This window comes from Pinus tabuliformis, chromosome 7 (genome assembly GCF_031772625.1).
Source record: "Pinus tabuliformis cultivar Carrire ecotype Pingquan chromosome 7, CPIR1, whole genome shotgun sequence".
Taxonomy (NCBI): Eukaryota; Viridiplantae; Streptophyta; class Pinopsida; order Pinales; family Pinaceae; genus Pinus; species Pinus tabuliformis.
This window is the reverse complement of record NC_142293.1, coordinates 610,387,807-610,459,895: the sequence shown is the minus strand read 5'-3', so window position 1 is coordinate 610,459,895 and position 72,089 is coordinate 610,387,807.

The window sequence follows — 72,089 nt, the reverse complement described above, 5'->3', positions numbered from 1 at the left end:
AATTTTCTATAATATCTTGTATGTCCCAACATTGTGCGCAGCTGCTTAACATTTCACAGGGCCTCTAGATTCACTATCATTGCAATCTTGGTAGGGTCCACCATCAGCCCTTTCATGCACACCACATGACCTGTCAAGATTCCAAAGGGAACACATAAGATGCATTTCTTCAATTTTAGTACGATCTGGTATTTGCGTCACGTATCTAACATCAAGTGCAGACTTGCTACATGGTGCTTTACTAACTCGAAGACTGTCCAGTCATCAAAGTATACTTCCAAGAAATTATGAATGAACTCCTTGAATGTTGCGGTGACTATGCGAGAAAATATCGCAGGCGCATTCTTGAGTCCAAACAGCATTACAGTGTATTGAAAACATCCCCATTCCATTTCGAAGGTCATTTTGCTACTATCCCTAGGCGTGATCTTAATCTGATGATACCCCAAAAACCCATTAGTGAAGAGTAGGCCTCCTGCCCTCCAACATTGTCTAATACTTCATAGGTGAACGATGTCGGGAATGGATCATGGACATAGGCATCATTAAGCTTTTGCAGATCTACGCAAATCCTTATCTCACCATTCTACTTCTTCTCCTGAACCACCATTGGTCTCACCCAACCAGATCCTTCAACCAGTTCTATGATGCTTGCTTCCAGCATCTTATCCAACTCTAAGCAAACCTTTTCCTTTTATTTAGGATTAAGGCGATATGGCCTCTGTTTAACAAGCTTCACGTCAGGCTTCAGAGTGATTTTCATAATGCCCATATCTTCTACTGTGCCCTTCAAATCCAAAAAATTGGTAGGCAATAGGTCCTGATATTTGTGGAGTAACTCAACAACTTTATCCACAGTAGCTTCATCCCAATAATTGCCTATCTTTACAAACTTTGGTTATGTTTCATTTCCAATGTTTACTTGCTTTGTATTCAACAACGCGGTGATGTCCAATTGTCTATTTGTGGGACCTAAATTTCACGATTCTCTTCTGCCTTTGGAATATTAATATTTCTTGGATTGTCATCCTCCTCTTCAGCTGTCACATTATAACATTTCAGTGCATGGTACAACTGGGTGCTCCAATCTGGATAGACCCATTCCAGAGGTTCTTGCGGTGTTTAGAATATATCTGCCTTGATCTCCTGTAAGGCTTCATCGATGCTTGTGAAGTTGTCTTCAAAACTAAAGGTTAATAAAAATCCTTTCCTTAATATATCCCACTCCATGGTGCCATGGCGGAGCTCCGTCTCCAAATACCATTTCATGGGAATTGTATCCAAAGTATGGAAAAATAAGTGTATGCACTCTAGCTGTGGCTTTGTTGCATAAGCTTTAGTCCATTTCACTAGGTGATCACACGGATCATCCCTCTCGATGTATTTCTCAGTCAATATAGTGTTAGGTCGACCAAACCATAATCTCATCATCCTTCTTTAATCCCACCATCCATCAAAGTTATCCTTGTGTGTACCCCAACATCGTGTCGGCGTAGCATGCAGTGCCAAGTCTAACGCTTGGAAGCAGTGATGCTCAGGGAATTCACATTTAAACATATCCAAAAGCTTATCCACGTCAGTTAAACCTGTTGGCATTATGATGTATGTATTGTTCTTGATGGCAACCCACTTGTAGCAGAACAACTCTCTTGTATATGGTAACTAGATGAATCTACAGAAGAGATATCAAATGTGACAGAATGCATGACAGGAGTGTTTACAAATGTGATGAAATGCAGGGTAGCTTCAAGGAATCAGTTCAAAAAGAAACTCACTCAGATGACAGATCACAGTACTGTAGGTTAACAACACAGAGTTACAGATTAAACAACACAGAATGAAGAAAGAGAGGTATACACAGGTTCACCATTGACCAAGCGACGTATACATGCGGGTTCACTGTATACAAGTCGCGTATACGTACACATGCACTTTCATAAGAGGAAAAGTGCATATACCTTGGAAAACTAAACGTTTGGTCCGAAGTATTTGGTCCATGGTATTTTAATCCAAGGTATTGGTTCGAGGTATTGGGTCTGAGGTATTGACACCAGGTATTTGGTCCAAGGTATTGGTCCTAAGTGGTTTTGGTCCATGGTATTGAGAAAGGCCTAAAACTATAAAAGGAGGAGAAGATCATTAGGACAAGTGTGCAAGTATCAAATATCTGATATAGTGTGATATCTGATATGCAGGTTATTGGCTTATGATGTCATGCTTGATCTGAACCGAGAAAGAACTTTAGCGCTTGATGAAGGATAAGATCTAATGCTGTATCAAGATCTTAAGGCTTGAAGTGAATTATCTTTATGTGGTTTGATCATGTATCTGAATAACTGACACATGTTGTAGTCTGTAAATATGATGATCTGGGTATGATTGAAGTTTGGAATAGTTGTTATGTTTAAATCATCTTTTACAGATCTGTACGCAGGTTCACTTTAGAAAAGAAGCGTATACATGCTGGTTCTGCATATCAAAACAACGTATACATCATAAATTTGATTTGCAGATCTGTACGTTGGTTCGCCTTGAGGAAAGCACGTATGCACACAGGTTCGACACATGGAAGTAGCATATACCTTATAAAATATGTTTTAGTTTCTTCTATTTGCTGTTGCAGTGTTCTGGGTTATTGCTTGGGTTCTGGTTACTATATTCTGGTGACAACATTCTGAATGATCAGATTAATAAAGTCACTGATTGATTCAGTTGTGGTTGGTTCAAAAGGAGATTGGTTGATGCAGATATATTTGATGACTGAATGATGTTATTGATGGATCCAGTCTGAAAATTTATGAAATGTGGTCCCTGGAAGAAAAGAGAAGGTTGTAGCCTTCTGTAGGTCGGAACCTACGTACTAGTAAACATATGAGCTAATACAAGAGCTAGGGGGTTGTAGCTCTCTTCCAGTAGAAGCTGGAGAACGAGAGAAGGTTGTAGCCTTCTGCAGGTAGAAGCCTGCGTACTGGTATAAGACTACACCAGTACAAAAATTTGTAAACAGAATTCTCTTATTATTAAAAGAAGACAGAGACGATTGCAGCATGTGGTTTCCACCCACATTGGGTTTCCACCTTATATCTTGGTGTTCATGTGTGTTTCTTATGTGTGATGATTTGTTCTATTTTTACTGCACTTGGTTACTTTTTATATGGTTCTGATGCATTGATTAAAGATCAATATATGATGAATTAACTGAATCATAAGTTTGCTAGATATACACTAGTTGCACTAAACACAGTTGCGTGTACATGCAAGTTCCCTTAACTGAAGTAGCATATATGAATCTGATTATGGAAATGAAAAATTACTAGTTTGATAATATTGATTCACCCCCCTCTCAGTATTACTTCCAACAATTGGTATCAAAGCAGGTCCTTCAGAAGGGGCTTGATCGCTTGAAGGAAAATTCATCATCATGAGTAATCAAGAAAGCGGGGGATCCATCAGACTGCCAATCTTTGATGGGAGCAACTTTGTTTATTGGAAGGTAAGAACCACAACCTATCTTCAATCTCTTGGAACAAATGTTTGGGAAATCTTGGAAGGAGGATATACATTTCCATCAACAATTCCTATAGATGCAGCAGGTAAAAAGCAATATGAAACCAATGCCAAGGATGTCAATACATTATTGGGAAGTATGTCACAATCAGATTTTGTCAAAGTTATGCAGCTCAAATTAGCCAAAGAAATATGGGACAAAATCATTCTAAGCTACGAAGGAGACTCTCAGGTAAAACGTGCTAAACTTCAAACTCTCAGAATTCAATATGAAACTCTCAAGATGCACAATGATGAAAGTATAGCTAGTTACTTCTTACGTATAGATGAGATTGTTAATTGCATGAAGAATCTGGGTGAAGAGATAAAGGAAGTTACCTTAGTTGAAAAAGTTTTAAGATCCTTATCTGCTAAATTTGAATCAAAAGTATCTGCCATAGAAGAAAAGCAGGATCTACAGACTATTACTATGACACAGCTTCACAGAATCTTAACTGCCTTTTAGATGAGAAAAGGAGGTCCATTAGATATGAGAGAAGCTGCATTTAAAGCTTCAGAAAAAGGAAAATAAGAACTCAATGAATGAGGACATATTTCAGAAGAAGAGGAGGAGGCAAACTTTGTCAAGAATCTTCAACGGGGTTTCGGTAGATTCAGAGGTAAACTACCTTTCAAATGTTTTGCCTATGGTAGAGTTAGTCATTATGATGCCAAATGTCCTCATAAAGATAAATATGATAAAGGGAAGGAAACTACAAAATGAAATAGAAAACGAAGTGTAAGTAAAAGGAGCTACTATACTCATGAAGGTAGCGATGGTTTATCAAATAGTGATGAAGATGAAACTAGTAATGACTATAGACTTTTGATGGCTTATGAAGATGATGATTTTTTGGATGCTTTAGATGAAGATGACCTTTATGAAGAAATATCTAAACTCAAAATCTTTTTAGAAGAAAAGAATATGATTATAGATACCTTGACATACCAACTTGCTGAAAAAGAAAAACACAATGAAAAGCTAGAATGTGAAATTGTGGGTCTAAGAAAGGATCTTGAGAAAACAAAATCTCTCAATCTTAGACTTGCTAAAGGATCAGAAACCTTAAATGAAATTATCAAAGTGCAGTGCTCTCCTCTGATAAAGAAAAGACTTGGATATACTGAAGAAACATCTCAATCACAAAAGCCATCAACCTCCACTAAAAGCTACCTTGATGCAACAAAGAGTAGTGAACAGTTCGACAATCGTCAGCAAAGGCATAAAGCAGATCACCAGAAGAATCAGGTTCAATTGACTTCAAGGATGAACAAAAGCCACAATCAACCTCTGGTAAATCATACTCAATCTGCTTCAAAGAATATCAATAGAAACTACAATCAACAGGTCAGTAGGAGGAACTTCAACTACAATCAATAGGTCAATAGATTCAATAATCGCAAGAACTTCTTTAATGGTCAATGTTTCTCATGTCATAATTTTGGACACGAAGCTGCTCAATGTGTTGCTTACAAAACTATCATGACTAGAGAAGCACGAAATCAAAGGAATGTGACAGGGATCAAGAAAAGTTCCTATAATAACTTTTCTCTTCTTGAAAATGAAATAGAATGCTCAGTCTGTAACAACTTTGGCCATGAATAATCTGAATGCAGGAGTAAATTTCAAAAAATAGCTCAAAAGGAGCAAACTCCATTAAATCCGAAAATATGGAGAAAGAAAGAATCACAAACAGAAAGATGTGGTATAGCCTTGTATGCAGAAGGACAAGAAAACCAGTGCTACATCGACAGTGGATGCTCAAAACACATGACAGGTGACAGAGAAAAACTACACTCATATAATGCCTTAGAAAAGGAAAAGAGTGTCTCATTTGGAAACGACACTCCTGCTGTCATAAAAGGTAAAGGCTCTACTTTCTTGAAAGAAAAAGTTAAAGCTAGGAATGTTATGTATGTTGATGGCTTAAAGCATAATCTGTTGAGTGTGAGTCAAATGTGTGATCAAGGAAATGAAGTAGTGTTTTGATCAAATGGATGTGTTTTTCGTGAGCTTGATACAGGAGAAACCATGATCAAAGGGACAAGAACTCCCAACAACCTATACATACTCAAGGGAGTACAACAACAGTGCTATCTAGGCAAAAATGATGAAAATTGGCTATGGCACAGAAGATTGGGACATCTAAGCTTTTATCGAATAAGAAAAGCATGCAGATTTCAGGCTGTTCGTGATCTTCCAAACATCGACATTCCTGAAAATACTATATGAAAATCATGTCAATTCGGTAAGCAAACCAGGTCTCAATTCATCGAAAAGGAAGGGTCAGCTAGTAAGCCTCTTGAACTCGTTCATACTGATTTATGTGGTCCATCAAGGAAAAAGTCACCTCATGGAGAAGAATACTTTATATTGTTCATTGATGATTTTTCTAGAATGTGTTGGATAGGTCTTCTAAAGCATAAAGATGAAGCATTTGAAAAGTTCAAAGCCTTCAAAGATTTGGTTGAAAATGAATCAGATCACAAAATCAAATGCCTCAGATCTGATCGAGGAGGGGAATTTACCTTAGACGAATTCTTTGACTCTTGTGAACAACATGGGATAAAAAGGTAGTTCTCCACTGCAAGGACTCCTCAACAAAATGGAGTGGTAGAAAGGATGAACAGAACTATTCAACAAATGGCTCGTGTTATGCTAGATGAATTTGGAACTCCTGCAACCTTCTGGGGTGAAGCTACATTCGCCGCCATCACTATTATCAACCAAGAAAATGTTCAGGTAAACAGCACTCAAACTCCACATGAACTTTGGTATGGTAAGACTCCTACTGTAAAATACTTCAAAGTTTTTGGAAGAAAATGTTACATCAAAAGGACTAATGAAAAACTTGGAAAGTTTGAACCCAAATCAGATGAAGGTATTCTAGTTGGCTACTCTTCTCCAAGTAAAGGATATAAATGTTACAATAAAAGACTTGGGAAAATTATTTAAAGTATTGATGTTGTGGTTGATGAAGCATGCAAAAATCCAAAATAGATAAAAACCAAAGATTATGACAATGAAGAAGATGAGGATCATTTTCCCACATCAAATCACATTGATTCGGAAGAAGAAACCAATGAAGCACCAAAAGAAGAGATAACGATAGAAGAAAAGACTCCATCCAGGTATGTTCAGAAAAATCATCCAGAAGCTCAAATTTTAGGAGAAAAAGGAGCAGGTGTGTAGACTAGAAGAACCATTGCCAAAGCTTCAAGCTATCTAGCATTACTATCTTCCACTAAACCTCAAAATGTAAATGAAGCATGCAAAGATGAATGTTGGGTCAAAGCCATGAATGAATAACTTGAGCAAATTGAAAAGAATAATGCTTGGGAATTAGTTCCTAGACCTCATGATAAGAATATCATAGGAACTAAATGGATATTCAAAAACAAGCCGAACGAAAATGGAGAAGTTATTAGAAACAAGGCCAGACTTGTTTGTAAAGGATATACTCAAGAAGAAGGTATAGATTTTGAAGAAACTGTTGCACCTGTTGCTAGACTTGAAGCCATCAGAATGTTTTTTGCTCTTTCTAGTTTTCAGGAATTCAAAGTATACCAAATGGACGTAAAATCTTCCTTTCTTAATGGAGACTTAGAAGAAGAAGTCTATATTGAACAACCAAAAGAATTCATTCTTGGAAATGATGCAAAACTTGTATGAAAACTCAGAAAAGCTCTTTATGGTCTAAAACAGGCTCCAAGGGCATGGTATTACTGTCTTGACAAATATCTCCATCAACAAGGTTTCTCAAAGGGGTCAGCAGATAACAATCTATATACAAATATGGACACTGATAAATTGCTAATAATTGTTGTGTATGTTGATGATATCATTTTTGGTAGCAATGAAGAATCCATGAGTCATAATTTTACTTCAGTAATGTAGCAAGAATTTGAAATGTCTTTGCTTGGTGAACTTACCTACTTTCTTGGTCTACAAGTGCAACAAAATAAATATGGTATTTTTCTCTCACAAACCAAATATCTGAAACAGATCTTGAAAAAGTACGGCATCGAAGATTCTAAACTAGTATGTACTCCAATGGTAACAGGATGTAGTCTTAGCTCAAATGATGAATCAACAATGGTACATCAACCAACTTACAAATCCATGATTGGCAGTCTGCTTTATCTAATAGGTACTCGACCAGACATCGTGCATGTAGTGGGAATAGTTGGAAGATTCCAAGTAAATCCAAAGGAATCACATCTTCAGGCAGTGAAAAGAATTTTCAAATATCTTCAAGGAACACAGAACTTTGGCTTATGGTATCCTAGAGATACAGATCTTACACTTCATGCATATAGAGATGCAGATTGGGCAGGAAGTGTTGATGACAGAAAAAACACTAGTGGTGGGGCATTTTATATGGGTTCCAGGTTAGTGTCTTGGTTTAGCAAGAAACAAAGCTCAATTGCATTATCTACAGCTGAAGCAGAATACGTGGCTACTGCATCTTGCTGCACACAATTACTTTGGATGATGCAAACCTTGCAAGATATTCAAATCACATGTACTCCACCCATCTCCATTCTATGTGATAATACAAGTGCCATCAGTATTTCAAAGAATCTAGTCATGCACTCCAAGACCAAGCACATACCCATCAAATATCATTTCCTACGTGAACAAGTGCTTGAACAAAAAGTCAAATTGGAGTATGTTCCCTCCAAAGAACAGGTGTCTAATATATTCACTAAACCATTTCCCAGAGAGACATTTGAATATCTCAGACAAAATCTAGGAGTAGTTTCTGCATCATCCTACTGTTAAATCCTATTTTTCAGAGAAAGGTGGTTATACGCGAGTTTCATGAAGTGTAGTCGCGTACATATGCGAGTTTCTGTGGACACAGTCGCGTATATGTTGGTTTGAAGAAAAACAGTGGGCTAGACTTAGGAAAAAGGGGGTTTGCTATGGTTTCGTCAATTATCTGCTCTATTTGATGATGATTTTAGTCTCCTGATATATTGGTCCTCATAGTGTTGTTGATCACTTGATGTATATCTGATTGATGGTGATGCTTTGATATCTCTTACTGACATATGCAATGATGAGATCTGATAGTGAATAGGTGGCACAGGTTCAGGGGGAGAACATGGTTGATGATATTTTGGGAACTATTGATGGACATATATAGGTTGCTGGCCTGGATGTTGTTGACAAATGCTGCTGATTACAGTTGCTGATGACTATCATAATCTTGTTTAAGACATTTAGTCTATGTCATATATGTCATGTATATATTTTAATGTAATGGTCATAAAAAGACCTAATTTGTAACCCCACTATGCATGAGATGAATGATGTAATGTTTCTTGTTTTTGACTTGTATAAATAATTGATATATCCCCACTTGGTTGGGAGATGGATGCATGTATGAGTCATTGATGATAGGAAGGTCATTTGTGATGTATGTATAGAATCATGTTCTTCTTTTAGAACATCTTTTTGCAGACTTTGCTTATGCTCAGGGGGAGCATGGAATCGATCATGGGAGCTCAATCAAGCACTACAGCATATTAGAGAATTCAGCATGCACTTAGGGGAGCATGACAGTTTGCCCTTGATGTCAAAGGGGGAGAGTGACTCGTGGTTGTTGCCATCAAGTCCAAAGGGGGAGATTATTGGCATTATGATGCATGCATTGTACTTGATGGCAACCCACTTGTAGCAGAACAACTCTCTTGTATATGGTAACTAGATGAATCTACAGAAGAGATATCAAATGTGACAGAATGAATGACAGGAGTGTTTACAAATGTGATGAAATGCAGGGAAGCTTCAAGGAATTAGTTCATAAGGCAACTCACTCAGATGACAGATCACAGTACTACAGGTTAACAACATAGAGTTACATATTAGACTACACAGAATGAAGAAAGAGAGGTATACGCAGGTTCACCATTGACCAAGCCGTGCATACACGCGGGTTCACTATATACAAGTCACATATATGTACACATGCACTTTCACAAAAGAAAAAGTGCGTATACCTTGGAAAACTAAATGTTTGGTCCAAAGTATTTGGTCCATGGTATTTTAATCCATGGTATTGGTCCAAGGTATCAGGTCCGAGGTATTGACCCCAGGTATTTGGTCCAAGGTATTGGTCCTAAGTGGTTTTAGTCCATGGTATTGAGAAAGGCCTAAAACTATAAAAGGAGGAGAAGATCATTAGGACAAGTGTGCAAGTATCGAATATCTGATGTAGTGTGAGATCTAATATGCAGGTTATTGGCTTATGATGTCTTGGTTGATTTGAATCAAGGAAGAACCTTAGAACTTGATGAAGGATAAGATCTAATGATGTATCGGGATCTTAAGGCTTGAAATGAATTATCTTTATGTGGTCTAATAATATATCTAAATAACTCGCGCATGTTGTAGTCTATAAATATGATGATCTGGGTATGATTGAAGTCTGGAATAGTTGTTGTGTTTAAATCATCTTTTACAGATCTGTACGCAGGTTCATTTTAGAAAAGAAGCACATACACATGGGTTTTGCATATCAAAACAATGTATACATCATAAATTTGATTTGCAGATCTGTACGTTGGTTTGCCTTGAGGAAAGCGCGTATGCATGCAAGTTCGACACATGGAAGTAGCGTATACCTTATAAAATATGTTTTAGTTGCTTCTGTTTGCTGTTGCAGTGTTTTGGGTTATTGCTTGGGTTCTGGTTACTATATTCTGGTGACAACATTCTGAATGATCAGATTGATGGAGTGATTGATTGATTCAGTTGTGGTTGGTTCAAAAGGAGATTGGTTGATGCAAATATATTTGATGATTAAATGATGTTGTTGATGGATCCAGTTTGAAAATTTATGAAACGTGGTCCCTGGAAGAAAAGAGAAGGTTGTAGCCTTCTGTAGGCCAGCACCTACGTACTAGTAAACATATGAGCTAGTACAAGAGCTAGGGGGTTGTATCTCCCTTCCAGTAGAAGTTGGAGAATGAGAAAAGGTTGTAGCCATCTGTAGGTAGAAGCCTGCGTACTGGTATAAGACTGCACCAGTACAAAAAATTGTAAACAGAATTCTCTTATTATTAAAAGAAGATAGAGATGATTGCAGCAGGTGGTTTTCAGCCACATTGGGTTTCCACCTTATATCTTGGTGTTCATGTGTGTTTATTATGTGTGATGATCTGTTCTGTTTTTACTGCACCTGGTTACTATTTATATGGTTCTGATGCACTGATTAAAGATCAATATATGATGAATTAACTGAATCATAAGTTTGCTGGATACAGACTAGTTGCACTAAACACAGTTGTGTGTACACACGAATTCCCTTAACTGAAGTAGCGTATATGTATTTGATTATGGAAATGAAAAATTATTAGTTTGATAATACTGATTCACCCCCCTCTCAGTATTATTTCCAACAAAACCATCATAATAAGGTAAGTTCCTTACCTTTGACAAAATGCAACGCAACGATTTAGTCATCATGTTGCAGCGCAGTGCTGATACTTCATGCAAACGATTCTGCCAGTGCTCCAACTCTTTATTTGAATCATAGGTACAGGAACTCTCTCGGTCCCATGCAATCCGTCAATTTGCCTTTGGATTAATCCAATCCTGGTCTCGTGTTGCTATTTTGTAGATCTGATCCAGTTCATCCTCAATTTCTTCATAATCACGGACTGATTCAGTGTAGCACGCCCCTTCTGTGGGGTCCAACGCATGGAAAATTTTAGGGGCTAATGTTCGCCCAGTGGGCTAATTTCCACGATTTTTCCACAAAAAAGATTCGCAAATTTCCAATTTTATAAAAGACGATTCGCCCAAATTTTAGAATATAAAATTATTTTACCTTAAAAATCGCCAACATTATATAAAGACTATATATAAAATCATTATAAATTTGAATAAGTTTACAAATATATCAATAAACATTTTATAATTTGCATATTAGGGATTAGTGAGATTCGCCAATGTTTTAAACTTCAAGAAAATTTTCCATCCTTAAAATTTTCCTTGGTCCAACGACACTACAACTTGAAGTGATTTCCTTTCAAATGATATCATCCTCTTCTTTAAATTGATGACCCCGTTCATGTCAATGGCCCAGTCAATTCCAAGGAGTGTAGGGTATGGATCACTTTCATCAATGATCTCTATCACTTCAAATTCAACCCTCGCGCTCACACCTTCTATATCAACTGTTACTCCATATAATCGTCCCATAGGGATGATTTTCTGCTGGTTTACCATTCTGGGCTGGATCAGAGACCACTATAGTGCAAGTCTCCCCATTCTTTCCCATGTTTGTTTTAACAAAATGTTTCCATCAGACCCCATATCAAAGATGACCTGGTCCATCTCATAATCTCCTATCCGCGCAGTGAGCCTCATCTCACGCCCCATTTTAGCCTTATGTTTTCCAATTTTTCTAACTACACGATGTCCATCAAGGGTGTTGTCTTTTCCAATGCATTCGTTTATTAACTCTTGCAGACCTTTCACAGCTTTGCTATCGCGTAGTAGTTTCATGCAGGTTTCCAAGAACGTGGTAAGAATAGAGGGATCAACCTCTATAGGTGCAATAGTGTCTTGCATCTTGTCCTAACTTCCTAAGGTGGATGCCTCAGGGAAGCTTTTCTTAGCCTCCATAAATATTTCCTTCACATGCTCCAGATCAAAAGCAACTTCCTTCTCTGGGGCCTTGCGGACCCATCCATCCTCTTTAGTTTGCTTACCCTTATCATCGTCAGTCGTTATTCTACTTCTCAACACTATATTCACACTCTCATCCTCTTCGTGAGGCTCAACTCTAATCATTTGTAAGTTCTACATAGGTTGTTGATGTTGTGCCTTCTTCTCCTGCATCTTAGCTATCAACACCGGGCATTCTTCTATAGTATTGTAAAACTAACTACAGTATTGACATGATGGGCGTGTCTAATTTTGACTCTCCCATGCATAGTTCCCTGTTGTTCTGTAGTTGTAATAGATAACCTAACCCCAACCTCTACTAGGCCCTCCTCCTCCTCGGCCCTGTCCTCATCCCTTATATCCTCCGTGCACTCCTCTAACACCCTGCTTTGAAGGCTAAGTTTCTACTTGCATCCAGTATGTAGGTGTCCTTTCCATCATCAGTCCATAGTTGCGACAGTGGCGGTCATCATGGCCAACTGATTTGCAGAAGTTACAGAACAATTGTTGCGGTGTCTAGACAAAATTTTGAAGCAAATGATAGTTATCTGTCACATGTTGTCCAACAACCCGACAAATAGCGTAATCCTACAGTCAGCCCCGCTAGAGCTTCTGGCCTTAGAAGGATTGGTCCCCCTCTTGTGATATAGTTTGTGAATACGAGACAATGGTCTTTACCATGCCCCTGGTTCTTATAGTTCAGACACTAGACTTCTTTGGATGCCTCTGGTTTAGTCTCCTTGTCTTTCTTTAAGCTCTGTAATTCCAAGCAGAGGCTTTGTAACTGGAAGTGAATCTATTGTACCCCTAAGGTTGCATCCTGAATGGGCATTGCATGAAACCTCATCATGATTTCCAGGGCTCATGTCTGAGTTCCTATCTTCTGCTGTGACAGAGCAATCCTCAGGTGACGTAGAAGTGAAGCTATAAACCACTTGCGATGCTAACCATATGTGAGCTATATGTTAGCTTCTCGAATCACACATTTCAACCTTTGATCCAATTCCCAAGGTGTCTCATCAACCCTCATCATGATTTCCTTAAATCCAACTACTGACTATGAGTTAGACTTAGGCTTACTAAATTCCTTGTTTAAAGCAGCCTTAGTCTTTGCTAGTGTTGCTAGAGGATTATCAGAACAATACTTAATATAGCAATTTAGTGTGGGATCGTGCAGAGCGGTAACCAACTATGCCTTATTTATATTGTCATAAGCAATCTACTGCGTTGTCCACACAACATTCGCAACAAACCAAAATTTCTCTATATCTTCACTCCCTATACCTTTGAAAATCAAAAAATTAATTATGTTCGACATGTTGAATGGTGGTGGTGGATATGTGGGTGAAGGGATATGTAGTGGAGGTGGAGGTAGAGGTGGAGTGGATGGATGATGTGTTCGCGGAAAATCCTGTTTTATAAGATGAACAACACTTTGCGACAGAGTCCTTTCTGCCCCTTAGTCGTCACTTATAAGAGGTCCAATAAAGGGACAATACTCTAGCACTAATCCTTCTTGATTTCTAAATAATTTTCCACTTCGCGTAGCTCCAAACATCAAGGCAATGGCATAATCTATTTTTCACATAATAAAATTTTAATCCAGATTTTCAAAGATCTTAGATACTTACCTTGTGGTCACTTGAAAAATTGCTACTCCGCTTTTCTATAGCTGACTGAGGTATCAACTGTGAATTCTATAACAAATCCTCTTATAATTCGATCTATCCAGTGATCAACAACCCATGTGATCTTGTCTTTAGAGGCTTCTAATCATCATACCAATTCTGGAGTCCACACTATTGGACCATCAAGCTTCAACCTCCGTTGATTGTATACCAACCTAGCTAACCACTTGTATACTTCGATCAAGAAGGTGCAGAAGAAAATTTTGTGTATCTTCGTATACAAATACCTATCCAACCATTTCTCCTTTGACAAGTGCAGGTTCCTGTTTTCCTGCGCCATGAATTCGTGAATTTTTCTATCTAGCCACTTTTCAATTTCTTTCTTTGTTGGGTTCTAGTGATGTGACATCACACATATCCTTCAAGCAGATCCTGGTCCTGGCAACGGAACCATTTTTTGGCTTAGGGGGTCCTGACCTAGGTTCAGAGTTAGTTGCGCCAACCAACAAATCCCTACACTACTGGCCCTTTTGGTAACAACCTACATAGTGCAGCCTGTAGTCTCACCCAAAGCAGTATGGGGGGATGCAAGAACGAAGTTTCTGCATCCAGAGATGAGTGTGATATCTTTTAGTTCCTTAGATTTGCCTTCGTGAAGATCAATAATCCCTTAGGGCTCGGTACTTCAACTCTACTGAAACAGTCTTCAGACCTTCACGAAGGTCTACGATTGTCTTTTGCGGACCTTTATCAGTTGTTTTATCCACTTACGTGCATCAGAGAACAATCCTAGATTAGTGTTCGCGCATATCTACTTAAGTTATTTAAAAAACATAATAGAATTCATCACAGTCTTCGTGAAATTACTTAACATGCATTGCTTACATCTATGAAGAATTATTCAAGTGAATCATGCATCATTAGATCAATATTTCATAAACGCATTATTCATCCACATCATATATCGTAAATAGAAGTAAACAAAAATAAAGAGATATATGCAAGAATTCTTCAATAATCTTCTTTATTAATCTTCAGTTCAGCTTTACAGACTCAAAACTACCATGCGCACTAAGTTGCAAGGGTCCGCGCACTCAGATGCGGACTCTACCTAGGCCTCTACGCACTCAGTTGTACATCCTTTTTCTCCTATCTGACCCACTTCTCTGTGCTATCACTTCTAAGACTCCAACCATTATCACCCAGATATGCCTTAGACTCTATAAGACACACCTATTTATATCCTTTTACATACAATCCCATGGTACGCGGACCAAGGGTGGGTCTCCAAGCCGACTCAAATTTTACATAAACAAGGGGACACAACCCCTTTGACTCCTAATCATATACGTGCTCCACATCCACAAATCATGGAGACTTTACATTAGTTACAAATATACATCAAAACTTGGGTTATTTTAACCCCAAAACAAACCCAGGGGACCCCACCCCAACAATGTCCACAGTGAGCATGGTGGGCCCGATCGTGTTCGTTAGTGGCCTAATGGGCATGTGGGGGAGGGACAAGGGGGATGGGTGTCAGCCACCTTGCCCCACCACGGTGACCCAACGGCTAGCTGGGGTGGTGGGTTGATTCTCAGAATCAGCCCGCCACCTCGGCTGGCCACTGGGCCACCAGGGTGGGGTGTGGGGGTTGGTGCTGAATCAGGCTGCCACCTCGGCTGATTGTTGGGCCATCCGGGTGGGGTGGGGGGGTCGACGCCCAGCCTCCTGCCCCACCCTGGTGGCCCAATGACCTGTCGGGGTGGGGCGGGGGGCTGGGTGCAATTAGCCCGCCACCTCCGGTCGGACGTTGAGCTGTGGGGGTGGGGTGGGAGGAGGCTGCATGATTGGATCCTGCGGGGTGGGGTGGCAGGGGGATGCATTTTTTTAATTTCTTTTTTTTTTAAATGGTTATATTTTACAAAATTATTTATCATTTATTGTTTTTTTGTTAATTTAGGCTATTATTTTTTTGTAATTTATTGATTTACAACCCAAAATTCTCCCACTTGTTGTTTTCTTTCCATAGGGGGCCACAAGAGAGCTTAGTCATTTATCCAAACTTGCAATGCCCATTGTTTCTCTACACTAAGAGAACTTCTCAAAGCTCACATATTTTTCAGTGCATCTACAATATTCTTCAAAGTGTCCACCTTTACTAGCAACACCTTTTTTTCTTCTATCATATCCCTCACAAAGTGATACTGAACATCAATGTGCTTTGTCTTTGAATGATATGCAGGGTTCTTTCCTAAGAAAATTGCACTTTGCCTATCACAGTCTATCCTTATAGCTCCTTGTACTAACTCCATACTTGGACACAATCTCTGCAACCAAACTGCTTCCTTGCTTGCATGAGTGGATGCCATGTATTCTGCCTCTGTAGTTGATAGTGCTACTACAAGTTGTTTCTTACTCATCCAACTGACTGCACCTCCAAATAGGTTAAATACATACCCACTTGTAGATCTTCTCTGACCTAGATCTTCAGCCCAGTCTGCATCAACAAAGCCATGAATATCCAAAACTCTGTCCGATTTTGGTCTTCCTTGGTAGCATAAACCATAATCGCTAGTGCCATGCAAATACCTAAAAATCCAATTCACTGTTGTCCAATGCTCCTTCCCTGGTTTTGACATAAACCTGCTCAATACTCCCACCACATGTGCAATGTTTAGTCTAGTACAGACCATCGCATACATCAGGCTACCGACTGCACTTGCATATAGAACACGAGACATATCCTTTTCCTCTTCTTGTGCCTTGGGACATTGTTCAGCAGATAAATTTACACCTACAGGAATAGGAACCTTCACCGATTTACTATCCTGCATATTAAACCTCTATAGTATTGTCTCGACATACTTCCTCGGGTTTAACCAGAGCTTCCTCATTGCTCGATCTCTTTTAATTTCCATGCCCAAAATATAGTTTGCAGCACCAAGATCTTTCATGTCGAATTTGGAGGACAATTGTGTCTTCAAATCTTGGATAATTTCTTTGTCATTTCCAACCAGCAACATATCATCCTCCTATAAATGTATCAAATTTCTGATACCACATCCTTGGTAACTATTTAACCCATACAGAGACTTCTTTAGCTTGCATACTAGTTCTTTCTTTCCCTTCACCGCAAAGCCTTTAGGTTGCTTCATGTAGATCTCCTCTTCTAGATCCCCGTGAATAAATGATGTCTTCACATCCATCTGTTCTACCTCAAAATCAAGAGCCGCAGCAACAGATAAAAGTAATCTAATCGAAGCTACCTTGGCAACATGAGAAAAAATATCACCAAAATCAATTCCCGACATCTGGGAATAATATTTTGCTACCAATTGAGCTTTGTATTTCTCTAGCTTTCCTTTTGCATTTGTCTTCTTCTTGAACACCCATTTGCTACCAATGGGTTTCCTTCCAGCTGACAACTCCACCAGATCCCATGCCTCATTTTTGTGCAAAGATGTCATTTCATCAACCATGGCCTCTTTCCAGAGTTTTCCATCCTCTGAATCTACTGCTTCCTTCATAGTTTTGGGATCATCATCAGTAATAGATAAAGAAAAATTTGAATAGAAAGAAGATAGACTATACCTTTCTGGCTGCTTTCTTTCTCGAACTGATCTTCTCACACCCAGAGTTTGTGGCTCTTCATCTTCTGATTCCTCCTCTGCTGTAGAGTATGATTCTTCCTCATTTAGCTCAAACTTTATCATCTCAGGTTCCTTTGGTTGGACTTCACGTTTAATAACATCTTTCACCTCTCTTAACACCACATCTTGGTTGTACACAACCTTCCTTATTACTGGGTTCCAAATTTTATAACCCTTTAAACCATGCTTATACCCAATAAAGATGCACGTTTCAGATTTACTATCCAACTTGGTTCGTTTCTCATTTGGAACATGTACATATGCATCACATACAAATACCCTCAGATGTGAAAGAGAAGGTTTCTTACCAGTCCATACCTCTTGTGGAGTCTTATCCTCCAACGTTTATAAAGGTGATCTGTTGACCAGGTAATATGCTGTTTCCATTACCTCTACCAAGAATTCCTATCCTAACCTGGCACCATTGAGCATGCTTCTTGCCCTTTACATCAACGTCTTGTTCATTCTTTCTGCAGCTCCATTTTGCTGAGGTGTATATGGAGTAGTCTTCTGCCATGCTATACCACACTTCTTATAGAATTCTTCAAATTCCTTACTGTAAAACTCTCCATCGTTATCTGTCCTCAGCACCTTTATCTTCTTCTCTGTCTGGTTTTCCACCAGAGCCTTAAATTCTTTAAACCTGTCAAAGACTTCAGATTTCTTCTTAAGGAAATATATCCATGTATTCCTTGAGATGTCATCTATAAATGATATATAGAACACATACTTACCTAGTGATGGAGCCTTCATAGGTCCAAACACATCACTGTGCACAAGCTCTGATATCTGTTTTGCCCTCTCACCACCAGAGGGAAAACTCACCCGATTTCGCTTCCCATATACACAATTTTCACAGAAATCAAAATCCAGAGAGCTATTACTCATACCTGATACCATACCTTTACCATGAAGTATTCGCAGGCCCTTCTCTCCAATATGTCCTAGCCTTTGATGCCACAGCATGGTCTTCTCTCCAGAGACCACTAGATTTTCTGCTCCACCTTCAGGAACCACGGAACTGTTGCATCCATCAACAACAGTGATACATTGCAGCTTGTATAGAGTTCCAATACAAACTCCCCACAGCAATACCAATGCTCCCTGAACCATTTTGCAGGTATCCTTCTTGAACACTGTTTTTAACGTGCATCATCCAACTTTCTTACGGAAATCAGATTTTTGGCCAATGTAGGAATATGCAAAACACCCAGAAGTGTTCTAACCCTTCCACCTTTCAAATTCAACTTCACTTTTCAGTGACCAATGATTCTAGCCTTCCTATCATCCCCCAAAAAGACATCACCACCATCATATTTCTCATACTCGCAGAACCACTCTATATGGGGAGTGAAGTGAAAGGATACATCTGAGTCAATCATCCATGCCTCATGATCTACAAGTGTACTTGAAGAAGCCAAGTACACATTCCCACCTTCATCTGAGGTGGTTTTCACCTCTGCAGAGGAAGCATCATTAGATCCCTTTCCTTTGTCAGGAGCTTTAGATTTACAATCCCTTTTGTAGTGCACTTCCTTTCCACATTTCCAGCACACCACCTTTACAGGTTTTCCTAGAGATTTAGATCTCCCTCTAGATTTAGATATCCCACTCGATGACTTATTTTTGTTTCTGTTTTGGGACCGTCCTCGTACAGACAAGGCATCACCGTTCTGGCTCTCCATATTTTTCATCTCATCTCCTCCGTCAGCAAGGATGAGATTATTTCATCAAACTGCAAGGCAGTTGCATTTATACCTATTCCAATAACCAGACTATCCCACAAATTCAGTAGAGAACACAACAAACTGATGCACTTATCTTCATCTGAAATTTTAATATCAATAGATAATAACTGACTTACCACAATATTAAATGTGTTCAGATGTTCTATCACTGAGTCTCCAGCTTTAATCCTCAGGTTATATAGATTTTTCTGTAGGAATAGATTATTCACCAGAGACTTAGATTGGTACAAAGTCCCTAACTTGTCCCACAAAACATTCGCTGTAGTTTCCCCTGATACATTCAACAAATACTGAATCTGAGACACACAATCGTATTGTGCTCTTAGCCTTCTGATCCAACTTCTTCCATTCTTCATTAGACACTCCCGTTGGTTTAGTACCTGGATCTACCGCGACCCACTGATCTTTATCCGCCAACAGATCCTCCATCTTGAGTTTCCATAACTCAAAACTCTGACCATTAAATTTCTCGATCTTTGTCTTTCCACTGCTTGCCATCCTCTTTCACCACCAGAAATGATCCCGCAGATCTCCCACTGAACAGGGTCTACCACAGGCCCGAGCGAAACCCCTCAGCAACAAAGGCATCCCCTTGAAGCCAAAAAAGCTCTGATACCAAATGTAGGTTTTAACCTCGTACATAAATTACCTACATAAAAATTCTAAAACACAGAAAATAAACATTGCGAGAGCATAACACATAAAACACATATACACAGAGATTTCCCCCGGATCCCAAAACTGGGACTACCAGCTTGATTTTTCATTACTTTCCTTTCAATGTTACAATACATATTTATACATGCTGAAGCATCCAATACCATAGACTGAAAACCATCGCGTCCAAAATCATGTACAAAACCATAAGTAGGTCTGCACAACCTAATATAGGGTCCAGAAACAAAATTTTCCGGGATGCTGCCCTGGACCCGATAGAGTGGGGTTACCTACACCCCTCAAACCTCCTGTGATCCCCCCGCTACACAATCGACGCAATGAAGGGGGGCGCTACAGCCCCCTTCTAACCCGTCGGTTAACTACGTGGGCTAGTCGTGGAAATAATATAACACAGCCTGAAACATATGATATTTTGTCTGACAAAATTTTGTTGAAAATATTTCAATTATGTTGGGAGGCATTCATTTCATAGAGCAAGATATTATGAATTTTTTCAACAGTTTCTACTCAGGGTAAGAAGAAGATATAGCAAACAAGCAAAAAGTAGTAATTCATGATGCTACAAAACTACATCCAAGGGATCAGAAAAGTAATGTCTCTAGTGGATAAATCTAGCGAAGGTAGACAAGTTACTTTTGAAGATGAGGAAGTTGAAACTAAAACTGAAGAATATGTTGCCATTACTGAGGATGACTTTGGAACTAATGTTAAAAAGGAGAAGAGGCATAAAATACCAAAAGTAACAATGCCCAGGAATGTCTTTGTTCTAGATAATGATGAGAATGATAGGAGGAAGAAATTTAAAGTTGAACATTCTCAAGTAGTCATTACCAACAATGAATATCCTAGTGAAAATTCAAAAGAAAGCAGGGAAATAATTACAATAGGAGCTGATTTAGAGGATGGCATTATTAAAACAAAACAATATTCCATTCGACAAAACTTGACAAAGAGAAACTTAATTGAGGGTGGTCATACATTTCAGCGTAATGTGATACAAATCTATAAGGCAAGTGAAGGACAATGTAAATATCAAATCAGAAAGCCACACCACCTTCATGTTCACAACTTGAAGACATTGACGAGGTACAATCCATATGCTCATGTGGTTAATTATGTGCTTCTTGTTGATCCAGTTCAAGTTCCCAACAAAGAAGCATTTGATAAGTCAAAATGTTTTGAATATAATTATTATGTTCTTAGGGGGAACCATTCCATAGAAGCTGAAAGGCAATTGATGGATGAATATCCCAATAACCCACATTTTGAGATAATGAAATGTATCAATTTATGCTAGTTAATCAGATACAAAAGCAAAGTTATTGGCATGGGATCATAATTCATATAATGAATTATATAGGATGTCTATGACTTTCATCCAAAGGGTTAGATTTATTCATAGTGAATTTGAAGAAAGATGTGGTGGGGATAAGGTAAATGTTACTGTAGATTTCCGAAAGGAATGTTGTATGGAAATAGGCTGTCAAATTGAGGATAAAATTAATTCAAAAGGCGTCATAGTAAATACTCATATATTCAGAGGTATTGATAACATTTTCCAGTTGGAATTTAGAACTAAAGAGATATGGGAATTGATTAATGAGATTTTTAGCATGTGGGAGAATATTGGCATTAAAAACTAGAAGGTCAAAAGCTCTAAACCATTGATATGTAGCAATAGTAAATCAGGTCCTGAAATGAAGCAGCATCCAAAATATATGACTATCACACCTTGGAGAGCAATGCGAGGAGTGAAGGATGAAAAAATTGTCAAAGAAATATTATGTTGTGTGAGGTCAGGGGAATCATCATTGGAGGAAATGTCTGAGGAATTTCAAAAGTAAGTTTGTTGAATTATTTTTACTTATTTCTAGATTATAATTTTCTTTTAAAAATAAAATATTTTTCTTGCTAGTATTTGTTATACATATCATTATATTAATTTTTTTTTACTTTATCTATTCAGTCACAAAGTTTACATGAAAATACAAGAACAAATGGCTAAATTGTTGAATGAATATAGTTGGGATGATGTTGTATGCAACTATCCAGATTCAAGTTCTACATCAACACTAAAATAATCTTATCTTGCATTTAAAAAGTTACGTTGATTTATACATTCATTTTTATTCATTTGTATACTATTTTTATTTTATAACTTATATATATTTGTTTATTTTATTAAAGATGAGGAAGGATGCAAATGGACCACTAGATAGTTTCAGAACCTTTATTGAAAAAATTAAGATCTAAAGACTGAAGAAGCAACATCTTAAGAATGTTGAACTTGATCCAACTCTTACTCATTTAATTTGGAATGGTCTTGACACTATTCAATATCGAGTAATACAAGGCAACTGTGAAGACATTGCTAAACTCATACCTAAAAGGGATTATTCCCCAGTTATTGCAGATATTCCCCATGGTTTCAGTATCCCAAACATTGACTATGATAGTGACCCTTTTACTTATCAAGCTCTTAGTAAAGTAGTTGCTGGATTTGTAGAAGTGACTCATCACCATTATGGAGATTTGTGACATTTCATTCAGACACACAATTGACAATGTTATTGTCAAGCTTTAAGGGGAAAACAAAATCAAGGATGCAACTTACATGGTAAGACGTTGAAAATGTATGTTTGATTAATGTTAAAAAATTCATTTATGTAAAAGTTAATTGAACTTTTACTATTTCATGTTACAGGCAAAAGTCAAATCTTCTTAACCGTGAAGATCAACCATTTATAAATGATTGTGAGTTCATCCATATTGATAGTTGGGCAAAAGATGATAGCTATATGTCTATGATTTTTAATTAGATGAATGGAAAGAGACATAGCAAAGTACTAGTTTATGATGCTGTTGTGAAAAATCTAACATATGAAGACAAATAAGCAAAAGGAGAGATATTTAACATTTATCAAAAACCACAGTCATTGATTAACTATCTTATATGCATCTGTTCAAATGAAGGAGACTGGGTTCTGGATTTATTTTCTAGCTCAGGTAAGTTTTATTATATAGAATTGAATTTCAATATCTTCTTTCTTAATTTATATGTCATTATACTAATTTACTTCATTATTTATTTTGAAAATTAGGTAAAATACTAGCATGCTGCCTACAAAAAGGAAGAAATTGCATTTCCATTGAAAAGGATCCAATACAGTGCAAATTTATTCAGCAAAGAATTAATGCTCTTCAATTTCTTCCGGATGTAATGCAAGAAATTTGGTTGAAGAAAGGGGATTTTAGTGAATCACGTGTGGGAAGCAAGCCAAAAGGATCTCAACCACCATTACATGGAATGACTGGAAAGGCATACATTGAGAGATTCACAGACATCATAGATCCATTAGAAGAGGAAAATGAGCAAAATGAAGAAGAAAATATTGTGGGAGAAGCCAATGATGAAACTCTAGAGGATGAAGAGTTTGGATTACGTGATATTGTTGATTAAATTTAAGTTATGCTTGGAAATCAAACTCATTTTTTGTAACTATTAATTAGTTATACTTGTAATGTTTTTGACTTTGACATTTTATGAGAAGAATAAGCATTAAATTAATGTTGTTATGTGTTCAATATTTGTCTTATGCGATTCTCGCTTTAATTTTTATGTGAATCATTATTTTTTGAAAAAAACAGTGATTATTATTATTTTTGACATGAAATTCATAAAAAAAACTATTATTTAACCATTTTTTGTTAATTTTTTCCTATAAAAATTGTGATTTTGACATGTCATTTCTAGCAAAAAATTATCAAAATGTGTAATTTTTTAGTTATATTTATGTTAAAAATGGTTATTTTTATGTCAATTTTTAAAAATTATTGTTTTATAGAGACAATTATTTGATGTGCATTGAAAAATTAATTAACAATATAAAATATGTAGAATATCGAAACTTTAAAATATCGACCTTCTTATTTAACTATGCAAAAAAATAAAAACCTCACTAGAAAAATAAATATTTAAAATAAAAACAAGAAAATATGAAGAAGAAGACCACTTCAAAAATTGTTAAATTTAGAAAATAATTATTCACATTTAATACATTAGAAAATTTAAAGTCAAAAAATAGGTCTTTTAAAAAAAAAGGCCTGATGCAGAATCAACACTTTTTAAAATTAGCATGCAAATCACTAGCATTCTAAAAACTAATGTACATAAAAAAATTAAAGTGTCAAAAACTATGCTAAAAAAAAAATATGTATTTTGCATCACCACTTTTCAAAATAAGGTCATTTTTTTGCTACCTCTACAAAATGGGTAATCGTATCAATTCCCATTTCAAAGTTTACCTTGTTAGAACCTCATAACTCATAGTACATGCTTTTGGAAGCCAAGATTTTGGATAGATATTTCTTAGAGAAGGCTTGGAGAGTATTGTGACAAACCTTGGCTTCTCCACAACGTAGAGCGAGTACATATCTTTAGAGGAGTAGGCGGTGTTGACTGTAATGTTCCACTATTGGGGCTAGTGGTTGTTAATGGTGTATGTATGGATGGAACTTTCACTTAATAATATAAGTGAGCCAACACTTTTTCATGCATATGTTGTTATTGTAGTTTGACTATTCTCATTATTTTAGCAATGTATGTTATTTAACTTATGCATTTGTGTAGGAAATATTTTGTATGCAATTGTATGAATCTTTTTGAATACGTGTTGTTGTATTAACCTGTCACTTTGGATTGTGGACTATTCAGCTTCCAGCCTGTGATGTCATTCTGCTAGTGTGTTCCTTCCAGGCTGTGTACTATTACAGGCTTCTAAGGGACACTCTTCCTTTTCCCCTCTATGTGTTAGAACCTCCATTCATCTCACTTGACTTGCTACAATGTCATACACTTGCTTCTGACAAAGTTATCATACTTACCTCTGTGTGTTAATACAGTCAAGGCACTACTTTACTACCCACTGTCGGGACTCCTACTCTAAACGGTCTGAGGTTTAGCTGGGACTTCTTACCAGGGAGATCCCTTGACATGTTGGTTGGCCCAACACCATCAACAGTACCATAATTCATACTCTATTGTGCCTCTGAGGTACCTCAGCACATGCTTTGTTGCCTTCCAATATAGCTTGGTAGGCTTCATCATGGCTTGACTCAACTGATTAACTACATACAATACGTCAAACCTTGTGTTCACCAGACACATCAAGGATACCACAAGCTATCTATAGATGGTGGAATCTACTACCTCTCCTGAAGAACCACTCTCCTTCCTCTAGTTTGTAGGTAGAGGTGTGTCCATAGGATTGTATTTATCCATGTTAAATATCTGAAGTATTTCAGAAGAATAATTCCCATGACTCACAAATAGCTCTCCATCACCCTACCATACTTCCAACACAATGAAGTAATGCATAAAGCCCATGTATTGCATCTCAAATTCTCTTGCAAGGTCTTCTTTGAAAGAGTGGATCAACTGCTCATCCCTTGTAAGCATCAAGTCATCAACATAAAAAACCAAGATAAGAAACTTTCCATCTACCACAATGTGATAGAAATTGGAATCCGCTTCACTTTTTGTGAAGCCTAATCCATTGAGATATGTGTCAATCCAAGTTTAACATGCTTGGGGCACCTATTTGAGACCATATAAGGCTCTCCTGAGTCTACGCACATGTGTTCCCATGTCATATGTCTCAAATCCCTCTAGCTTCTCTATGTACATTTATTCCTCAACAACACCATGGAGAAAGGTGGTCTTCACATCCATCAGGTGGATCTTCTACCCCATTTGCACAACTAATTCTAGAATGGTTCTGATTGAGGAATATCTTTCCACTAGTGTAAATGTTTCCTCATAGTCCACTATCTCTACCTGAGAGAAGACTTTAGCCACAAATATGGCCTTGTACTTCTTGATGCTCCCATCAGCTGCATGCTTCACTTTCTAGATCCATTTGGAACTAACCACTGACTTATTCTATGGTATTGGAACCACCTCCAATACATTATTCTTCATGACGGATTTATACTCCTCCACCATGGCATCAACCCACACTGTTTGAGAAACTATTTCATCAAATGAAGAAGGCTCTATCTCAATCAGTTATGTCATGAGAGCCATATACCTAGTGTACTTATCTGGTAACCTCCTCTACTTATGCTAAGATGTAGTGTTACACTAAAAAATGTCACCATGACCACTTACAGTTAGTATGGCTCAAATCAACAGTCATGCCACCCTCTTAGGCAAGTCTTATGCCTCTGTTATCCATCTCAAACTCAAAGAAGAGAGAAAGTCTTGTAAAAAATATCTTTATCTCTGGGGTCGCAGGTTCTCTCTAGCCTTACCTGCGGGGACGCTGACCATGTTCACAAAAGGTGCATCCTTGGACGCTCTGTATGTTAAGGGACAGGTGCGTCCTCCTGTAAAAGGCAAAATGCGCGAGTTTCATCTTAAAAAAGTTACTTGTGGTTACTTCTAGAACTTTCTAGAGGTCGGTTTGATGATTTGGATGCGCCTCCAGTTGGTTCATGTATCTCTATTAAGGGGGAACTTATCCCATCAATAAGGGAGCTATCCCACCCAAAGAGGGGGATTATCCCATTGATGGTGGACCTGAATAACCTCTTTACAGCACTATAAATAAAGACATTGAGCCAGAGGGAGAAGAGGTTGGAGCTATACATTTTCTTTGGGTAAATGCTGCAGGATTTAGGTCTTCCATTAGAGCCTTTGTGAGGAGAGATTGTCTTCACTTGATTCTACTTGGGAGAGGGTGAGCTTTGTCAAAGTAGAGGAAAACCCTTGATGGACCCTGGGAGGAACTTGCACAACACCAAGGCTAGGTTGTAAGAGTTTCTTTGTTTCGTTATTAATACAAACTGGTTTATTTTTCTCAATAGCTTGTGTTAATGAGTTATTTCATGTGTTCCTTGGTCTGCATGTTGAATATATGTTTTATTATATGAAATGCAAGTGCTTGGTAATTGTTTGATTGTTTGTGGTTGCAGGAATTGACTTGAAGGAGGAGCTCATCCGGATCGTCAAGAACGGACTTCAACAACAGCGTTTTGGAATAAGGTAAGCCTAAACACTTGTAGTTTTCATGTTGTAAAAGGTGTATTTAGAGAAAGATCACTCCATTTTGTCTTGTTTGTCATTAGAATGTCTTAGACTTCTAGGAAGGTCAGTCGTGTCCGCACCCTTGACAGATTCCGTGTGACAAATTGGCGACTCCGCTGGGGAATCCATTAATGTGAAAGTCTTTTCCTTTGTGTGAACTTTGCTCTGAGAAAATCATTTTTATTTTCTGGTTTTTGACTGTGAGAATTAGTATTTGGGTGGCTTAGCTTCAGATTTAGTTAGATTTGGTTTTTCTTAACTTTTCCAGAAGGATGCACCCTCTGAGTACTGCACAGTGCGTCTTTGGACGCGCTGTTGCCATTTGCACAGAGCGGGCCCGCGCCTGTTCTAACGGGCTGCCTGCGTCTTCCTGTAAAATTTAGGAAAATTCCATTTTTTGCTTTAATTGCTTTTAGATTTTGGTTTTTCTTAGTGTTTTCTGCCCAGATCCTTTAGTACCCTGTCAAAAATTTTCACCTGAGCTTGTTCCTGCTCTTAGCTTTCATCAATTGGGTGTTTTGAGTCTCTTTCTTGAGAAATTCTTGATTTGATTTCCTTTGATCATTACTTGGAGGTTTGTCTCAGTCTTTTCACAATTTTGCATCTTTTTGCTTTTGTTTTTGCAAAAAAATTTCCCCCTCATTCGCCGGGGGGGGCTAAATTGTGTATGAGTGTTAATCGCCTTTGAGTGTTTTTATGTTTTGATCTTTGGAACTCTCACCCAATTTTCTCGACTTGCACTTGATTGGTTCTTAGATTACATTAGAATCATCTTGTGTTTGAGAATTCTCTTGCATAGATCACATTTGCATAATTAGAGTTCTCAGTTTCAAAATATGAATGAAAAATGTGCATAGATTACATTTGCATACTTTTCATGTGAATTGTGCATAGATTACAATTGCATAGTTTACATTCTGAAAAATCAATCGTAGATTTAGATCAGCTTTCTTTGATTTGAATTTACACAAAAATAAAAATAAAAATTGGTTTGGAATTGATTTGCATTAGTTTTTCTTGATGAAATTAGTGCATTAGAGAATTTGTTAAATTTTCTCTTAATGATCAATTTTTTGCATTGTTGGAAGTGAATGGAAATTCTCTCCTTACTCTAGTTAGGATTCATCGAATTGAAAGGATTGCATTATCATATTCGATTGCATTCAGTTGAGTCGGGTCATAACACCATTGGTTTCATCTCCATTTACCCATTTGAGTAATAACAGCCTTAATAACACAGCGCTTAATTAAAATTCATCTAGTAATTTTTACATTTCTAGGGCTCTGAAACACCAACATAGCTTAGGCTAGGGTCTTGGAGTAGGTGAGTACTTAACTCTCCAAGACTACAAAACCAAACAGATAGTTTATCTTGAGTAGAATAAATCCAATTGTTTCAATTGCACTCTGGGAAAGCTCCTCTTAAAGGAGAAGCACGAGCTCGTGTCCGAACCAGTGAGGGGATCATTCCCCCCTCGTTGGGAACGACGCCAGACAGTACGTATTACAAACGGTAAACCTCGGATTAACCATTGTCGAGGAGCCAGGGGTCACTTATCGGTAAACCTTGGATTGTTGTCAAGGAGCCGGTAAGGGGATTGAGCTTGCTACTCTGCCCTTGCGTGCTGTCGGAGTTTAGACTGTTCCCCCAGGTGTATTTGTTACTGTTGGTGACCTTAGTGACCATAATCTTTAGGGTTCTACCGAGGTGACGGTGGAGGGAAGGTCCCACTGTACCTGGAGCAGACGTCGGTTATACTCACTTGGATTTTCCGGGGGTTCGCTTCACTTCGAGACGGTTAAAGTGGAGGAACTTGTGCCGGTCTATTCATTAAGCAGGTTGCCGGGGTAACTGTTCCACCCACCACTTCTGTACTGAATTCGGCGATGTTGGGCTTCATCACCAACTAGTGTTTTCGGTCCGGAAGGCTACTGTTTGTGTATGGTTTGACTCCTAGATTTGATAGCGCGTGTTAATTTGTTTGTTTTTACTTTTAGAGACCATAGGTGTGAATTGTGAATTTTAATTGTTAGGTGTGAATTGTGAACTGTTAATTTTAGTTTTAAATTGTTAATAAAATTCACTGAAGTTGAATATAATGGCAAATGCTCTGGAATTTATCAACCTAGGAACCCCTCCTAATGAGAATCCTAGTACTTTTCCTTACTTTGGAAATGTTGGTCCTCCTTATATGGCTACTTTGTCATTACCTGGATTTACAATAGGTTTACCGATATGGTTATTTTCAACTTCGTTGGCCCAAAGTACTCCAATTGTTCCACCTCAACCGAATGCTTCACCTTCACAGAGTTCACCATCTCAACATAACCAACTTTTTGTTGACCCTTTACCTTCTTCGCCTAATTTTTCTTCCTCCATTTCTTCCTCTTCGCCTGGTAAAAGTCTTGATGTTAGTAACCAGGAGGCTAAGAAGAAGAAGAAAGGGAAGAAGAAGAAGAAGAAGAAGAAGCAAGATAAGAAAGAAGTCAACCAACCAACCATGGCTGTAAGTGTTAGTTGTGTTGAGGAAAATTTCGACATGCACCGTAAACCCAAATACCCTTGCAGGCTTTGTAAGGGTGACCACTTCCTTGTCAATTGTCCTGGTATACCAAAGGTCTTGGAAGTATGGTCAGAAAAATCTCATCAACTTTCCATTGATCCATCAACCAGTGATAGTCAGGTTCCTGGGAAAAAGGGTAAAGTTAGGTTTCCTTGTAAGTTATGCAAAGGGAGTCATCAAACTCACATTTGCCCTCACATGGATGAAGCCTCAACATTGTTGGAAAACCTTACTGTTCCACAGCAAGAATTTCCAACTGGTTACCGTAAACTTTCTCCCAACCTACCGTCAACTGACGGAGTGATTGATCTAAATTCAAGTACAGTCAATCACACTCTCCCATTGGAGAGTGAAACTCATGTCACTCAGGTTGATGATCCATTAGTTGATCAAGTGGTCGATTCAATTTCACATTCGGTCGATCACACTCTCCTTTTCGAGAGTAAATTGCATACCGCTGATGTTCTTCTTGTTACATCGGATTCTTCTATGCCGGGGGGCATTTCACCTGTTTCTACAGAACCCCCTCCAAGTACTGAGGTCTTTTCCTTTGATTGGAATAGACTGACAGAACCTCGTCTTCCTTCCTCCATCCCTTTCCAAATCATTGTCAAGGCTGGTGGTAGGGACATACATCGTACTCAGGTAGATGAAGGTGCTTCTGTTAGTATTTTATCCTCAGCTGTTTGGAAAGCTTTGGGTTCCCCTCAGCTTGCGCCTATTACGCAGAACCTGAAAGCTTTTAACAGAACAATTAGTGAACCTTTAGGGATCCTTCCTAAGTTTTCTATTACCTTGGAAGGTAAAACTGTTTGTGTTGATCTTATGGTAGTTCGAGGTCCCTTGGATTTCAATTTACTCCTTGGGCGAGACTATGTTTATGCAATGAAAGCTGTCGTATCAACACTCTTTCGCGTGATGTCTTTCCCTCACAATGGCAGTATTGTGACTGTAGACCAGCTTTCGTTCCCTAGTCTTTTTTCAACTACCAATAATATGACACCCCTAAATGTTCCTGATTCTAAAGTGGTATCTACCCTGCCACGGGTTAATTATGTGGCAACCGGTCCCATGATTTCAGTTACCGATGTAAGTGAGCCTCTCCCTATTTGCTCATCTTCCTTTGATTTAGCTTCGGTAATTGACATGGAAAACTCTATGGGATTACTTGAACACGATGTTCTTATCCCTTTTGAGTCCCTTGACATGTGTTCCTTCCCAAGAAGTATTCTTCCTTCGGATGAAGACCTCTTGGAAGCCATGATCAAGGTGTGTCCATTGACATGTCTTTCCTCCAGTTGGAAGCCATGATCAATGTTACGAGGATAGTTTTTTCTTGTATCAACCTCGTTAAAAAATGAAACAGGCTGTCATGAGGACAGTTCCTTTTACTGTGTCAACCTCGTTAAAAAATGAATCAGTGAGTGTGAGGAAAGTTCCTTTTACTGTGTCAACCTCGTTAAAAAATGAATCAGTGTGTGCGAGGATAGTTTTTTCTTGTATCAACCTCGTTAAAAAATGAAACAAGGAGAGCGAGGATAGTTCCTTTTCCTGTGCCAACCTCGTTAAAAAATGAAATAGGGTGTTACGAGGATAGTTTTTCCTGTATCAACCTCGTTAAAAAATGAAATAGGCTGCAGTGAGGAAAGTTCCTTTTACTGTGTCAACCTCGTTAAAAAATGAATCAGTGAGTACGAGGATAGTTTTTTCCTGTATCAACCTCGTTAAAAAATGAAATAGGCTATAATGAGGATAGTTCTTTTACTGAGTCAACCTCATTAAAAAATGAATCAGGTAGATTTTAGGTTATGTAGGTAGACTGTAAAAAGTAGGGTTTTGAGGATAGTTCCTGTTACTGAGTCGACCTCGTTAAAAAATGAATCAAGGTTTTTAGAGTAAAGTTTTTGTTAGGTAGATTGTAGAAAGTATTTATGAGCATAGTTCCTCGTCTTGTGTCAAGCTCGTTAAAAAATGAAACAACTCCCACGAGTCTTTCCAAGATTTTGAAAGTAAAGCTTCATTCCATCCACCTCATTGAATGCAATGAAGCTTGGGGGGCATGTACCTTGATTTGCATCATTATGTCGGGGGCATGTGAACTTGTAACAAGCATAGTTTTCGTTTCAAGCTTGTGTAAACATGAAACCGAATCTGAGCATAGTTCTTTTCCTGTGTCAAGCTCGTTAAAAAATGAAACAAATCCTCCTCTACTTGAGTCGAGAGATTGACTAGATCTCGTAAATGTTAAGTTGTATATTTAGGTTAGTTGTTTCGGTGTTTTGCATAATTTTCTTACAGTTTTAGGTCAAAGTCTTTTAAATGATCTCGTCACTAAACCTTCATTTCATCCAAATGGTTGAATGAAATGAAGCTAGGGGGCATGCACTCTAGCAGTTATGCTTAGGGGGCATCAAGCACAGTTTTATCTCTGTTTCAAGCTTGTGTAAAAATGAAACTACTTTGAAGCATAGTGTTTCTCTGTTTCAAGCTTTTGTAAAAATGAAACCTATCTCGAGTCAATTTCGGTTATTTTCAAGACTCGTTAAAATCATGAAAATCCCGAGATTATTTTGCTATCTTTCATTCTCGTAAAACACATGAAAATGCCGAGTTCTTTCCGTCTTTTCCTGCACGTAAATTAAATTGAAAGTCGGCCATATGAGTACATTTTTATCATTTTTTCGAACTCGTTAAAATTTACGAAAAAGTGAAAACCATGAGTACATTTTTATCCCTTTTTCGAACTCGTTAAAACTTACGAAAAAGTGAAACCTTGGAGTTCTCTTTTAAGCCCTTTTCAGACTCTTAAAACATGAAAAGATTGCCGAGCGTTTCTTTTACACTCGTTAAAACGGAATTAAAAGACGGTCCCCTTTTAGCTCTTTTCTGGCCGTAAAAATAGGAAAAGATTGTCGGGTTTTTGTCGTTTCAAACTCGATACGGAAATAAAACGACGTGTCCTTGATCGCTTTTTACTTTTCAGGTCAATGGCACTAATTATGAAAGTACTCCTTGGTCGCAAGATCAAGCGGTTCCCCCAGGTATTATTTTATACTTTTTCGGGCTTGAGGGACACAAATTTACGAAAAAGTTCAACGTGGAGTTTCCTTAAGTTTTTCAGACTCTCTAAAATTGAAAAACGCCGAGTTTCTCCTATACTGGGCTCGTTAAACTTTTACAGTAAAGGACCTGTTCAATTACAAACAGGAACGAACCACTCCTTCCTAGGGTTCGAATTTAAACTAGGTTGGACTCGTCCGAAGGATGAGCTTATAATCAAGCATATGTTATCCTCCTCAAGCTTGTTAAAAATAAAGAGGTACTTGCCAGAAATGGTGGGGGAAAAGAGAGAAGAATGAACCTGTTTGTCACCTTTTGTCTCAGAAGAAACTTTATTACCACTCTTGAACACGACACTTTTCATTCACCTGGGTTGGGAAATCTTTTACCTCACAGTTGACCAAACCACTTTGAAATTCTTTAACCGGGTTCCGGGGATTAACTTTGAGTTATTCGTCACCAAGCCATCTGTTGTGTCGTTATGTGTTCAAGAGGTCTGCAAGAAAAACTTTCATCTGCAAAATACTTGTCATCCATTTGACCATCCCTGAGTCAGTCCTTACAGCAACATTTCTTCAACTTGAACAATGATTTCGTGTTGCGGGCTTGCCTGCAACGGGTCGCTTTCTATCGACATCGACACATTATCTAGAAAGATGACTTAGGAATCGACAGTACCTTGAAGTCTGCATGCATCAATGGCAGGTTTCTCGCCTTTGACGTCAGTTTACATCATTGACTTTCGATCAAAGGATTCTGTGAAGTGTTCGACATCAAAACATCTATTCACATTTCACGGGTTGTGCTTGGTACTTTGAGAACCATTGACATTACTGGTGGTTTCTCTCACGCTTGTTAACAGTTTGCATCATCGACTGATAATCAAGTGGTTTCTAACATGTTCGACATCGAATCATTTAATCACATGGCTAGAATCGTACCAATTCGGGAAGTAGAAGTGAAGACCCTGGATCTAGTTTCTACCATCCAGGCTGCGAGGAGTTTTGTATTCATTATCTATGTAGACTAATCATAAACAGATGGCTGCGTCCATACTGTGTCTACAAAAGTCTATAAAAAATGATGTACTGCAAGATCATTCCTGTATCAGAATAGTTAGTCCATTAGTTAAAGTTTTGAATCTGAGTATGGGAATGCCTACCTCAGTGATGATATAATCTTATCCATGTATTTTGTGTTGAAAATGGCAGGTTCCAACCAGGCCATCCACAAGACAATCCTTGAAATGATAAAGCGCTTCACCCTTCCTAGAATTACAAAACCCTAAATCTATTCCAGGCTTCGCACTTTAGGGGGCAATCTGTTACACTAAAAAATGTCACCATGACCACTTACAGTTAGTATGGCTCAAATCAATAGTCATGCCACCCTCTTAGGCAAGTCTTATGCCTCTGTTATCCATCTCAAACTCAAAGAAGAGAGAAAGTCTTGTAAAAAATATGTTTATCTCTGGGGTCGCAGGTTCTCTCTAGCCTTACCTGCGGGGACGCTGACCATGTTCACAAAAGGTGCATCCTTGGACGCTCTGTATGTTAAGGGACAGGTGCGTCCTCCTGTAAAAGGCAAAATGCGCGAGTTTCATCTTAAAAAAGTTACTTGTGGTTACTTCTAGAACTTTCTAGAGGTTGGTTTGATGATTTGGATGCGCCTCCAGTTGGTTCATGTATCTCTATTAAGGGGGAACTTATCCCATCAATAAGGGAGCTATCCCACCCAAAGAGGGGGATTATCCCATTGATGGTGGACCTGAATAACCTCTTTACAACACTATAAATAAAGACATTGAGCCAGAGGGAGAAGAGGTTGGAGCTATACATTTTCTTTGGGTAAATGCTGCAGGATTTAGGTCTTCCATTAGAGCCTTTGTGAGGAGAGATTGTCTTCACTTGATTCTATTTGGGAGAGGGTGAGCTTTGTCAAAGTAGAGGAAAACCCTTGATGGACCCTGGGAGGAACTTGCACAACACCAAGGCCAGGTTGTAAGAGTTTCTTTGTTTCGTTATTAATACAAACTGGTTTATTTTTCTCAATAGCTTGTGTTAATGAGTTATTTCATGTGTTCCTTGGTCTACATGTTGAATATATGTTTTATTATATGAAATGCAAGTGCTTGGTAATTGTTTGATTGTTTGTGGTTGCAGGAATTGACTTGAAGGAGGAGCTCATCCGGATCGTCAAGAACGGACTTCAACAACAGCGTTTTGGAATAAGGTAAGCCTAAACACTTGTAGTTTTCATGTTGTAAAAGGTGTATTTAGAGAAAGATCACTCCATTTTGTCTTGTTTGTCATTAGAATGTCTTAGACTTCTAGGAAGGTCAGTCGTGTCCGCACCCTTGACAGATTCTGTGTGACATGTAGGAGCTCCCACATACTCCCATGTATACTATACCAATTTTTCATCTTCTTTGGTTCTCTTCCTTCCCTCTCTGGAAGCTTTTGGTTGAGTGGGTGGCTCTACTCAGCCTCTTGTGTGCTGCTTTGCATGTGGATGCTCCACAACATCCTGAAGTTCTATTCAAGGCTCATCCTTTGGAGATATAGGCTCCTTCTCTAGTGGGATACTCAACTCTCACTCGAGAGATCATCTCATAGCCTTCTCCTAATCAAATTTCACATCTCTACTCACTACTGTCACTCTGAGTGAGGGAAAATACACCCTGTAGTTATGTGATGTCTCTGTGTATCCTACAAAGAAATCATCTTAGCTATAATCTCAAGTTTCTTCCTGCTATCCTTGGAGACATGATAATACATAGGAGCTCAAAAAATTCGAAAATGAGATACACCTAGCTTCCTCCCACATAAAGCTTCTTTAGGTGTGATCATGCCAAGTATTCCATGAGGGCTCCTGTTCTACAAATAAAATGTGGTGTTGCATGCTTCTGCCCATATATGTAATGGAAGTCCTTAATCATGCAACATGGCTCTTGGTGCTCCCACTATGTTTATGTTCTTCCTTTCAACCACACCGTTTTGTTGTGGGTTATTAGGTGCTATTAGGTCTCTTCTAATACCCTCTTTGGCACAAAATTCCTTGAATGCACCAAAAACAAATTATCCTCCATTAACACTTCTCACAGATTTCAATCTATGAACAATCTCTTTTTCAACCAATGCTTTGAATTCAACAAATTTTGAGAAAACTTCATCCTTATTTCACATGAATAAGATACAACATTTTCTATAGAATTCATAAAAGAATTCACATAATACCTTTGTTTTGTTGTAGAGGTTGTAGAAAATGGTCCACATACATGAGAGTGGACTCACTCCAATATTGCTCCAGCTCTGCTATCTCGACCCTAGAAGGTGGATTTGACATATTTCCCTAATGTGCATCCCTTGTAGACATCATACTAGTCAAGGGTTCATTTTAGCAGACTGGTGGTAATTTGTTGCATGATTTTTAAGGCCTCATGGTGTAAGTGTCCTATGCGCCTATGCCAAAGTTCTCCAAAATATTCCCTCTACACCTTTTCTGCCTTGCTTCTTAGTGTAGTGCAAGTTTCCAACTCAATTTTGTAGAGAATTTTCACTCTAACTCAAATTTGTTTCACTTTCCCAGTAGCTACATGTCTAAGAAAGGATTTACCCTACTAAAAACAACATCTTAGTCTCTATCCTCTAATATAGCTACAAAGATCAAATTCTTCTTCAACCTAAGTACATTCATAACATCTTTAAGATGAATATAGGAATAGACTCTATTGGGTTGTGTTATATTCTTTCCATAACTAGCCCACGTAGTTAACTGGGGGGTTAGAGGGGGGGCGGAGCCCCCGTTCGTTGCGTCAATTATGTAGTGGGGGGAGTCACAGGGGGTTTGAGGGGTGCAGGTAACCCCACTCTTTGGGGTCCGGGGCAGCGCCTCGGAAAATTTTGGTTTTGGACCCTATGTTAGGTTGGGCGGACCTACCTATGGTTTTGTGCATGATTTTCGCACATGGTTTTGGACGCGATGGCTTTCGGTCCATGGTTTTGGACACCATGGTTTTCGATCCATGGTTTTGTATGCTTCGGCATGTATAAATATGTATTGTAACATTGAAAGGAAAATAATGAAAAAAATCAAGTTGGTAGTCCAGTTTTGGGATCCAGGGGAAAATCTCTGTGTATATGTGTTTCATGTGTTATGCTCTCGCATTATTTATTTTTTGTGTTTTAGAATTCATATGTAGGTAATTTTTGTATGGGGTTAAAACCTACATTTGGTATCAGAGATATTTTTGCTTCAAGGGGACACCTTTGTTGCTGAGGGGTTTCACTCGGGCATGTGGTAAACTCTATTTAGTGGGAGATCTGCGAGATCGATTCTAGTGGTGAAAGAAGATGGTGAGCAGTGGAAAGATAGAGATCGATAAATTTAATGGTTAGAGTTTTGAGTTGTAGAAACTCAAGATGGAGGATCTGTTGGTGGACAAAGATCAGTGGATCGCGGTAGATCTGGGAACTAAACCAACAAGAGTGTTCGATGAAGAATGGAAGAAGTTGGATTGGAAGGCAAAGAGCACAATACGATTGTGTGTCTCAGATTCAATATTGCTTATAGTATCAGGGGAAGCTACAGTGAAGGCTTCGTGGGACAAGTTAGGGACTTTGTACCAATCTAAGTCTCTAGTGAATAAACCGTTCCTGCAGAAAAAACTGTATAACCTGAGGATGAAAGATGGAGACTTGGTGACAGAGCATCTGGATGCGTTTAATACTGTGGTAAGTTAATTATCATCTGTTGATACCAAAATTTCAGATGAAGATAAGTGCATTAGTTCATTGTGTTCTCTACCAGACTTGTGGGATAGTCTGGTTATTGCAATAGTTAGCAATGCAACTACCTTGCAGTTTGATGAAATAGTCTCATCCTTGCTGATGGAGGAGATGAGATGGAAAAATATGGAGAGCTAGAATGGTGATGCCTTGTCTATATGAGGACAATCCCAGAACAGAAACAAAATAAGTCATCGAGTGGGAGATATAAATCTAAAGGGAGATCAAAATCTCTAGAAAAACCTATAAAGGTGGTGTGCTGGAAATGTGGAAAGGAAGGGCACTACAAAAGGGACTGTAAATCTAAAGCTCCTAATAAAGGAAAGGGATCTGATGATGCTCCTTCTGCAAAGGCGAAAACCACCTCAGATGAAGGTGGGGATGTGTACTTTTCTTCTTCAAGTACACATGTAGATCATGAGGCATGGTTGATTAACTCAGGTGCATCTTTTCACTTCACTCCCCATAGAGAGTGGTTCTGCGAGTATGAGAAATATGATGGTGGTGATGTCTTCTTAGGGGATGATAAGAAGGCTAGAATCATTGGTCGCGGAAAAGTAAAGTTGAAGTTGCAAGGTGGAAGGGTTAGAACACTTCTGGGTCTTCTGTATATTCCTACATTGGCCATAAATCTGATTTTTGTAAGCAAGTTGGATGATGCAACTGTAAAAACAGTGTTCGAGAAGGATACCTGCAAGATTGTTCGGGGAGCACTGGTATTGATGCGGGGAGTTTGGATTGGAACTCTGTACAAGCTGCAAGGTAACACTGTTGTTGATGGGTGCAACAGTTCTATGGTTCCTAAAAGTGGAGCAAAAAATCTAGTGGTCTCTAGAGAGAAGACCATGTTGTGGCATCAAAGGCTTGGACATATTGGAGAGAAGGGCTTTCGAATACTTCATGGTAAAGGTATGGTATAAGGTATGAGTAATAGCTCTCTGGATTTTGATTTCTGTGAAAATTGTGTATATGAGAAGCAGAATTGGGTGAGTTTCCCCTCTGGTGGTAAGAGGGCGAAACAAATATTAGAGTTTGTTTATAGTGATGTGTTTGGACCTGTAAAGGTTCCATCACTGGGTAAGTTTGTGTACTATGTGTCATTTATAGATGACTTCTCAAATAATACATGGATATATTTCCTTAAGAAGAAATTTGAAGTCTTTGACAGGTTTAAAGAATTTAAGGCTCTAGTGGAAAACCAGACAGAGAAGAAGATAAAGGTGCTGAGGACAGATAATGGTGGAGAGTTTTGCAGTAAGGAATTTGAAGAATTCTTCAAGAAGTGTGGTATAGCACGACAGAAGACTACTCCATATACACCTTAGCAAAATGGAGTTGCAGAAAGAATGAACAAGACGTTGATGGAAAGGGCAAGAAGCATGCTCAGTGGTGTCGGGTTAGGACAAGAATTCTAGGTAGAGGCGGTTGAGACAACATGTTATCTGGTCAATAGATCACCTTCATCAACATTGGAGGATAAGACTCCAGAAGAGGTATGGACTGGTAAGAAACCCTCTCTTTCACATCTGAGGTTATTTGGATGTGATGCATATGTACATGTTCCAAAGGAGAAACGAACCAAGTTGGATAGTAAATCTGAAAAGTACATCTTTATTAGGTATAAGGATGGTTTAAAGGGTTATAAGCTTTGGAACCCAGCAACAACGAAGGTTGTGTAGAGCCGAGATGTGGTGTTTAGAGAGGTGAAAGATGTTATTAAACTTGAAGTCCAACCAAAGGAACCTGAGAAGATAGAGTTTGAGCTAAAGGAGGAAGAATCAGACTCTACAGCAGAGGAGGAATCAGAAGATGAAGAGCCACAAACTCCGGGTGTGAGAAGATCAGTTCGAGAAAGAAGGCAACCAGAAAGGTATAGTCCATATGCTTTCTGTTCAAATTTTGCTTTATCTATTAATGATGATGATCCCAAAACTGTGAAGGAAGCAATAGATTAAGAGGATGTAAAACTTTGGAAAGAGGCCATGGTTGATGAAATGGTATCTTTGCACAAAAATGAGGCTTGGGATCTGGTGGAGTTGCCGGCTGGAAGGAAACCCATTGGCGGCAAATGGGTGTTGAAGAAAAAGACAAATGCAGAAGGAAAGGTGGAGAAATACAAAGCTCAGTTGGTAGTAAGAGGTTATTCCTAGGTGCTGGGAATTGATTTTGGTGATATTTTTTCTCCTGTTGCCAAGGTAACTTCTATTAGATTACTTTTATCTGTTGTTGCTACTTTTGATTTTGAGCTAGAATAGATGGATGTGAAGACAACATTTCTTCATGGGGATCTCGAAGAGGAGATATACACGAAGCAACCTGAAGGCTTTGCGGTGAAGGGTAAGAAAGAACTAGTATGCAAGTTAAAGAAGTCTCTGTATGGGTTAAAACAGTCACCAAGTATGTGGTATCAGAAATTTGATACATTTATAAGGGGACTTGGCTTCACCAGAAGCAAAGCAGATCACTATGTATATTTTAAATTGATTGGTGACCGTATTATTTATCTGGTCTTGTATGTGGATGATATGTTTCTTGTTGGAAATGACAAAGAAATTATCCAGGATTTGAAGACCCAATTGTCCTCCAAATTCGACATGAAAGATATTGGTGCTACAAACTATATTTTGGGCATGGAAATTAAAAGAGATTGGGAAAAGAGGAAGCTCTGGTTAAACCCGAGGAAGTATGTCGAGACAATATTGCAAAGGTTTAATATGCAAGATAATAAACTGGTGAAGGTTCCTATTCTTGTAGGTGTAAAGTTATCTGTTGAACAGTGTCCCAAGACACAAGAAGAGGAAGAGGACATGTCCTGTGTTCCATATGCAAGTGCAGTCGGTAGCTTGATGTATGCAATGGTCTGTACTAGACTAGACATTGCACATGCAGTGTGAGTATTGAGCATGTTTATGTCAAAACCAGGAAAGGAGCATTGGACAATAGTGAAGTGGGTTTTCAGGTATTTGCGTGGCACTAGTGATTATGGCTTGTGCTACCAAGGAAGACCAGGATTGGATAGAGTGTTGGATATTCGTGGCTTTGTTGATGCAGACTATGCTGGAGATCTGGATCAGATAAGATCTACAAGTGGGTATGTGTTTAACCTATTTGGAGGTGCAGTCAGTTGGATGAGTAAGAAACAACCTGTAGTGGCACTATCAACTACAGAGGTAGAATACATGGCAGCCACTCATGCAAGCAAGGAAGCAATTTGGTTGTAGAGATTGTGTTCAAGTATGGGGTTAGTACAGGGAGTTATAAGGATAGACTGTGACAACCAAAGTGTAATTTTCTTGGCAAAGAACCCTTCATATCATTCAAAGACAAAGCACATTGATGTTCAGTATCACTTTGTGAGGGATATGATAGAAGACAAAAAGGTGTTGCTGGTAAAGGTGGACAATTTGAAGAATATTGCAGATGCATTGACAAAATCTGTGAGCTCTGCGAAGTTATATTGGTGTAGAGAAACAATGGGCGTTGCAGGGCTGGAAAAATGACTAAGATCTCTTATGGCCCCGTGTGGAAAGAAAACAACAAGTGGGAGAATGTTGGGTTGTGTTATATTCTTTCCATGACTAGCCCACGTAGTTAACCGGGGGGTTAGAGGGGGGGCAGAGCGCCCCCTTCGTTGCACCGATTGTGTAGCGGGGGGAGTCACAGGGGGTTTGAGGGGTGCAGGTAACCCCAAACTTTTGGTTTTGGACCTTATGTTAGATTAGGTAGACCTACCTATGGTTTTGTGCATGATTTTCACACATGGTTTTGGATGTGATGGTTTTCAGTCCATGGTTTTGGATGCTTCGGCATGTATAAATATGTATTGTAACATTGAAAGGAAAATAATGAAAAAAATCAAGCTGGTAGTCCCGGTTTTGGGATGCAGGGGAAAATTTTTGTGTATATGTGTTTTATGTGTTATGCTCTCGCATTGTTTACTTTCCGTGTTTTAGAATTTGTATGTAGGTAATTTCTCTATGGGGTTAAAACCTATAGACTCCTTGTTAATGGTTATAGTTATGATTCCATTGGTGATATACCACCCATCAACCCGAAGTAGTATGTGCATCTTGAGATCCTTCTGCTCTAGGGTACTGAAGAATTCTTTACATCCTCTCATATGGAACGAGGCACCTGAATCTAGATACCATGCATGCAATTAGGGTGAAGTATAATTCAAATTGTGAGGCAAGTGCTTCACTTCCTACTGGTGAGTGTCGGTATTGCACCAAGTGTGCTGCAACTCCTAGAGGCTCCTCAACTCTATTTATAAACCTGGGGTTCGTAAAAACTTCGAGGTGAAAGTGTTATATACACAATAGATGGGATTTTACTCCTGCCACCCTCAATTAGATCACTTGATCATTAGGGCTCGAAGACCATTCTTTTACTGAACTAGGGAAAATTAACTACTGAAAGCATGATTCAAAATCTAGTCCTAGTGCGTAAAAAGTAAATGTTGTTCAAATCTAACTTGTAAATGCTATTGAATCAATCCATAAGAGAACACAAGAATTATGCTAACTACAAAAAGGAAAGCTACACTAATTGCAATCAACCACCTAGATATCAAATTCACTTGAAAAAAAATATATTATTCTACCAATTCACAATTCAAGAATTCATGCATCATTTATATATTTCCCACTTGCAGATTAAGAAATGTCCTAATTCCCAGATCTGTAATCCAGAAACTAATGTTATTTTCTCTTGCAATAAATGAAAAGGAATGAATGGAATGGACTAGGTGGTACCTCTAATCATGGAGCATGATCTGGGGGGCTTAACTTTCTCTTGTAATAAGCTACACTGGCATTACAGGTCAAAACAGACTGTTATAGGTGTGTTACATGAAGTTGCTACAAGATTCCTATACCGTGACAGGAAGTCCTGAAATTCTATAGGAAGTTTTCCGAGAGGGTTTGGAGGCTAAGGATGATGGAATAAAGTGATGGAAATGTGGATTAAGTTTGTGGGAAATGTATGGAAGGTGACCAACAACCCTAGCCAAGCCCAACACTTCAGGAAGGCCATCTTTGGGCTAAGATGGCTGCTTATGGAGACCTAAAATCAAAGATCAAGAAAATTGGTTGGAATTAATCAAAAGAGAGTGGAGAATTCTTGGATGGAGGTGGTGAGAAGATCCATTGCTTGCAGATCCAACAATCCTGCAACATCACATGCACGTGTTCTTCTTTTCATTTGCAAAATATTATAATCAATGGTGGAAAAGATGAGTTGAATTTGGAAATTATCTAAGTTATGCTAAGAACTTGATCTGTGGAATGGATTAACTTCTAAGCTACAACAATCATATGTAAAGATAGATAAAAAAATGTAGACTTTTCCAAGAAATCATAAACAAGAAATCACATAATGTTTTTGGGCTGTGATGGTGGAGTCCTCTAATCATGCTCCCATGAGAGAGATGAGATAGAGGCCATAGTCAAAAACTTTTTAAGGAACTATAGTCTACTGAAATGTGGCTACTAATCAAACATTATAAGCAAAAAGAAGTATAAATATGCACGAGGGACCTAAGCTACTGGGGTTGGGCCGAAACCCATGATCTTTAACCCTCTAGACTAACTCAATGATGGATCAAAATGAAACTTTTCATTATCATTGCAGAAATGTCTAATACATCACAAAAATAATAATTACAATTTCTTGAGCTCAATAGCATCTTAGCTACAACAAAAAATCGAATCCTACTAAGTTCCTTAGCATGCTTATTTATACAAAAGGGTAGGTACCAACAACTCCCTAGAAAATAGAGATGCTTGTCTCCAAAACTCTAGAAAGGTGTATCTAGATATTTCTTGAAATGTATTGGCTTGGTTGCCAATGACCTTGGCCTGCTTGGATACCAATGACCTAGGGTTGATGAGAGATAGAGTGGTGATATTTGATTGATTGGAGGAGTTAAGGTGGTGGGAAACCTCCTTGAATGTCTCCTTGTTGTCTAATTAGAGCTCCTACACTCAAATTATCTCAAAATTTCTCCAATTCTTGCATTTAAGACATATTAGGCCACATGACATAGAAACACATATTTTACTCCTCACACTAAGAATAATATAACAAAATTTGTAAATAAATGTGAGAAAGAGATGATTTTAAAGCTGGAGGATGCCATTGTGAGCCTTATGATATACATATGGATGAGCCTCATCATCACCCCCTATTGAAACTCTTGTTGATCCTCTAAGAAACTCAGTCATCTATGTCCATGTATTTCATGGCTCTTGTGGCCTCTCTGACATCCCAAGGTTCTGTAGATGGTGTCCCATCTTGAGGAGAGAAGCATGCATCCTTCTCTATGTCTTCCCACTACTTCCTTTCTCTTCTTCACTCATTCCTTCCTGTAGACCCAATAGTAAAGGTGGACTAAGCTTGAGTCAAATCGAGTTAATTTTTAATCTTTGCATGATCATTTTGTACAAGAGTGTCCTTTCGAATGCATTCCTCAACCTTTCAGGAGAGTGATACTCCCTGATCTGGAGATTGTGGGGTAGGGCATCCCATATTCTCTGGCATGCTTACTGGATTTCTATTCCTAACAGCCTTAGCGTGTCTTAAAAATGTGAGATGGCCTGCTATTGGGTGGCAAGGTATCTAGGTGTTAGATCAACATCATTGGATATGATGTTGTGAGTACTAATTAAAACCATTGGGTTTATCTGATGTGCCTTGATATAGAGTGGTTCTTTTTCTTCCTTTGCCATTAATTTCTATACCTCCTCAGCTCTGGCCTCCTCATGAGTAATCCAAGATGCAAGGGCCATCAGTTGTAGGTCCCCCAACTTTGCATTGGGATCCCAAACATTCATATAAGTTAAGGTGAGGTTATGCATGTAGAATTTAGCCAATTTGACTTTGTCTTCTATGCTACTTTGGTCACATAATTCAATGAATTGTTTGTAGTTCTGAAATGACATGGATCCTCGTTGTGCTAAGGTCTTAATTTGGAAATGCATCCACTTTTATTTGAGAAAGAGTTCATAAGGCTTGGATGGTTGTTTACACTCTAGTGCCTCCATGGAGAGGCTTTCCATTGTGGCTAGTTAGTTTTCCTTCTCTTGAAATTTCTTCCTCAACCATCTATTTTATTCTTGCAACTGTTCTCTCATTCTGGTCTCTTTCTCCCTTAACTCACTTAACTCCTTGCCCATTTCAAGGACCTTCTCTTCCATGTGGTCCACTTCTTCCACCTTTTTGGATTTAGAAATTATCATCCATCTGTAGGTCCTTCCTCTTTCTACTTCAAGTTAAAATAGAAGTGGGATTGGAAATTTTTATGGAATAACTCTCCCTCCTTCAATGAATTTATGATATGAACTCAAATTAGGATGTGGAATAGGCTCCCGTAGCTTTGGGAAATCCTTCTCAAATGTTCTTGGTTAAGATGCCCCCTCCTTAACTATTGTGTTGCCTTTTCTCCTTCCTGTTGCTCTTTCTTCTCTTCCTGTAGCATCTTTTGTTCTTCTTATAGCACACTTTTTTTTTCTTGTAGCATGCTTTGTTTTTCCTATAGCTTCCTTTATCCTTTTTTCTAAAGTGTGGTAATTGTCTTGGGTTGTTTAGAGGAGGATGATCTAGTAGCGGGCCTCCTTACATATGCTATGGACGTCTTTGATATGGTTTTTGGATAGGTGACCTCCTCAACTTTCCTTTTAGTGGGCACTATCTCCCTCTTTTTACTTGGGGACTCTTCAATTGTGACAGGGGCCTTTGTGGGAGTTTGAGGCATTCCTTGCTTAATCCTAGTGATTTTCTTGGTTTTAAAATAGAGGGGAGTTTTCCTTTTCCTTTTATTTTTGGGGTTGACTCCTATGCTTAAGGTAGCTAAGGTGGAATCTACCTCTTTTTCAGTGGGTCCTGGAGACAAACTTGTTTTCTCTGAGGATACCCCTTCTTCTCTAGATGCAGTAGTTTTCTTAGGGATTGGTTCTTCTTATTGCTCCTACTCTTGTTCTTCATCTTGATATTTCTCTACTTCTTCATCTTGCTATGGGTCTTCCTCTATCTTCTCTGCCTCTGTCTCTCTTTCCTCTTCTTCTTCCTCTTCTGCCTTTGCCTCTTCTTATTATTCTTTCCCCTCTCTTCCTCCAACACTATAGGTTGGGGTCTCAGCTGATGTGAGGGTTTGAGTGTCAATGAAGGTATCTCTATCCATATCCATGAATTTGGACTAGAGGATAGGGATCCTTAGTTTATTCAAAGCATCTACCACTATTAGTTTGATAAGGCCATGATGGCCTAGGTGTTGGTGCTTTCCTTCTCTCACCTTTTGGCTCATGTCCCTGATGGAATGTAGGAGGAAATAGGGTACAATGAGTCTTTGGGCTAGGGGAAATTCTCCTTGAAACCTTAGTTCATGGAGAAATCTAAAATGGTATCCATAGACTACACTCAAGCTTCCTTCACAGGAGATGAATTTTAGGATATGGTAGGCCACCTCATCCTAGGGATAGGGTAGGCTTTCCCTCCTAACTCCATTTTTGTCTTCAATCGGTTTTTCATCAGTAGTGAAGAAGTTCTTTTTGGCAATGGCACTGCTAGTTTTGTCTTCTCTTCTCCATTGGATCCCTAAGGGAAGGGTTTTCACCCTGCTAATTAGCTCAAGGCTGATTGAAATATCTAATCCCCTCACCACAGTGGTGGCATTGACTCATGTTTGAGAGTTTAGGGCCATTTCAAATTCATATGTAATGTCATCATCATATCCCTTCAACAGTTCAAATAATCCTAACCACTGATGTCTTCTGAAAATGTATAATACAAGTGGGTGACGATGGATTCTTTTAATGTCTGTAGTCTCCCTTTTATTGAATCTCCCTCCCATCTCCTCCCTCTGTTTTCAACTAGGTGAAGGAGGGATGCTTCCTGTAATAGCTTTGATGTGTAATTTAGTGGAAGTAGAGGGTTGGAATTCCTAGTTTATGCCAATTTGTTATAATCCCTCTTTTCTACAGCGAGACAAGTTCTTCCATTTCATAAAATGACTGATATTTCCTCTAGAATTCAAGGTGCACTAGCATACACGTTAGGGATAGATGAATGAGAGGGTGCACTTAATTTTACCACATGGGCTGAGATAAGGATAATTTGAGACCAAATCAACCCTTGTTAGAATTCTTTCACCCTTCGAGGCTTCCTGTAGCAATTTCTAGGGCTTCCTGTAGCTTCCTGTAGATTCATCTTGTAGAAATAGCAGAGTAGGGTTTTACTCTCCTCGATGGCTGCTTAGACTCATCCTTACCTTAACTATTTTTGAAATAAGCATAGATGCAAGAGAATTTGAGCCTCATTACATTATATGTTACTTTTGGCTAGGGATCGGAGCGCTATGATGACTTGGCAGAGGCATGAGCTTTCCTCTTTTGTACCGCTGTCCGCACCTAGAGTAATCATTTCCTCATCCTTCGTAATCACCACCCACTATCCGTGATCTAATATTGACTGTTGTGACACCTCCACATTGCATGAGGGCTCATAAATCAATTTTTTTCACTGACTAAGGGTGGCCAAGTTAACTGGCCACCTCCATCTTATAAAAATACCTATTCTTTACATGGATACATTTTTCATTATTTACACATAGGGAGGAGAAGAGAGGTTTCCATACCTGTGCCTACCTCATGATTGATTGATGCAGGGGTGTGCATGTTAGAGTGTTGGACCTTTGTATTGTCACCAAGGGAGTTGTCTTGCTGTGTTTTTTTTGTTCCTGTGTATATCTTCTCTGCTCCTCATGGTATTTGATTATTGTTTTTGCTATGTGTGTAGGTCCTTTGTTGATGTCCCAGGTGTTGTTTCTGTAGCTGGAGAGTCCTGCTTGGAGTGGTAGAATACCTCATGAGTTGGTATCACCCTTTCTACTTGATGGGAAAGAAAAAACTAGGATAATGACTTTTCTGAAATGGTTACACAGGTTGCTACAGGAGAGTCATGTATCAACCATTTTCTTCTCTTCCAAGGTCTTTTAACTGCATGGGAGTGATGAGAAATGGTGCAGATGGTTTGGAGGATGATGATAGGGTTATAATTGAGTAGTGTAGGTTTTTGAAAATGGAGAGGATGTGCTCTGTGTTTTTTAGAAAATTTTCAGGATGAGACAGAGTGGAGGGTTGGTTTTGAAAGATATTGACTTTTCTTGTGAACTGGGATGTATGAATGATGGATGGGTGGTTGATCAAGGAGGGAGAACCTCATTTACCTTTGGAAAGTTCATGCTTGGTGGTCTTCTCATTCAGATCGCCCTTCATGTAGCTTTTTGGCACCTTCCTGTAGTACTACATGATCTTCCTGTAGAAATCCATAGATGGGTTGAAATTTGATTTTTGAGCCAGTGGGATGATGGAGAGTGGTGAGGAAATGGGTTTGGATGGGGGATATGGAGTGGATGGAGGGAGAAGTGGATGGAATATTGAGGATGCTGGCCCTGTAGCTCTAGAATTTTCCACTGTCCTCAAACCTGCAAAATGACAAAAATCATAACAGACATGTTGTGGATCCATGTCCTGAGATTCTCCTTTGTTTTTCTTTTGTTTTTTCTTCTTCTTTTTTTTACTTTTTTTTTTAGACACACACGATTCCTTAGGAGAGGTTTTCAACTTGTATGCCTTCCCTGATCGCCTCAAGAGAAGTTTACACCCCGAGATCTTTATTTTTTCTCTTTTTATTTACGCCTGGGCTTCCCCAGGGAGGTTTTCAATCCAGGAGTTGGCCTCATATGCCTCATAAAGGTTTTCATCCAGGCCTTTTATTGTTTTTTTTTTTTTCACAAAAAACCAATATCTAAGAATATTATGACTTGGAAGCTATGACACTTCCAATCACATTGACCTCTCTGTTGATCGTGTTGATGAAATCTTCCTTGGAGATAGGCTTTATGTATACCTTCAATCTGTATCCATTGACAAGAAAGGGAATCCCTTCCTCATCAATGGTCCTAATTTAAACAACTCCATTTTCATGGAATTTCTCTATTAGGTAAGGGCCTAACCATCTTGTCATCAATTTTCCTTTGAAATCATTGAACCTAGAGTCATATAGTAAGGCCCAATCCCATTCTTGAAAAACTTTGTCCTTGATGCGCCTATCATGCCAAACCTTCCTCTAGAATTGAATAACCTCGATGCGTAGGAGGGTCTGCATTCAGAATTCATCCAAGCCATTTAATTGGAGTAGCCTCTCGTGTTGTGCTTTGGTGACATCTAAATCCAATTGGATTTCCATTCTCAAAGTATTGTACTCAAACTCAATAGAGAGAAGAGCTTTCTTTCCATAGACCAAATCATATGGGGTAAAACCAATAGTTGTTTTCCAAGTTGTGTTATAGGTCCAAGTGGCCTCCACCAATCTATGTTCCCAATAATTCCTACTACTGAGGATTCCCCATAATTTCGTATTTGTGACCTCTACTTTTCCATTGGTCATAGGATGATAGGCAATATATTTTCTGTGCTTGATATAATGTCGCCTTAACAGATTCTCGATCAGATGTGATGTGAATTGAGCTCCTTGATTAGTGCCTATCTCTCTGGGTTACCCAAATTTGTAGAAAACATTCTCCCTTAAGAACTCAACCACTTTCTCCTATATTGCTGCCTTGAAAACCTTTGTCAAATAACTAGTGCACACAATGATGTACTTTTTCTACCCCGAGGGTGGATCAATTGGCCCAATGAAATCCGTTCCCCACTTTTCAAATGGCTCCAAAGTCACCTGTGGTTGTAGGGGAATTTCATCCTTGGGTGTGGGTTTCCTCATCCTCTAGCATTGATCACATATACTAGTATATCTTCTTGCATCTTGGTGGAGAGTGGGCCAATAGTAGCCAACTTGTAGAGCTTTGAAAGTTTTTCTTTTGGAAGAAAAGTGACCTTCACAAGGCCCATCAGGATAGGATGAGAGGATGTCAAAGAATTCCTCTTCCCTGACACATCTCCTCAATATTGGATTTGGTCCCAGCTTGAAGAGATTGCCCCAATCCAAGTGAAAGGGGTGGTATTCCTTTTCATTCGTCTCCTCCGTGGATGATAGTTTTGGAGGAAATTTTGCAGCAACTAGGTAGCTAGCTATTTCAGAAAACCATGGAGAGAGCACTGAGATAGAAAATAAGTTCTCATATGGAACCTGATCATCAACCATCCCTTCATCACCTGTAGGAAAAGAAAGTCTAGACAAAAAATCTGCAACTAAATTTTCTTTTCTTGACTTGTCAATGATAGTTAAATCAAACTACTGTAACAATAACAACCATCTAATAATTCTAGAATTTAGACCAGGGTTTTTCATCAAGTATTTGATAGCTACATGGTCAATATGAAAAAAAGTTTAGTATCCATTAATATAGTGTATGAACTTGTTCAAAGAGTGTAGAACAACTAGGAGTTATTTCTCAGTTATAGTGTAGTTCAATTCAGACTTAGACAAATTTTTACTAATGAAGTAAATGGCATAAGGTAACTTATCATATATTTGGCCTAAAGATGCACCTACATCTTTTTCAGATACATCAGCATGTATATGGAAAGGAAGAGTCCAGTTTGGGCCTCTAAGTATGGGTGCAGTGGTTTATTTGTCTTTCAAGATCTCTAGGGTCTATTGGCAGCTACCTGTCCAGTAGAATTCTGAGTCCCTGACCAGTAATCCAAATAATGGTGAGGCTACTTTGCTGAAGTCCTTGATAAACCTCCTATAATATCTAGCTAAGCCCAATAAAATTCTAACATCTCTTTACTTTTAAGGAGTAGGGACCCCTTTTATGATGGCAATTTGTTTTGGGTCCACTTGTATTCCCTCCTGAAATATTGAATGGCAGAGGACAATCCCTGCATTCATTAAGAATTCACACTTCTTAGGACTAAGAGAGAGGTTCATTTCAATCTACTTCTTCAGGACTTTACCTAGGTTTGAGAGAGCCTCCAGGAAGTCACACCCATAGAGAGTGAAATAATCCATGTATATTTCTAGAGAGTCATTAAGCAACTTAACAAATATGCTCAGAACTTCCCTTTGAAAAGTGGAAGTGGCATTAATAATCTGAAAGGAAGGAACCTATAAGAAAATGCACCCCCAAGATAGGTGAATGTATTTTTGTCTTGGTCCTCAAGGATGATCTGATTGTAACCACTAAATCCATCTAGAAAAGAGAAGAACTTCTTCCCTACAAGAGCATCTAAAACTTGATCAATGAAAGGTAAAGGGAAATGGTCTATCTTGGTGGCTTTGTTTGACTCTCTGTAATCCACACAGATCCTCCACTTCCCATTGTTCTTTGGGACCAAAACTAGAGGGGACACCCACTCACTATCTGAGATGGGGTATATGAACTCCGCATCCAACAACTTTTGCAATTGTTCTTGTATTATGTCTTTAAGGTTTGGGTTCATTCTCCTTTGAGGTTGGCACACAAGTTTGTATCCTTCCTTGATGAATATGTGATGAGTACAAACTAAAGGATGCACCCCTTTCATTTCTTTGTAGCTCCAAGCAAAAGCATCTAAGTTCTCTCTTAGCGTTTTGCACAACTTTTCTTCTTGGGTGGTTGAGAGAGAGGGATTAATCTTCATGATTCTAGATGGACCAAATTCTAAAAGTTTGACATGTGAAGGACTTGGGTCAACTAGGCATAACTTAGTCCAAGGATTACCCTCAGATTTCTTCACAAGATCATCAAGAGGCAAGGTATTGGGGGGTTGGTTGTGGAGGATTTGGTCAATGTTGTCACCTTCATTAGGTTGCCCCCATCATATAACAACATATAGGGTACAAATTGGATGGGATGTTGTATGATACACTTCATATTCCTCCTCCTCATCCAACCATAGGGGTAAGTCATGCTCAATGGATGACTGGGAAGGAGGGTATAATACCATTTTTTTGGACAATTCCCATTCTTAATGGTCATGTTCCCAGTCCTGCAACTTATGTAAACATAAACAATGGCTAGCCATGGTCTTCCAAGGATGAGAGGATAACCATTGAATTTGGTTTTCGACTGGAGAACTAGGAAGTCAGTAGGATACTCCCAAGAGTCAATAGAGACCATTACATCCTCAAAAACTCCCTTAGGAGCCACTGTCAACCTATCTGCAAGTTGCAACACTGTAGTGGTATTTCTCAAGGATCCTTGGAGGTTTAGTTTAAAAGGGTTTCTTTAGTAATCACATTTATGGCATCCCAAAAATCAATTAAGGTGTGACAGACAATGATGCCATCAATGTGCACATCTACCACATGACTTCGAGGATCTAGATATTTTGGAAAAATCACTCTCCCTAATATCAGATCAGATAATTGACTAATAACATTAACAGTGGGGTGTCTTTCTTTCTCCTCCTGGGATGTTTGAAACATTTATCTTTGATAAGCTTATTGTAGATGGGAACATTCTTGATAGCTTGGAGGAGGGGAATTTTAACACACAGGTTCCTCAATTCTCCCAAAAGTTCAGTGTCTTTTTGGGTGTGCTAGTTAGAATGGATCAATCTCTCAGGAAAATGAGGTGGATTTTCTTGAGGGTTACTCTCTTCCTTTTCCTCTTCAAGCTTCCGAAATGGATATGGAGGCTGGTTATCTGGGAGCACTCTTCCATACTTGAGGTTGATTTCTTAAATCTCTGCAACATATGCAGGGTAATATGTCTCTCCACTATAGATCTGTTGTGTCTGCTTGTTATTCGGGTTCTGTTAATGCCTCGAAAATCGTGTGACAACATGGGGGAAAACCACCCGGTCCAGACCTTGAAAGCAACTCCTTTTCCGTTTGGTATAGTGGATCCAATTGGGGATAATGGGACCAGTTTCCCAGAAAGGGTTGATTTGATAATGTTGATAGGATGATATAGGATGTAAATGGAAATGATTCAGCTATGTGTAATCTAATATAACTACTAAACACATGCATATATCTTAATCTAACATTATCTAAATATAAATATACCCATGAATAAAATACGATATGCTCTACAATGGTGTCTTACAAAAACAATAATTGTCTTGGATAAATAGTTAGACAAAACAATTGAGAGAAATATACCGCATATGAAAAATCATTCATGTATTCAAAACATAATTAAAGCTAACATCATACAGAAGTAAAATAATGAAAAACTATAATACTGACTTTCATACATAAAACAATTGAAAGAAGAAGTATTGCTTAGTACATAAATAAAACATAATCATACGATAAAAGTACCATATATGATAAGTCGTGTTCATGTGATTCAACAATATTGACCCAATTTTATTCAATTGAACACATTCTAAGAGTACAAAAGTGCATTTCAATAGAGCATGCTACATATTTAAAGAAAAATAGATCCTGTTCCATTCATTTCATCAAAACCTCCTCAAAAGTACAGAAGTGTAATGTCTTGAAAAGTGTTTTTGATAAAATTTCTGGACCCCTCTCTAAATGCATGAGAGGGGTTTAAATACTAAAATATATGCCTCAAAATAGATTATTACAAAAATAGTTGAGGAGGTTTCAAACAACCTTCCTCAGAATGGGAAAAAATAAAACTAAAAGTAAAATAAATTAATGACTAGCTCCTTTGAACTTGATCTCTGAGGTCACAAATCATTGGCTTGAGCTAAGGCGACTGGCTGATTGTAGATTTTAACTGCCAAGAAAATATGGCATCTGTCAATGCTGGCACCATATTTTTTGTAGAGGTTTTTAAACACCAAAGAGTCATCCACTAGCTGTGTGGTTTTACTAGAAACTGCCAGTATGTATCCCAATTCAGGTTGGTTAGCTATTTAATAGCCTCTTCCTTTTCCTACGCTGTCTGTTTCCATTGCTGCTCTAGTTGCTTGACATTTGGTAGAAACCTTGGTACACACTCTTTGACAAGGTTGTCACCATGAAGGTTTTCATTTACGGCCTCTAGTATGCTGCTTTTTGCTCCCACTGCTATCGTTGTTGCCCTTCCTACCTGTTTCAATTGTTAATCCCAATCTTTAAACATAATATCTTTGTGGGACTCTTCCACTTTTGGTAGGTCAACCTTTCTTCCATCCTCAAATTCTTTCCAGGTGATAAAGTCAAAAATGCTTCTATGGATTTCTTCATACTCAAACCTCATATAAATTATTTGGTTTGTCAATTTATCACTGGTTTCCTAGTAAGGATTTATTTGTGAAATTGTTTGGCAGAATATTTCCTCTTGTTACATTAATAGGGAATTGAGGTTGACTGCTTCTTTATTGAATTCATCAATTTGCGGGTTTTATTTGAATTTATCTATCATGGCTTGCATTTGATGAATTTGTGAGTCTTTTCCTGATAAACTGGCTTGGTGTTGTACCCTCATTTGCTCAAATTCTCTTTGAAGTTGGGCTGCTTGTAATTATGATAGCGGATTAGTTTTTTCTTGGGCTAATTACTATTCTAGTAGCAGAATTTTCTGTTCCTTTTCCTTCAGAAGCATTCAGACTTCCATTGCCTTGTCGATGGTCACTTTGGCATAAGCTCCTGCGAATTGCAACAACTTTGTGAGATTATCTGACGAGTCGATATGCGTGTCCTTCCACATAGTATCCATTGGTTCATTTTCCGGAGTCGTAACAGAAGTGTCGTCCAGTTTCCTTTTCTTCCTTCGTATTTTCACTATAGCCTTGTGGGTACGACTATAGAATATATCTAATGAGGGTATTTCCTCAATTTTTAAGAAAATTTCAGAAGTAGGAACAACAGGAATAATCTCAATGTCTAGGGTACCTGTAGCTCCTTCCCTTCTTGTTTCTGGATTTGCTTTATGATGGGTTTTCTTGGGAGTTTGCAGTTCAAATGTTTGCTCAAGATTTGTGTCTGTATAGAGCTTTTTATTGAATTGCTCCCATTTTTGTTCCAGGTATTTCCTCAATTCTTAAGAAAATTTCAGAAGTAGGAACAACAGGAATAATCTCAATGTCCGGGGTACCTGTAGCTCCTTCCCTTCTTGTTTCTGGATTTGCTTTATGATGGGTTTTCTTGGGAGTTTGCAGTTCAAATGTTTGCTCAAGATTTGTGTTTGTATAGAGCTTTTTATTGAATTTCTCCCATTTTTGTTCCAGGTCAATGATTGGAGCTTTTCCTGACTGAGTTGAAGTAGAAGCAACCTCTACCTACTTCTTTGCCAAGGCCTGCTTGGTTGTCTCCTCTCTACTTCTAGTTGTGTCTTTCTCAGATTCTTTATTTATGTTTCCTCCTCCATTTTGAGATTGTCGCTCTAAGTGCTCTAACTCATGAGTTGACTTCTCTTGGGTTTCTTCTTCAAAATTTTGTTCGGAACTTCCCTTCAAGCTTATGTTAGGAGTTGGCTCTCTTATTGGTTCAATCTGCAATAGGTCCAATAGGACCTTTGAAAGTCTCTTATTTCTGTACACATGGAAAGGATTAATATCTTCTGGGGTCAACAATAGTGATTCCATATGTAGAACTTGTGAAAATGTTTTTGTTTGTAGGAAGAGGTCATTAAAGGCATCCTCTTCATGGCTGAATTGTTTGACTTTTGCCATAGTAGTAAATTCCTTAACAAGGTGATTTTGGTCGCGTTGCCTTCCTAGAACTGTAGCCAATTTTAGAGACATAATAATCTTTGTTTCCATTATTGCATGTCTATAATCGTGTAGTGCAGAAGCACCCACATTGTAATGGGAAGGTAGGCTAAATGGATTTCTTTGTCTCTTTCAGTCCTTTGGTTAAACTACCTTCCCTTGTTGTCTGGTAGGCTACTTCTCTGGCCAAAAGTTTGTCAAAGACATAATATGGGAGGACATGCGGACAATAAATGCTCCCAAAAAATCTAATTTAGGTGAATGTCTCTTCCCCAAACCATCTTGCTACTGGAAAGATATCTACTTCGGCCTCTTTAGAAAACCTAGGGGTTGTTCTATAAAAAACTGCTTATGAATTGACAGCATAACACCCTGACAGATTTTAAAAAAATGAGGGTGGAATTTGGATTCCCACAAAATTTTATGGTATATATGGATGTGAAGCAGGGTCTGTACAATCCACTTCCATCCCATATTCAGAAACTAAGAACTAAAACAAATTCCATCCATAACAAAAGCACTCATAAAGAAAGGGGGGAAAATCCTTAAAGAAGTAATTCTTTTCCTTCTATATTCTATAATGGCCTTTGCAAAATTGTCTGATAAAATTTGAGCCTAGTTCATAATCATTGCATTAACTGCTGCATCTATTAACGAGAGCCATTCCATGGAAAATTTGGTGCTATCGGGTCTAGCGAATAACTTACACATGATTTCTGTTGTGAAACTATGAAGGGGAGAAATGGATGCCATTGAGTACATACCAGTTTTATCCCATTTGAGTTTTCCTCCACTTGATCTCCAGGTCTGCATAACGTATGATGGGTCCTCATTCTCTTTGGAAAATTGCTCAAGGAACTCTTTGTTGTAGAGATTTTGAGGCTCTGGTAACTGGTACATTAGTCGTAGGTTGTCTGGTGGGAAAGACCCCATGACCTGTTGCCTTTTATTCCTGAAGGTTCTGTCTAAGATGTCTACCTCATCAGTTACTCATTTCACCATATCTGTGTATGTTATTATCTTTGGTCTCGCATCTATGCAGTGTAAGAATGAACATGCTGTCTTGAAATAGGAAGCGTTAGATAACTCCTTGACATCATTCATAGCCTTTATTACTAGTAGTCTGGGCTGCTCTTCTTCTAACAGGCTATACATGGCTTCCCATGTTGTGGTTCCTCCATCCTTGCTACGTGTGGCATCGGAGAAAAGCGGTACCATGTCTAATTTCTCAAATGTAATTGCCTTTCCCTTCATCACTGTTCTTTCTAACGGTTTTTTCTATGGAGGCTTCCTGAAATGGAGCAAATGGAAGTTATCGGATAAACACAAGCGAGAATGACAGTGAGAATTAAATGATACATTTAACCTCAAAAGGTGACAATAAATGAGCTTTTATTCAAAACACAAATGAAAAGATATCATATCACGTTGAACCGCTCTTAACATAAATGGCATTAAAATTATTAACTACCCACTAAGGTCTCTTATCATTGCCTTTATTACCCATTTAAACTATCGCATTGCAAATGGGAAAGGGAAAACTTTAAGGTGGCAAGTTTAAAGTGTGAAATTGTTGATTATGCGATTGCAATAAGATTATCGCAATATTGTAAATCGTACAATCGCATTTTCAGTTGTGTTTTTCTAGAGTTGTTTAGAATTCTACGGGATGCTAGGAGAGTGACATACCTTTCATTATTTAGAGCGTATTTTTCCAAATTGAATAATTATTTCATAAAGTTCCTTTTCACTAAGCACCAAACTTAACTTGTAGTTTATAACATTTGTTTTTAGTGGGTTCAGGTTATATAGCACTTTGAAAACTTTTATAGTTCACAAGATTGTCTTTTAAGTAAAGTGCCATGATGCGATAAGTTTTCGCTAGCTCTACCGCAATATCACATTTCGCATATTACGACAGGCTTTGTGAGCTGCGCCTTTTGTGAAAGTCGATATGTGATTGTGATAAGCACTTCATTTTACAACAAATACCTTAAGTCTTATCTTTGAATGAAAAGTCTAAGGATATCCTAAGCTAAATGAAGTGATCGCTTCCATCGTAATTTGCATATTTTGGTTGTTAATTAACCTTTGACACACTTGGTCCTACGATATGCAATAAAAGTGAGATCTCCTAGTGTTAAAGGGATTTGACTTGATATCTCAATTTATTTCTAAAATTTTTAAAAGAAAGCACCTAAGTGCTAAATTTTTCTTGGAGGGCTTTTGTTAAAGGGTCCCCGTTTATTAATATAATATTAACTATTAAATCAATAAATGGTGGGCCGGGGGGGGGGTTTGTTGAACAACACAACAATTGATGATTCACTAAATGAACCAGTTATCTTTGATAGCTTTTTGAAATTTCTAAAACTTCCAAAATAAAGATGATTCAAAAGATAGGAATTACATGAAATATAAGATAAGTAACATTTCTCTGAATAAGAAAACAAAATCTACCTAATTATCATCCATTTTATATCCTCTTCAAAATGAAAATTCCTTTATCTACATCAATCTTTACTTGGTTTTAAAGATAAAGTAGGGGGCTCTTGGAGGTTAGATTTTAGATGTACTCATTTGTCACAGGTAGAGCCTTTGCTGCTAGTAAGCGTCCATATCCTTGACAAGGTTACCTATTAACAATCAATGATTCAGTATCCCATCCAGATAAGAGTGCAATTTTTAGAGATAAATTCAGATTCATATACTTACTCTTTTTTTCTTTTTTCTTTTCTAAATGGTTTATTTTTTCTTTGAAAATTTTTCATTTTTTCTACTTAAAGGTCATTGTTTTGGTTTGGTGGCCAAAATTAACAATGCCATTCATTGGTTGTAACTCAACTAAACAAGCTGGCTCGTGATGAGACCCCTTGTCTTTTGATTAAAATAATCTCAAGCCATTACCCTATTTTGATATGCAGTATTGGTAATGTCAGTTTATTATTTCCCTATGAACATGGTAAGTTGGCTCTTGATGAGACCTCTTATCCTTTAAGTTTAAGTATATTTTAGAATTACACTCTAAAAAGAGAAAAGTTTACTAGATGGGGAGAATCATTGACTCCTTAAGAGTTTCTGGATGACAATTATAGAGTTAAAGATGCTTATCTGCAGAGAGTCTTTGCTTTGTTAAAGATACTTTTCTTGACTGATGGTAGAACAAAGGTTTCTTTATAAAGTTGAGGTTTTGCAAAGGACAAATGATTTTGGTGGAAAACAAGAAAGTTTCAGAGAAATAGAACTTAGCTTATGTCTCAAATGTGAAAATTATCTTCTCAACAATATCTACTTATACAAGCAAAAAATCAAAATATAAAAGAGAGTTTTATTGAAAGGTCAAGAGTAAATTCTATTTAACTTTTATTTTCCTAGAAAAAGTAAAGGCAATAGTGTACAAGGGATAGAAGAGGTTATCTTCTATGAAAAATATTTCTTCAAAATTTTCCCATTAACAGGTAGAGAATCTCTCTTGCCTGATAATCTTGCAATGAAACGGTTGATGGGCCGATTTTTCTCGCAATCTGAAATAATCCAAGCCACATTCTTTGGAATTTGGTATACTTACCTTTTTCCTCATGTGCTTTATCCCACTTCAATACAAGGTCTCCGAGCTGAAAGGATTTAGGACTTACATAATTTGCGTCAAATGAAGATTTAACTAACTGTTGATTATGTGCATGTATGATTTTGGCTTTGTCTCCTCCTTCTTCGAGCTTGAGAATTTGTGATTGCCTTAATTGCATAGAAGAGGAAGGAGTTTCTTCAATAAATTCAATGAGGGCTAGTGATGAAATAACTACATTTGTAGGGAGAACAACCTCTTTCCCATAGACCAAATTAAAAGGAGAAGTTGCTATTGAGGCCTTCTGTGTAATTCGATCTTCCCATAGAGAAAATGTTAAAGATTTATGCTAGTTTTTTATTTTTTATTTATTTATTTTTTTTTTTTAATTTTTTTTTTTTTTTTTCTGAATTTGATCAACAGTTTGTTTGATGATCCATATGAGATTTTTGTTTGTAGATTTGGCTAAACCATTTCCCTGAGGAAAATAGTTAGAAGAATATTTAAGTTTAAAACCTCTTTTAAGAGCAACTTCTATCATAGCATTACTTGTGAAATAAGATGCATTGTCAAACATGAGGGTAGTTGGTAGACCAAATCTGGTAATAATAAACTGGTCAATAAATTCAATGATGTTTTCAGAATTGGCTACCTTAAGTGGAATTGCTTCCACCCATTTCGTGAAGTAATTAGTTGTTGTAAGGATATATCTATGTTGCTTTGAAGAGTGAGGAATGATCTCACCTATTATGTCCAGTCCCCATTGTTCAAATGGTTGTTCAATGTTGACCGGTTGCAACGGTAATGCGGGTTTCCTCTGTCTTCCAACAACTGTTTGACAAATTTTACATTTCCTTACATATTCATGTGCATCTTTGAATAAGGTTGGTCAATAATAGCCAGCATGCATGATTTTATGTGTTGTTGTGTCTCCTCCAAAATGTCCACTAGCTGGTCCATCATGGAGTTCCTGCAAAACATTTTCTACCTCATATTTTTTAAGGCATCTAAGTAAAACAAAATCATAATTCTTCCTAAACAAAACATCATTTATGATTTCATATTGCTTAGATTTTATCCTCAAAGCCCTTTTTCTTTTGTAACTGAGTTGCATAGGGGCATATCCATTTTTCAAGTAAAAGATGATATCAACATATTTAGATTCAGTATCGTTGAGGCTTACCTCACATATTTGTATATCATCACCTGAATCTTGTAGTGCTGGTAAGTTGGATGCTCCTGCTAGCATTCTACAAAAACCTTGACCTTTAACAATTTTAGCTAGTCTGATCTCAATGTCATATTCTTGCAGTGCTATTACCCAATTTTCTCTTTTCTCACCTACTTCTCTTTGCATTAGTAAATTTCTCACCGCTGAGAATGAGACTACTACCTTAGTGTGAGTTTTGAGAAGAAAGGATCTGAAATGTTTTATTGATTTGAAAAAAACAAAAGCTTGTTTTTCAACATCTGAATAATTTAATTCAGCCCCCTACAAATTGGAACTAAAGAAAGAAATTGATGCTTCAATTTTGTCATCATTCACCTATGTCAATATAACTTCATATGATGTCTCAGAAGCAAAGGTATATAAAATGAAATGATTAGAAAAATTAGGATTTGTTGAAGAGGGAGCATTTATGATTTCTTGTTTGATCAGATTAAAAGCTTCATGCTCGGTATGTCCCCATTTAAAAACATAATTTTTCTTAATCATAGATTGGAGGGGTAAAACAATTCATGAAAAGTCAAGGACAAATCTCTTAACAAAATTTATCTGACCTAGGAAATATTGCATGGATTTTTTATTATGAGGCAAAGAGATTTCATAAATTTCTCTTATCCTATCAGGATCAATGTGAATTCCTTCTTTAGATATGATAAATCCAAGAAGTTTTCCTTCACTCAAAGCAAAGAAATATTTCTTGGGATTTAGAGAAATTCCATATCTCTGACAATGCTCAAAGATTTGTTTTAAATCCTTTAAATGATTACTATGCTTTTTTGAATACACAGTTATGTCATCTAAATAAATTACCACTGATTTATTTACCAAACCTTTGAAAGATATATCCATGGCTCTCTGAAATGTTGCACCAACATTGATTAACCCAAATGGCATCTTTTGGTAGGCATAGGTTCCCCATTTGTTTTGAAATGTGGTCTTTAGCTAATCATCTAGACGTATGAGAATTTGATTATAACTTGAAAATCCATCTAGAAAAGACATCAGTTCTGAGCCTGCAATTGATTTCAGTATATGTTCCATAGGAGGTAATGGAAAGTTTTCCTTCTGACAAGCTTTGTTGAGATTGTGAAAGTCTATACATATTCGAATATCGCAAATATTTTTTTTGACTGGAACAAGGTTAGAAACCCACCTTGAGTGCCTGACAGGAAAAATTATTTTGACTTCGAGAAGCTTATTCAATTCAGATTTGATCTGATTTTCTAAATTCGGATGTATCTTTCTCAACTTATGTTGTACATACTTTTCATCGGATATAATGGGAATGGTATGTTGAATGATGGAAGTATCATATGTCTTAAGATCTTCATAGTTCCAAGCAAAAACATTTTTGTATTTCTTTAACAAATGAATAAAGGCTAGTCTTTCATCAGGTGTAAGACCAAGTCCCAGATTAATATTTTGAGGTTTAAGGTCAGTTCCAAGATTAACTAATTCAAACCTCAAAGTTGAACTCTAAATTTTTGAGTTAGTAGGTTTCTTGAATCTGTCCTTAAGATCATATAAATCTTCCAGCTTAACCACAAATTTAGGTATGAAATTTGAAGTTGTTTCCTGCTTAAGCTGGTTATCATGTTGATCTTCATCTATTCTTTGGTCATTATAAGAGCCTTCAGATGTTAGAAAATGTATGATATCCTATTCATTATTAAAAACTCGCCAATTGGTGATATTGTCAAGAATAGAAGGCCTGAAAATTAACTCAATAGAAAAGTGATCAGGGCTATAATCTCCTCGTGGAATGAGCTTGGATGCAATGTTAGCCAAAAGATCGGCACTTGTGATCAAGGATTAGTATTTTAGCTAAAAAATGAAAGTGCTCAAAATTGCTTCAGACCTGAATGACCAGATAGATTTCATCGCCAGGATTCCAACGCCATGAATGGTTCAAAAAATCGACATCATATGCAAAAGTTAGAGCTTCTGAAAATTTGGTCCAAAAAGTCAAAGTCAAAGTTTGACTCGGGTTGATTGGATACTCGGTCAGCATGCAGAGAATATTCTCTTGTTTCAGCCAGTGACACTGTGACAAGTGTCACCTCCAGATTCGCTAGTTTGGCTCAGGGAAGGTGAAATTGCCGAATTAGCCTCTAAGGTGGAATTTGAATTATTTATTTAATTTAAATATTATTATATATTATTATATATAATTATTATGTTATATTATATAATTTTTAAATTATATATATATATATATAGATATTATATATATATATATATATATTAAATATATATATATATATATATATATATATATATATATATATTAAATATATTAATTAAATATTAAATCAAATTTCATATGACAAATCCAAATTATATTAAGGTGTCTAAATTATATTAAGGTTCCATTAAATGCCATATGGTCAATGTAAACTATTTTGAATGGTGCATTATTTATTTTGGGGTGGTAAGAATATATGACAGAGGGAGGGGGAATGGTGGAACCCATGACCTCCCCCTCCTAATTCACAGGTGTTGCCAATAGACCAAGCGCGCTCTTGTTGAAAACAATGCCACAAACATATATTTAAAGCCATATATGTTAGCCGACGGACAGAGGAGGGAGCGAGCCCTATGGGGCCATCCCCCTCTCCATACAATCACCAACGTGAAACCAAGAGCTAATGGAAGCAGGATTGGCGCCATAAACAGGATTAGCCTTAATTAATCTATTGATTAAGTTGGCAGAAATTATGGCAGAGCCAACAAATCTGGAACTGCCACCAAACTTGGAAAACTTAACTGGAGTCTTTTCAGATTTAGCAGAGGTTTTCTAGGAAAAATTGTTTGAGCCATAACTTACTCAAATCTCAGAAAAATTTCGAAAATGAATAGTCATTTTTGGCTAATTGGCATGCTAGAAACTCATTGGAGAAGTTTTCAAAGGCAGAAGAGGTCATCTATAGGTGTTTTTTTGTCACTTGAATATTTTTGAAGCACAGGGCCACCAGGTGTTTGAGGCCATTCCCAGAGCAGCTGGTAACCAAATTGAGTAAACAAATAGTCATTTCTGATAGATTTGAATGTTTTAAACTCATTTGAATAAGTTACAATATCATTGGATGCATGTAACAAAAATTTTAGGACTATTGAAGCTAATACAAAGGTCCACACTATGAAGCTGGACCAAGGAGATGTAGCCCAGGAGGGGTGAACTCCTTCAACAAAAAATTGTGTATTGAGATGTATTATTTGAGCTTGCTGTGTTTTTATATGCTATTATTCAACCATTTAAATTCATGCCTTTAAGTTCATGCAAAACACTAAATTTCTCCAAGTTAGATGAATTGACAATCAAAATCTCATGGATAAACTCTTTATGGATAAGCAAACCAAAGCAAAGAAAATTTTATATCTGGAAATGATACTAGCACAACATTAACTAGCGATCAATTTCAAATCAAGGTGGTATGAGAGCACAAGGTTGAATTTCTTGCTTGATTTGCTTGAAGGGTTTAATAGTTTCAATTGTTGTTATGATTACAAGGTTGAAGTTGCATAGAGGAGAAGGGAAGCTATGGATAGCTAGTCTTGAGATTAGGAAAAGAAGGAAGAAGGCTGAGAAAGAACCATCCTCACCCAAAGGACCACTCAAGGTAGCACCTGAATCACCTCAAGTTCCATCCCCAGTCGTTGAGATAGAAGAGGCATAGATTGCACAAGAGGATGAAGTGATTGAAGAGGTACAATCAGTACAAATTTCTGATCTTGAATCCATAGAAATTATGTCTGGAGAAAGAGAGCATGGAGGTCCCTCTTCAGAAGAGGAAGAATTCAAGAAAGCTTTCTATACTTTGACTGAGATGGTTAAATTCCTTTATGAAGAGAGGAACACCAGAATGGTTGGAGAGAGTTCTAAACCTCCAAATGGAGAAGGAGACTTAGAGGATAAAAAAGATGAGAAAAAGGATTCCAAAGGGAATGGTGGAAATCCACCTCTATCTCCACCATCCTCATCATCTTCCTCATCATCTCCATCATCTCACACATCATCATCTTCCACTAGCACCACTACCCATACTCATTCCAAAAACCCAAAAGGAAAAACTCCACTACTGAAATTGGACATAAAATTCGAACTTCCCATGTACAATGGAGAAGTGAATGCAGAAAAGTTGGACAATTGGATTCAAAAGTTGGAGTTATACTGCAGAATTCATAACCTTCAAGAAGACAACATAAAGATCCAGTTGGCTTCACTGAGGCTAGAAGGAGCTGCACTAGTTTGGTGGGAAGCAAAGACTCAAGAGGAAATGAGAATCCATGGTAAGATATCCATCTCTTGGGTTGAATTTGTTTATGTAATTAAAAGACAGTTTTATCCTTTAGCTTTTATGTAAAAAGCAATCATGAGTTGGAAAAAAATTAGGTGACTACAAGGCCAAACTGTCCAAGACTACACTCAGGAGTTTAGGAAGAGGGATTTATTGTTGGGAGTAAACTTGAATTCACAAGATACACTCTTGAAATATATTGGAGGTTTACATTCCTATTTGCAGCATACTATCCTTATGTTTAACCCAAGCAACTTATATGAAGTATGTGTGCAAGCCATGCATCTTGAGGCAAGGGGAAAATAAAACATAGATGAGAAAGGTGAAAGTGAGGGTAAGGGAAAAGAGAAGGGGGGAAAATGGAAGGGAAAGAAGAATGCAAGTATCAAAAAAGAGAAGGAAAAACTCACATGCAAAAATTGTTCAAAGAATGGCCATGATGAAGACCACTGTTGGCAACTTCATCTAGAATTAAAACCAGATAGATTGAAAGCCAAAGAGAAGGGCAAAAATGTTGCTACAGATGAAAAAGACTTAGGGTCAGATTTAGGAGTGAGACAAAAATTACAGCTATGGGTTTGAAAGGTCAACATGTTGAAAGTACTAGTTCCTCAAATAGTCACAACAACACTCCAAATGAAGACAAAAGGGAAGAGTTGTTCACTATCAGAGTAATCTCAAATCATACCAATATTGATGTACTCTTTGATAGTGGATCACAAGAAAACCTGATTTCAAAAGACTTAGTTAAAGAGCTTAAACTTGAAACCCTACCACATCATAAACCATACCCTTTGGGTTGGATTGTTAAGGATGCCAATTTACACGTTTCAAGGAAATGCATTTTTAGATTTGTTATTACTGCAAAATTTGTTGATGAAGTCGAGTTAGACGTGGTTCCACTTAACATTTATGGAATTATCTTGGGAATTCCATATTTGTATGATAGGAAAGTGGTGTTTCATCGCTACAAGCACAAATATCATTTGCTTAAAGATTGGGTGAAGTATATTGTGAGAGCTCATCGCAAGAAACTGAACATTTATTTAGTTAATGCAGGGCAAATGAAGAGGCTAGTGAATGCAAGTCAGAACTTGACCTTGTTTATGATCAAACAAGGAGATGTTTTGAATCATACTTTTCATAAAGATGCTTATATTTGTAATGAGTTGTTTTAGAATGATAACAAGTTTCCTTTGAAAGAAGGTGAAAAACATTTGCAGCAACCAACATTGGTGTTGAGCGGTGTTGAAAACAAGGTGCCAATGCAAGAAATTGCAAAGGTCAAAGAGAAGAGGACAAAGAAGCTTGGCAAAGAAGGCATGGGTTTCACAAATGTTCATTGTTGGTTTCCAAAAGGCACATTAGAATGGTGAAGAAACTTGGGCAAGAGTCGACTCAAGTACAAGGAAAAAGCAGCTAAAAATTGCCATAGAGACAAAGTGCAAGGTGAGAAAGATTCCAAGTTTCCTTTGATTGTTTACCAAGGTAGGAATAATATGTTTTATACAAAATTAGATTGCTATTCTACAAATTCAGAAATATTGCAGCATGACGGTGTCAAAGACAACAATAGATGGTCGTCGGAATCAAGGAAAAATTTGACTTTTTATGAAAAGCTCCAAATGATGAAATTAGGAAAATTTCAATGGATAAAGACTAGAAGGATGAGGGAACAATCCCCTCATCAACATAATCAGTTATCAAGAGAAATTTTGGGGTCCAAAAGGCTTCTAGTGGGGAGCAATGATCAGGGATCAATATTTTAGTTAAAAAATAAAATTGCTTAGAATTGCTTCAGACCTAAATGATCAGATAGAGTTTGTCACTAGGATTCCAACTCCATGAACGGTTCAAAAAACCAACATCATATGCAAAAGTTAGACCTTCTGAAAATTTGGTCAAAAAGGTAAAAGTCAAAGTTTGACTACAGTTGACTGGATGCCCAGTGAGCATGTAGAGAATATTCTCTAGTTTCAGCCAATGACATTGTGACAAGTCTCACCTTCGGATTTGCCAGTTTGGCTCAGGGAAGGTGAAATTTCCTAATTGACCTCTAAGGTGGAATTTGATTTTATTTATTTATTTAATTTAAATATTATTATATATAATTATTATGTTATATTATATAATTTTTAAATTATATATTATAATATAATTAATATATATTATATATTTTAAATATATTAATTAAATATTAAATCAAATTTCATATGTAAAATCCAAATTATATTAAGGTGTCCGAATTATATTAAGGTCCCATTAAATTCCATATGGTCAACGTAAACTATTTTGAATGGTGCACTATTTATTTTGGGGCGGCAAAAATATATGACTGAGGGAGGGGGAAGGGAACCCATGACCTCCCCCTCCTAATTAACAAGCCTTTTCAATAGACCAAGCGAACCCTTGTTTAAAACAATGCCAAAAACATATATTTAAAGCCATAAATGTTAGTTGACGGAGAGAGGAGGGAGCGAGCCCCACGGGGCCAGCCCCCTCTCCATACGACCACCAACGTGAAACCAAGAGCCTATATAAGAGAGATTAGCGTCATAAACAAGATTAGCCTTAATTCATATATTGATTAAGTTGGCAGAAATTATGGCAGAGCCACCAAATCTAGAACCACCACCAAACTTGGTGGACTTAACTGGAGTCTCTCCAGATTTAGTGGAGGTTTTCTAGGAAAAATTGTTTGAGCCATAACTTACTCAATTCTCAGTGAAATTTCGAAAAATAATAGCTATTTTTCACTAATTGGCATTCTAGGAACTGATTGGAGTAGGTTGCAGAGGTAGAAGAGGTCATGTATAGGTGTTTTTGGTCACTTGAATATTTTTGAAGCATAGGGCCACTAGGTGTTGGAGGCCATTCCCAGAGCATCTGGTAACCAAATTGAGTAAAAAAATAGTCATTTATGATAGATTTGAATGTTTTAAACTCATTCGAATAGGTTACAAGAGCATTGGATTCATGTAACAATAATTTGATCACTATTGAAGCTAATACAAAGGCCCACACTATGAAGTTGGACCAAGGAGATGTAGCCCAGGAGGGGTGAACTCCTTAAACAAAAAATTGTGTATTGAGCTCTATTATTTGTGTTTGATGTTTTTTTATATGATAATGTTAAACCATTTAAATTCATGCTTTTAAGTTCATGAAAAACACTAAATTTCTCCAAGTTAGATGAATTGACAATCACATTCTCATGGATAAACTCTTTACGGATAAGCAAACCAAAGCAAAGAAAATTTTATATCTGGAAATGATACTAGCACAACGTTAACTAGCAACCAATTTCATATCAACTTGCATTTTGAAGTCTTCGAATCAGAGAAATGTTAAATGCTGTAAAATGGGAGGTGAGATCCTGGACTAATGATTGATAATGTTTCAAATGTCCAAAGAGACAGTGTATAGTATTCCTTGCCTGCTCAATTACAATTTCCGAATCTTCAAACACTTGAAGATATTTGATATCAAGGTTGATGGATTTTTACAACCCTTGAACTAATGCTTCATATTCGGCAGTGTTATTTGCGCATTTGAATTCAAGTCTGCATGCTAACATATTTTCTCCCCTTCAGGACTAACCAATATGCAACCAGCTGCAACTCCATCGTTAGATTTAGATCCATCAAAAAATAATTTCCAAAAGAAATACTGAACTATAGGTCTATCTACAAAATTTATACACTTAGAAGAATCTATTTGAGAATAATTTTCAACTTGTGATATAATAGAATTTTCCAAAAAGGGTGAAGCATTTGCATTAAAGTTACCTAGAAACGATTCAAATGAGTAATTTCCAATGATATTGTTACTGTATGCGATGGGATTATTTTCTCCCTCTAGTTATGTAATGATATACTTTTGATGTTTCTTACGGTCAACCCTTGTTTGATTTGGCTTACCGTTATAAGGAATAACTAGTCGGTTGCGAAATAGACATGAAACTTTTCCAACTAGTCTCTACTAAGGATCAAACCGTAGAATTCCGAGATATCGGCCACATTAATGTCAATCACTTGACATGATTTCGGGTTTGATGAGAGTTTAACAGTGACCTGATTGAGTTCTCCTATGACTTCGACTTGTGATCGATCTAAGTGCACAACACGAACAACAGATTTTTGGGGTTCCACATTCAGTTTTGCACAAACTGCTTTTGGTAGAATGTTGGTGAAGCTTCAAAATCTACTAAACCATTGTGAAAATTCTTATTGAAAACTTCAAAAGTCAAAATAAATGGGGGAGTATGGGATTTGGATCTTCCACCTATTAGAGCAATATTAGTTGAACAAATTTTGTTTGATGAGGTAGAAGGAGGCCTTCCCATTTCTTGAGCAGCCTAAGAGATTACAACAGCATGAAGAGGAGAAATAGGGTCTGCTTTTAGTTCTTTGAGTAATAGCTTCTGTTGATGTTTTAACTTTCTACGCTTGTGGAACGTAATATTAGCCCTAGTCTTTTTCCTATCTTCGATGATGTTATATTCCATTTCATCAGATACTAGCAGAGTTTTGGCTGAAGGTGAAGAATTTGATTGAGGAGGAGTCGTTTGAGTGGATTTGGGGGAAGATTTCTTACCTATTTCTTTATCTTTGGGAGTTGGAGTTGATGAATTATGTTTTGACTTGTTTTTGGAAAATCAACAGTGCTCCTACTCCTAGTTGCGACAAGTAATGCTTCTTGTGATTCTTCATTAGGAAGAATGAAATCCCACATTCCTTGTAATTCAACCACTTCTTCATCATCAGTTTGTTCTTCAGCTGTTGAGATTTTCTCTTCCTCCACATCGGATTCAACATTTGATATTGTATTTGGAGGATTAGGATCAGAGGAAGGATTTCTTTTGTAAGGTATGTAAGCTTTCCTTGAAGAAGTCTCAGCTACTTGCTTTTTAATGTCGACCATTTCATTGGACATGGTTTTAAGGACTTTTTGTAAACCTTCAAGATCAAAAGGATCTTTAAGTGCTTTCTTCTTGGAGTCATCCCTGAACGTGACATTCTTGGATTTTCTTTCCTATAATGCATTCTTCTTATGTAAAACTAAAATGTGTTTTTCTACAGCTATGGATTATTTCATGTTTTCTGCTAAAGTTGGTTTGGTAGCCCTATCGACAAAAATAGTTTCATTTCAAAGAAGAGAAGAAATGTACCATTCATTTTGAACTTCATCATTGGGTTTGGATGCAGTTGGGATTTTATTCAATGACTGATTAAAACGTGAATTGAAGTCCTTAATTGGTTCTATAGGTTCAACTTTCAAGTTGGAGAGATCATTGAGAAGAGTAATTGTCAATCAGTCATCTCCAAACTTGGTTAGGAACTGCCCTTGAAAGGAATCCCAAATATTAATGGAACCAAATGGTAATGAAAAATACCATGATCCTACCGATCCTTGTAAGGTATAAGGGAATAATATTACAACTGCATCTTCTTCTACCACTTCATTTAGATTTATGGACAACAAGAAGTTATTTATGTGTTCTTTAGTAGGTAGACCATCATCAGGGTTGAATTTTTGCAATCACTTTTCTGGATGCCCAGGTAGTGGTTGTAATGGTCTTGCCATTTGAATAGCACCTAGATTTTTCCATGGTATTTGAGCCATCATGGGTATCTGTGTAGAGGAAGATATTCTAGTAGTTGAAGGTGATTGGGTAGAGGAGGCTTGTTTTCCAGTACCAGTGTAAATCACGATCTAGAGTTGTGAGGTGGATGATTGATTTTGTGATGAAGATGATGGAATGAATGAGGGTGTTTCAGGTGATGATGAGAGAATCTCACTATGAGCTTCAGATTATGTTTTCTTAGTTTTCCTTCTAGGGTGAGGTAGAGGAAATTCAAATGGGGGAATCCCAAATTTTTCGCTCTACGATCTGGTTAACCTTTGAGAGGAAGGAAACTGAGAAGAAACACTAGCTTGGGATAATTCAAATTCTTCTTGAGATAGGGAAATCCCCTATAGTTTATGGATTAAAGACTGAACTTCGGGAGTTTCTGTAGAAGAAGATTGATCTGATTTCTTTGGAAAAATAGTAGTGGATTCTAAGGATTTCTTTACAACTTCACACCTAGGATTTGGGGATTTGGAATGTGACCGAGAAGTTGGAGGTGATGGTGAGGGATTTTTACTCTTAGAATGGCTTTCTAATTTATATTTTCTTGCCATTCATAGTTAGGCCCTCCTTCTAGCACCAAAATGTTGAAGCCTTGAAAATCGTTACGACAACATGGAGGAAAACCACCCGGTCCAGACCTTGAAAGAAACTCCTTTTCCATTTGGTATAGTGGCTCTGACTGGGGATAATGGGATTAGTTTCCCAGAAAGGGTTGATTTGATAATGTTGATGGGATGATATAATATGTAACGGGAAATGATTCAGCTAATTGTAATCTAATCTAACTACTAAACACATGCATATATCTTAATCTAAAATTATCTAACTATAAATATACCCAGGAATAAAATACGATATGTGATCTAAAATGGTGTTTTACAGCAATTGGTAATAACGATCATTCAATTTCCAAAAGAAATGAAATCATTTAATGATAATTGTTTTGGATAAATAGTTAGACAAAACAATTGAGAGAAATATATCACATATGAAAAATCATTCATGTATTCAAAACAGAATCAGAGCTAACATCATATAAAAGTGCAATAATGCAAAACTATAATTTTGAATTTCATACATAAAACAATTGAAAGAAGAAGTATTGCTTAATACATAAATAAAACATAATCATACGATAAAAGTACCATATATGATAAGTCCTGCTCATGTGCTTCAACAATATTGACCCAATTTCATTCAATCCAACACATTTTAAGAGTACAAAAGTGCATTTCAATAGAGCATGCTAGATATTTAAAGAAAAATAGATCCTGTTCCATTCATTTCATCAAAACCTCCTCAAAAGTACAAAAGTGTAATGTCTTGAAAAAATTTTTTGATAAAAATTTTGGACCCCTCTCTAAATGCATGAGAGGGGTTTAAATACTAAAATATATGCTTCAAAATAGATTATTACAAAAATAGCTGAGGAGGTTTCAAAAAACCTTCGTTAGAATGGGCAAAAAATAAAACTAAAACTAAAATAAATAATGACTAGCTCCTTTGAACTTGATCTTTGAGGTCGCAAATATCAATCATTGGCTTGAGTTGAGGCAGCTGACTGATTGTAGATTTTAATTGCCCAACAAATATGGCATCTATCAATGCTGGCACCATATTTTGTGTAGAGGTTGTTAAACACCTCAGAGTCATCCACTGGCTGTGTGGTTTTACTAGAAACTTCCAGTATGTCTCCTAATTCAGGCTGGTTAGTTGTTTAATAGCCTCTTCCTTTTCCTACGCTATTTGTTTCCATTGCTGCTCTAGTTTCTTGAAATTTGGTAGAAACCCTAGTACACACTCTTTGACAAGTTTGACACCATAAATGTTTTCATTTGCGATCTCTATTATACTGCTTGCTGCTCCTACTGCTATCGTTGTTTCCATTTCTACCTGTTTCAACTGAGAATCCCAATTTGTAAACATAATATCTTTGTGGGACTCTTCCACTTTTGGTAGGTCAGGATTTCTTCCATCCTCAGATTCTTGCCAGGTGATAAAGTCGGAAACTCTTTTGTGGATTTCTTTGTACCTAAACCTCATATCAATTATTTGGTTTGTCAATTTATCATTGGTTTCGCAATAAGGATTTATTTGCAAAATTTTTTGGTAGAATATTTCCTCTTGTTGCATTAATAGGGAATTGAGGCTGACTGCTTCTTTAATGAATTCATCAATTTGCGGGTTGTCTTTGAATTTATATATCATGGCTTGCATTTGATGAATTTGTGATTCTTTTTCTGATAAACTGGCTTGGTGTTGTACCCTCATCTGCTCAAATTCTCTTTGAAGTTGGGCTGCCTGTAATTCTGCTTGCTGATTAGTTTTTTCTTGGGCTAATTGTTGTTCTAGCAACAAAATTTTTTGTTCC